Below are 72,089 nucleotides of genomic sequence, written 5' to 3' on the forward strand. Positions count from 1 at the left end.
CTCAGGGCCTTATATGTTTGAATAAGATCACCTATCAATCTTCTCAGTACTGTACGCAGTATTCCAGGTGAGGCCTCACCAACATCCTGTACAATTGAAACAAAACCTCCCTATTTTTAAACTCTAATCCTTTTGCAATAAAGCCCAAAATGCTGTTTGCCTTCTTAACTACCTATTGGACCTGCTTACTAGCTTTTTGTGATTCATACACTAAAACACCTAAATCCCTCTGTACATCACTCACCTGTAGTCTCTCTCCATTTAAATAATAATCTGCCGTTTGATTCCTCCTACTAAAGTGCATGACTTCACACTTCTGGCCTCTAGATCACTCATCTATATATACGGTTATTGGTTATGACCACTGCACCAACAAACTTCCTAGTTTGATACCAGGATGTCAACAAATATGTTCATGTTCTGGATATCATAATGGTTGCCCCAGAAAAACCCAGTGTAGGGAGAAGGGTTTATGTTAAACCGTTACCTGGAAACAGTTTTTCTACCGAAGGGCTGGTGCCTGTACAGTTGGATGCACTTACACGAGTTAGAAGTATCAGAATCAGCAAACTGGACACTGGAATTTCCAGGCTCAATTAATGCCAAGATTATTTTCTTTAAGTGGAGAAATCATGATGATGTGCCAATGCCCATTGTGAAAGTAGTAAGGATGATAAAAAAAAGATAATGTTCCTGAGGAAGTAGTGATTAAGCCAGGCCAACTTTGGGTTTGAAATGTCTGAAGACTTTTAGGACTAACATCAAACAGCACATAAAGGGGTAAGGACAGACACTGAGTTAATGCCTTAATGTTAATTATAAAATACTCTGTTATGATCAAGGAATGGGAAAGAAAGGGCAGGCTATGACATGTGTACTTACCAGTCGTAATACTACTTAGCAAAATATTCCAACATCTGTCCACCTTGCCCTGTTTGACTGAAACTTCATGTTACAGTATTTGAATCATCGAATGATAGGATTGTGTCGCTCTGGCTCACAAGGAGCCTCCACCTGAATCCCATTTTCCAGCTCTTGGTCCATAGCTTTGTAGATTGTGGCACTTCAAGAGCATGTCCAAGTGTTATGAGGGTTTCTGTCTCTACCATCCTTTCAGGCAGAGTTCCAGATCTCTACCATCTTCCGGTTGAAAATATTTCCCCTCAGATCCCTAAAAAGCTCCTACTTCTTACCCTAAATCTATGTTCCTTGGCTATAGACCCTCAATCAAAAAGAAATGGGGTCTCCCTATCCACCTTATCTAGACTTCTCATAACTGTAGGCACCAGTTAGGTCGCCCCTCAGCCTCTTGTGTTCGAAAGAAAACAACCGCTAGCCCTTCCAATCTTCCCTCATAACCAAGAATCTCCAATCCAGGTAACATCCTTGTAAATAGGGTTGGATTCTTCGGCCATTCACACAGATGAGGTTCTCTGGCCACACTGGGACACTTGCCAGCGAGTTTCCCAGTGGCATGGGAAATCCCAATGACAACCGTCTCCCGCTGCCGAGAAACATACAGCTGAGAGGCTGGAGCATCTCATCTCACATCTTTCTATAGTGGAGTGACTACTCCAGCCAGTCTCTAACTATTATTTTATACACTTCCAGCACAACCTCACAGGCTGGAATCTTACCATCACTTACACTGTCAGGATTTTCCCATCCTGCTGCAGTGAACGGATGATTTGGCTGGCTGCCAAATTCTTCAACCTCACTGTAGCGGGAGCGTGATGTGAACAGCAGGTAAGATCGCACCCACAGTCTTATGTTCCATGCCTTGGCTAATAAAAGCAGGTATCCTGTATGCCTTCTTGGTCACCTTACCTAACTATCCAGCTGCCTTCAGAGATCCGTGGACATGCACTCCAAGGTCCCTCTGTTCCTCTACACATCTCTGTATTTGACCATTCATCGGTAGAGACTCAAGAGCTGTAAGCGGAGCTCACCAACTCCGACTCTGTAAGTGGGCTGTTTGGATTGGCTGTGCCATCTTTGTTCTACATTTGAGGCATGCGTTCATGTCACTTCTGCACAAAATAAGATATCATGCAATGATTTTTCTGGGGAATACAGTGGGGAAATCAGGGATCAGGTTAAATCAATTATATACTAGACAGATGTAAACAGTAGCGCCAAATGCACATGCAGTCTATTTCTCTCAATGCTTCTTCTCTACATGCTCTGCAACACTGAGGACCAGTTAACAAGCTTTGCAGCCTTAATTCCTAATTACCCCCATATATAGTCCATTATATACATTCCCCTGTCTACACACTTCACCAATGACCTTCAATGACCAGATATAGGCAGTGAGATCACAGAAAAGTTACAGCATAGGAATAGTCCAGTTTTCCCATCATGTCCATATTGATATTTTGCCCCACATGAACCATCTTCCCTAATTCCACTGTCCTGCTTTCTCTCCATACTCTTCAGTATTAATATTTTTTGAGCAGCTATTAAAATTTCATTTCAAAGAATTTATGAACGATGCTTTCACAATAGTTTGTGGTAAGAATTCCACGTGGAATAAAACTCTACAATGCTCGGCATATATAATTTTCTTCGGACCCCTTCTTTCGATGTAAAATCCTGCATCCATTGTGCCCGTGCTGCCCTTTTGAAAGAGATATTCAATTCGTGTCACTCTTTTGTTTCTTTCTCCATAGCCCTGCAATTTTCTCCTTTTCGAGTATTTATCCAAGTCCTTTTTGGAAGTTACTATTGAATCTACTTCCATCTTTTCAGGCAGCACATTTCAGATCACAGCAAGAACATAAAGGATGTCTCTTCATCTTATGAAAATTAAGTTGTAATTCCAGCTATGGCCAAATATTTAATTCACTTTGTTCTGCAAGATTAAAGATGCTCACTTCAAATAAAACACCATGGAGTTGCTGGTACTTGTGAAACTATAGTTAAAAGCAGTTAAAAACTGCAGATGCTGGTGGGGAAAAATTAAGTTACAACAATTGTGGAAATTAAGTCATGACAAACAACTCTGTCAAGCAATGGAAAATGTTTATTAGCAAACAAGGCCTTCAGTGAGGCTAGCGCTTGAGGATAAGAGACTAATCTAACCTTGCATCAGTTTCATAAACACTGCATTCCAGAGCTAGGACACAGGATGTAAAAAAAAGGTAAGCTACCATGACAAATGCCAAAAAGCAAGATATATATTGACTTATTACGCGAATGAAGGAGACGGTTTTCTATTGGATACGAAAGGCCAAAAAGCTTCGCTATGATTGGTGGACTATGGAAAGGATGAAGGGTTAGAAAGTTGCTTGTTTCTCATTTGCTGTAATTAACTATATAACTGCTCAGTAAAAGCAAATTACTGCCGGTGCTGGAATCTGAAACCAAAACAGAGAATGCTGGAAAATCTCAGCAGGTCTGGCAACATCTGTAAGGAGAGAAAAGAGCTGACGTTTCGAGTCCAGATGACCCTTTGTCAAAGCTAAAAGGCATAGACGGTGGGAGATATTTATACTGCAGGGTGAAGGAATGAAAAATGAGTCATAGCCACAGAAACCAGGGGAAAAGGCTGCTAATGGCAGTCCATGATGTGGAGATGCCGACGTTGGACTGGGGTGGGCACGGTAAGAAGTCTCACAACACCAGGTTAAAGTCCAACAGGTTTATTTGGTAGCACAAGCTTTCGGAGTGTCGCTCCTTCTTCAGGTGAGTGGAGAGTTGGGTTCACAAACCGGGCATATATTGACACAGACTCAATTGCAAAATAATGGTTGGAATGCGAGTCTTGGCAGGTAATCAAGTCTTTACAGGTACAGGCAATGCGAGCGGAGAGAGGGTTAAGCGCAGGTTAAAGAGGTGTGAATTGTGTCAAACCAGGACAGTTAGTAAGATTTTGCAAGCCTAGGCAAGTCGTGGGGGTTACAGATAGTGTGACATGAACCCAAGATCCCGGATGAGACCATCCTCATGTGTGCGGAACTTGGCTATCAGTTTCTGCTCGGCGATTCTGCGATGTCGTGTGTCTTGAAAGCCACCTTGGAAAACGCTTACCCGAAGATTGGAGGCTGAATGTCCTTGACTGCTGAAGTGTTCCCCGACAGGAAGGGAACATTCCTGCCTGGTGATTGTCGAGCGGTATCCATCCATCCATTGTCGTAGCGTCTGCATGGTCTCACCGATGTACCATGTCTCAGGACATTCTTTCCTGCAGCGTATCAGGTAGACAACGTAGGCCGAGTCGCAAGAGTAGGTACCGTATACCTGGTGGATGGTGTTCTCATGTGAGATGATGGCATCCATGTCGATGATCCGGCACGTCTTGCAGAGGTTGCTGTGGCAGGGTTGTGTGGTGTCATGGTCACTGTTCTCCTGAAGGCTGGGTAGTTTGCTGCGGACAATGGTCTGTTTGAGGTTGTGCGGTTGTTTGAAGGCAAGTAGTGGGGGGTGTGGGGATGGCCTTGGCGAGATGTTCGTCTTCATTAATGACACATTGAAGGCTCCGGAGAAGATGTCGTAGCTTCTCCGCTCCGGGGAAGTACTGGACAACGAAGAGCACTCTGTTGGCCATGTCCTGTGTTTGTCTTCTGAGGAGGTTGGTATGGTTTTACGCTGTGGTGCGTCGGAACTGTCGATCGATGAGTCAAACGCCATATCCTGTTCTTACGAGGGCGTCTTTCAACGTCTGTAGGTGTCTGATGCGATCGTCCTCATCTGAGCAGATCCTGTGTATACGGAGGGCTTGTCCGTAGGGGATGGCTTCTTTAACGTGTTTAGGGTGGAAGCTGGAGAAGTGGAGCATTGTGAGGTTATCCGTGGGCTTGCGGTACAGTGAAGTGCTGAGGTGGCCGTCCTTGATGGAGATGCATGTGTCCAAGAATGCAACCGACTCTGGAGAGTAGTCCATTGTGAGTCTGATGGTGGGATGGAACTTGTTGATGTCATCATGTAGTTGTTTCAGTGATCCTTCGCCGTGAGTCCAAAGGAAGAAAATGTCATCGATGTATCTAGTGTATAGTGTCGGTTGAAGGTCCTATGCAGTGAAGAAGTCTTGTTCGAACCTGTGCATAAAGATGTTGGCATATTGAGGTGCGAAGTTGGTCCCCATGGCTGTTCCATGTGTCTGGATGAAGAACTGCTTGTTGAAAGTGAAGGTGTTGTGGTCCAGGATGAAGCGGATGAGTTATAGAATTGCATCTGGAAACTGGCAGTTGTCGGCATTGAGTACTGAGGCAGTTGCAGCAATGCTGTCATCGTGGGGGATGTTGGTGTAGAGTGCCGAGACGTCCATTGTGACGAGGAGTGTTCCTGGTTTAACTGCTCCATGGGTGCTGAGTTTCTGTAAGAAGTCTGTAGTGTCGCGACAGAAGCTGGGGGTTCCTTGCACGATGGGTTTCAGGATGCCCTCGACGTAACCAGAGAGCTTCTCACACAGGGTTCCATTGCCTGATACGATGGGATGGCCAGGTGTGTTGGCCTTGTGTATCTTTGGCAGGCAGTAGAGATCTCCAAAGCGGGGAGTAAGTGGGATGAGAGCACGGAGGGTACTCTGAAGGTCCGGATCAAAGGTCTTAATCAGTCTGTTGAGTTGGTGGGTGTGTTCTTTGGTCGGATCTGCGGGTAACTGTCTGTAGTGTTCCTCATTGTTCAGTTGTCGGTACACTTCTTTGCAGTAATCCGTTCTGTTCAGTATGACGATGGCCCCTCCTTTGTCTGCTGGTTTGATGACAATGTTGTGGTTGGTCTTGAGACCGCGGATGGCGTTGCGTTGTGCTTGAGTGACGTTCGGGGCTGTCTTGTGAGTGCGGCTGATGAATCTGGCATTGACGCATCTCCTGACGGCTTGGGCATGCATGTTGAGTCGAGGGCAACAGCCTTCCGGAGTGGTCCAATTTGACTCTTTCCTCTTTGGTTGCTGTACCGCGGATCTCTCTGTCGGCTGTTCCGATTCATTTGCTGACTCATTGGTTCCGCTGTTGGCTTCTTGGGGTTTGTGGAAGAACTCCCGGAGCCTCATTCGCCTGATGAATTCATCTGTGTCTGCCACGAGACTGATGGGGTCCATTTTGGTGGCGGGGCAGAAATTGAGCCCTTGACTGAGAACTTCGATTTCGTCTTGTTGAAGGGTGTAGTCCAACAAGTTGACAATGGACTTCCCTGCAGTGGTACTGTTTTCTATTGTGGTACCGGGTACTGTCTTCCATGCAAACTGGAGGAACAGCATCTCATCTTCCGCTAGGCACATTACAACCTTCTGGTCTCAACATCGAATTCAACAACTTCAGATGATTTCTCTACCCCACCTCGACCACTTTTGTTTTCATTTTATTTAATTTTTTACTGTTCTCTACCTTTTATTTCTTTTTTGTCTTTCTTCATTTTTCTTCCCCTCCACTCTTTCCCCCTATTTTATCCCCCCTTTCCTTACCTTTTCCTCCCCCTTTGCTTCCCCTTTCCCCCTTTTTCTCCATTTTATCTCTCTCCCACCCATTTCCCCCCCCTCCCCCCACATCTTCATCTGTCACAGTTTACCCTATGATTTCAGTGTCTCTGCCATTTGGCCATTCACACCTTTTATTCTCTCTATGGGCTGCCATTAGCAGCCTTTTCCCCTTGTTTCTGTGGCTACGACTCATCTTTCATTCCCTCACCCTGCAGTATAAATATCTCCCACTTTCTATGCCTTTTAGCTTTGGCAAAGGGTCATCTGGACTCGAAACATCAGCTCTTTTCTCTCCTGACAGATGCTGCCAGACCTGCTGAGATTTTCCAGTATTTTCTCTTATAACTGCTAAGTATCTGTATGAATTGACAGAACACCATAGTGAAATTCACTGTTTACTGTGTCTGTTCTCCTTGCAAGAAGGTAATAAAAAAAACTTAAAAGATTTGAGTATTCAGCATGCATTGTCTGTTTAATCCTCGACAATCTCTCCCTCTGACTGTTTTGCCAATTATCTTCACTCAGTGGTAATTGAGCCTTCTCCCACCCCACTCCTACCATCACCAGGTATAATGTCTTGCTATTTATTATATCCCCACACAATTTTGAACCCAACCATTATATTCGCACTTAGTCTTCCCTGCTCCAAGAATCCCAGCTTTTCTCCTCTCCCCACACAACTGAAATCCCTCATTCCTAACGCCATTCTTGTAAATCTTCTCTGCACCCTTTCCAAGACCTCGACACAGAAGACCACCAAGTCTTGCAAGGTCGTCTTTTACAGACTCCAAAACTAGATGAGGTTAGGATATTCCTCTGGGGCTGTGAACAGTGCAAATTGGGTGCATAATTGAAGATTTGTGCCTACATGACGGAGGTCACAGGAAATCAAGGGCATTAACTTTAGGCGAAGTATCTTAAGCTGATGATGAGAGACACACTAAGGCATTACATAAGCTTTGCATTCTTTCCCATGTTCTAATGTTGCATTTAATTCACATTTTCTTCACCCAAAGTAGTTGTGAGTCCACACAGGAAATGGAAAAACCGAAATAGCTCCTAAGTTTGAAATGGTTAAATACCTCACAAGGGCGAGGGGATTGGCAACCGGTTTGCCCAGACGAATGGGCGTAGTCATTTCGTTTTTACATCAGATGGTTCAACATTTGCATGAAATGGCTGAAGGTATGTCATTTGGATATATATATTATATATATATATATATATATATATATTTGTCTTTGCTGTGGTCTGTCTCACTCATGTAACTTTTGAATATTCCTGTGTCTGGGTCTCATGGCCTTGCAGTCTTTCGATTAAGACTTGACTGAGTAAAACAAGAGCAGATTTTCAGCACACAGGAATTCAGTACAGCTGGTTACTTGTCAGAATCACATTTGACAAAGCATGTATCAGGCTCCCTGTTTAACAAGTTCCACTCTGTGTACAGCAGAACAAGGTGGCTAAAAGCAACACCAAATATATTTCATGCACAGTGTTTGCAGGTGAATTAACTCGCGCCTGAGTTTGGCTTAGGAAAGAGAGAGAGTGAGAGTGTGTTGGGGGGCATGTGCAGAGAGAGGAGTGAAAATAAGTGAGGTGCTGCGTACATTTTATTCCCACCTCAAGATATGCTGCAGACTGTCAATTCAGATCTTTCAGCCTGAGGGAAATTTGCTGTCATTAGCTCAACATAAAGTGGAAAATGTCAAAAGCATGTGATTTACCCAAATGTACCTGGGAACGAGGGAAGGCCACAACCCCAAATCCTTGTGGCGCTCCCAAACTCCAGATTCATCCTATTCGATACAATATGCACAAGAAATTAAATAGGAAGGCAAGGTTTGATATATTTTAAAAAACACAAGATTGTTCAAATTGAGAGTGACATTAGCGGGCCTGTGCGGACATATCTCAACTTTTTATTCTTATGCAGTCCATTTCTCTTTTTCTTTCTACCTTTCAACCTAAATCTGTTTTTCTCTTGTGCTAACTCCAAGTCCATCTCCAGTGTGTCACATCAGATCCCCTCAAAGTGTGATATCAGTATTCTGACAGCCAATGATAAGATCCAACAATACAAGCAATTCTAATCTGGCAAGTGTCAGATAATGCCACAGACATAGGACCCCCCCCCCCCCCCCCCCACCCCCGCCACATTTAATCTCCCAATGGAGGCCCCCACTTGGAGTGCCTGGGCGCTGCTAAGGGAAATCCAAGGAGAAGTCCCGGGGGCAGTGCCAAGGCATGACCTTCTCCAGCTTGGAGGCAGTTCTTACCTGGATGCCCCCAACAGGTTCTCTTCACCAGATTCCTGCTTGTCCAGACCTGCTGCAAAACTTGTCGATGTGACTTCCTTACGTGGGGGTTGATACAGCGAGAAGGCCTGCTAATGACATTTAGATGCATGGTAATGGCTTCCTGACCTCTCATGGCGAGAACTCCATTGGTGGCGGCAGGGACTATTTCAACAGGAAATTCCACCGACATTTAGTGCCATTTTTGGACTCCTGTTGGTTTCTCCGTGACATATTTTCCAGTGCCAGATGTGGCCTGCCATTAGCTGCCGGCAGGATCTTCTGGTCCTGCTACTAGGGAATCCGCTGTGGAAGGTCGGCTTCAGTGGGACTGGAAAATCCCACTGGCGAGCAAGGGCCGGAAAATCTGGCTCTGCAGCTTGAGGGGTTCCACTCCACATCATGCATGGCTAACCAGGAGACTGGCATTATGAAAAGAAAAGCAGTGGCTCGCATTTATATAGCGCCTTTAACAACCTCAGGGGGCATCCTGAAGGGTTTTACATCCAGTGCAATACTTTTGAAGTGTAGTCACTGTTGTAATGTAGGAAACACAACAGCCAACCTACACACAACAACATGGGGCGGGATTTTCCAGCCGCGCTCGCCCCAATGCTGGAGGTCAACGGGCCTTTGTATGGTCCATGTCCTGCCAGCTACAATCCCTGTGGCAGGCGGGACGGGAAAATTCTGCTCATGATCACGACTGGATAATCTGTTTTAGTAATGTTGTTTCAAGGATAAATATTGCCCAGGACACCAGGGAGAACTCACCAGCTTTTTTTCAAATAGTGCCATGGCATTGTTTACAACAACCCAAGAGGATTAATATCCCAGGTGAAGAGATACATAGAATACATAGAATCCTACACTGCAGAAGGAGGTCATTTGGCCCATCGAGTCTGCACTGACCACAATCCCACCTGGGCCCTATCCCCATAGCCCCATGCACTTACCCTAACTAGTCCCCCTGACACTAAGGGGTAATTTAGCATGGCCAATCCACCAAAACATCTTTGGACTGTGGGAGGAAACCGGAACACCCGGAGGAAACCTGCGCGGACACGGGGAGAACATGCAAACTCCACGCAGACAACGACCCAAGCTGGGAATCGAACCCGGGTCCCTAGTACTGTGAGGCAGCAGTGCTTAACCACTGTGCCATCGTGCTGTCCCAAATGCTCCAAATACCTTTGCCACCTTTGACAATTTCTTTCTTACAGAGGTTTGAATTTCGCAATCTGACCTTTCTGACAGACTTTCAGTCAACAGAAGTCTTGGTATTCTTCCTGTTAATCCTGTTCCTCCCTCTGTAGATCTTATCAGGATGCATTTACATTGCAGCACCAATTTGGATTTGCCTGTGATTTGGTCACTGAGACCTCTGCAACCTGTCCCAGATTCAATGTCAGAGGCAATGGGGAAACTGTTGCAAACTTTTAACCCTCGACTTACGCAGTTGTTAAAAACTTGCAGTTGGAGCTTTCGTTTTCTGGGCACAGGTTTCTCATAAATAAGAGCTAGAAGAGCATATGTGACACAGTTGCCCTGTATCAATAGGTTTCCCATTCCTATTTGCCATCTGTGGTCCTGCTCTTCCAGGTGTGCAAGGACAGGTCACATCTGCATATCACCAAAGGCATGGCACTACTCGATTCCTTGTGAGTCCCCTGAGATAGGGGTGCCTCTGCTGACAGAACTCTAATGAGAACAAGATTTTACTGTCATACTGAACGCTGGCCACATTCCAGCACTAACACCGGAGTCCATATCCCCAAGGTCAAATGAACTCAGCCTTATTCTCTCTACAATGACATCCTCCCTCATATTGACAGGCATCCAATACTGTGAGCTGACTTGTTGCTGTAAAGTCTCTCTCGTTCCTGACAGAGCATGACACACAAAATGTTATTGAGAAGAGATTGAAGTGAATGTGACCCTTGCAATGCCTCACTATTTAAGAAATCAATCACTGACGTGATCTTAGAAAGGACACTCAGCAAATTCAAATGATCTGGAATCATAGAATCCCTACAGTGCAGAAGGAGGCCATTTGGCTCATCAAGTCTGCACCGACCACAATCCCACCCAGGCCCTATCCCCATAACCCCATGCATTTACCCTAGCTAGTCCCCCTGACACTAAGGGGCAATTTAGCATGGCCAATCCACCTAACCCGCACATCTTTAGACTGTGGGAGGAAGCCGGAGCACCCGGAGGAAACCCAAGCAGACATGGGGAGAACGTGCAAACTCCACACAGACAGTGACCCAAGCTGGGAATTGAACCCAGGTCCCTGCTGCTATGAGGCAGCAGTGCTGACCATTGTGCCACCGTGCTGTCCCAGAAAGGACACGCAGCAAGTTAAAATGATCTATGCACACTGTTAGCACTTTTGTTGAATTTTAGCCCCAATAGTTCTTGTTGAAGAATGGGGTTGAATTATTTTATTGAGGTAACCAAAGGAAAGCATAAACATTTCTAATTAAACCAGAAACAATTTTAATTGAATTCCCGGTCTGAATTGAATCAGGATATGTAGGATTAATCCTCAGCACATTTGAATTTGATTAACTTACTTCAGCTGAAACAGTGCATGCCTGAGGCTGTTTTTCATATCCTGTTGCCACGCCTGCTAGTTATTGTGCTGCATATGGGGCAGTGGGGAGGGGGAAGGGGTGGTGGAGATGGAGGGGGTGTCAAATTCTATCCAATCCCCAGTAAACTGTGACAGAGGAGAGCTGTGACCTTATGGTGGGATGTGGCTCATTCAGTTACCATAGAATCATAGAATCCCTACAAAGCGGAAAGAGGCCATTTGGCCCATCAAGGCTGTACGGACTCTCTGAAAGATCATCGGATCCAGGCCCCCCCCCCTTCCACCAGCCCCCTCCAACCCCATCCCCATAATCTCGTGCAATTATTATGGCTAATACACCTAACCTACACATCCTGGGACACTAAGTGCCAATTTACCATGGCCAATCCATCTAACCTGCACATCTTTGGAGTGTGGGAGGAAACTGGAGCACCCGGAGGAAACCCACACAGACATGGGGAGAATGTGCAAACTCCACACAGTGACCCAAGGCCGGAATTGAACCTGGTTCCCTGGCGCTGTGAGGCAGCAGTGCTAACCACTGTGCCACCGTGCAGCTCAGAGGAAATGGTGGAGAACAATAATCATTTTAACTCAAGTTATTAAACTTTGTCCTCTGATTTGAAGGGCTTGACTGAGTTAAATAATAACCTTAATAAATTATTTGATAGCTGATTTAATGTTAGGATAATAAACAAAGTTATTTATTTATTTCTAAACCCCCTGGGCTGTTGAGCAGAATTCTTCCTTTTCCACTGTGGGCGAGGTTGCTTACCTCACAGGTATTCATTTCATTTGTCTCCCTATTGGTTGGCAAACAAAAGACCCAAAGATAAGGCAGCAAATAGTTATTTAACTCCCTTGCTTCCACACCCTGCTTAACAGCTAAGCTTCCAAACAGCAAGAGCTGTGCAGTTTAGACAAGTCAGCGTCATGAATGGCATGAAGACTTTTCCTGACAGCAGACATTTTAAATTAAGCCAATAACCAGGTGTTATTGGATGAAGTGATTGGTTGAATTCGGGTGCCAGTTGTCCCTGTATTGAGTGTGTAAGACAATCAGCCCCAGCAGGAGACAAGAGGGTGTTTAAAAAGTACCCAGTGACGCTGAGGACATTTGCTGTAATCAGTATTCAATTAAATCTTCTGACTTTTTCCTACTATTTGTTTAGTTTCTGTACAGATCCTGGAGTCTGACAGGAAGATAGGAGGTTCTTAGAGTGGCAACATTCCAAGAATCCTGTCAAACTCGTTGGTGTTGGTTTAAGTGACTTTTCATCTCTCTGATATAAAGAAAGAAGCTACTTCAGCAGTGATGGCTCACAAACTACAGTCCGGGCACCGTGGCTCTAACCTGCAGCGCTGAGATTAGGATTTGACCTTAAATGCTCATGTGTACGGGTAAGTCTCAGTTGTTCAGAGGCAGCAGGGTATAATGCAAATATTCAACTTCCTGCTTAATATTTATTTATCTTTTCAGTTAAAAGGGATTTATAGCAAATGAAGGTTGTATTCTACCACAGATTTGCAAGCAAGCTAACATCAATTTGATATTTGTAACAGCCGGGTAGGGCTGAATTCTCTGGCCTTCCAGCCGCGTGTTTCCGGCTGGCAGGAGGTGGCGCGTTGTTTGTTAGCAGCGGGGTTCTCTGGTCCCACCGGAGTCAATGGGAATTCCCATTGACATCATCCCACGCCATCGGGAAACCCGTGGACTAGGGTGCACGGGGAATCCTGCCGACGCAAACGGCAGGAGAATTCTGGTCATAGTGTGTGATGTATTGCACTTGTCAGTGATTGGAGGATCCTGTTTCTTCTTCTTGTCAATGGGCTATTGTGGTGATTGTCACTTTAAGACCAATGCAGACCATGTGACCCTTACTCTGCTGTGTTGCCCTCAAAGAGACAATCACCACAACTATGCTAATACCATTTCTATGTACCAGATGTATTTCCGATTAGCATTCCCCATTCAATTCCAGATAACAGGAGGCCAGTGTTCAGGATTCTGGCTACTAATGACATATTATCCTATCAAGTTTCGGATGAAGATTCTGTTCCATCCCTCTCTTCTTCAGGATTTCTTCCTCATTAAATTTAAGATCAAAGTGGACTAATGATGGGGGCAGGGAGGAAAAGCTAATGAGCAAGTCAAAGTCTACAGTATCCTGCATTCTCCTGTGCACTCTGCAATAGTATAAATACAAGGGCTAAGGCATGAAGGGGTAAATGGTTTGCCCACCCATTTTCTGCTCCGTATGGTGGTGAGCTTGGAGGTGGGAAGAGCATTTAATTTGGTGGGGTGAATACCTACCAGGGTAGGTATTCCTGCCATCCTCCCATCTCTGCCAGAATTAAGTTCTGGGCAGGAAGGTCCAGGATCTATCTTCCCACACCCACTGCCAATTGAGGTTCTTGGCTGGCCAATTAAGGAGCATTCAAGGGCCTCATTCTGCCTCATTGGTATTAACCCAGCTGCACAACAGCGATAACTGTGCAGCCAACTGCTCAGCCCCTGGGGTATCATAGAATCCCTAGAATGCTGAAGAAGGCCATTCAGCCCATCGAGTCCCACCCAGGCCCTATCCCCATAACCCCATAAATTTACCCTTGCTAGTCCACCTGACACTAAGTGGATTTAGCACGGCCAATCCACCGAACCTGCACATCTTTGGACTGTGGGAGGAAACCGGAGCACCCGGAGGAAACCCATGCAGATACAGGGAGAATGTGCAAACTCCACCAGGAACCCGGGTCCCTGGCACTGTGAGGCAGCAGTGCTAACCACTTGCCACCCTTGATAAAGACCTCACTGCCCGATTGGCTTGATCCTCCCAAAAATAAGTAACGTGGGTCTCTTGCTGTCTCTCCAGCCAGCAGACAAGACCCCCAACACTTCAACAAGATTCCACCCATCCTGTCAGCAGGGCAGGATGATGCTGCCAGAGTAATGTATCTTCCCCACACCAAATGCTAATTGAGTACTTGATCTATCTGCACCTGACACTCAGGCAGTTGTAGTAAATGATTTAGACTTTTAACTATAATTCATCACTTTGTTATGAGAAATGACACAGCTCCCCTGAGGCTACTTTATTACCATAGTGACAGCTACATTGGTAGTCTTTAATTCAATTTATCATCAGGTTCAAGGAGGCAGAAAGATTAGGTCAATTCCTTAAAGATGTTGGGGGGAGAGGCAATGTTACATCAATAGACAATACCAAAGACAAATTGTATTAGTGCAATCTCTTTCCCCCTGCCTCTTGCAACTATTCATTGGGTCAGTCTTAGGGTCAAATTTTACATGAGTAATGTTAGCCTCACTTAGCAAATACAGCCAAAATAGCAGAAGCCTACCTATCATTAAAACAGCATCCAATGGTAACAGTTCCACTCATGGGGAGGCAATGGCCTAGTGGCATTATCATTAGACTATTAAACCAGAACCTCAGGTAATGTTCTGGGGACCTGGGTTCAAATCCTGCCATGGCAGGTGGTGGAATTTGAATTCAATAGAAAAAAAATCTGGAATTAAGAATTTACTGATTACTATAAAACCATTGTCAATTGTTGGAAAAACCGATTGGTTCAATAATGTCCTTTAGGGAAGGAAATCTGTTGTCCTTGTCTGGTCTACATGTGACTCCAGAGTCACAGCAATGTGCTTGATTCTCAAATGCCCTCAGGAAACCAAGGATGGGCAATAAATGCTGGCCAGCCAGTGACACCCATGTCCCATGAGTGAATAAAAAAAATGTATGAACCATGTCGATAATTAATTTTATGATTATAAATTCTTGTTGGTGAGTACTCTCTGTTCTTTTTCAGGTACTCCAGGAGCCAGCAGTCATGGGGTCTTGGACCAGGCCTACGTGTAAATGTTGTATTTTCAGTGCAGTTCAGCCTCTGGTCGCTTTGGAGCTGACTGAGAACATCAACATGGAAACCAAACAATGGCTAATGGACCGAATCCAGACAGAGAAGATAATGGGTGGTATGTCGATTAATTGACCATGCGCAGATTTAGAGAAACACTAATCCTAAAATTAAACTGGGGATTGGGCCCATTTATTCCCTCCAGCACTGAGCCCCATCTGAATTTGCTGGACCAATAGAAGGGAATCTGCATGGGTCTCCGTGGTTGGCAGTCCCCTTCTCCATGGACCCTGATATTGCCCTAATTGGCCTGATCCAGGATCAACCTTTGAATTATCCCTCACCAACAGTCCAGGCAGAGGTTTTGAGACTGGTCTTCACTGGTAGGCCTAACTCTGTCCTTGTGGATTTTGGTGCACCTCATCTCACTTAGCACACTGGTCATCACTGCTACACTGGGTTCCCTACCATAATCAGGCACGGAATTTGAGAAGTGGTCACCTGCCATTCACTTTGTAAGGAGACATTCTGTCCCTTGCAAAGACTCGTTGGTAAATCCTAGGAACAGCGGAAACCCAATATAAATGGAGCTCCCCCTACATGTGATGCATTTTGGTAGAACTAACGTAGGGGGGAGCTATACAATAAATGGCAGAACCATAAAGGGTGTAGATACGCAGAGGGACCTGGGTGTGCAAGTCCACAGATCCTTGAAGGTGACGTCTCAGGTGGAGAAGGTAGTGAAGAAGGCATATGGTATGCTTGCCTTTATAGGACGGGGCATAGAGTATAAAAGTTGGGGTCTGATGTTGCAGTTGTATAGAACGTTGGTTCGGCCGCATTTGGAATACTGCGCCCAGTTCTGGTCGCCACACTACCAGAAGGACGTGGAGGCTTTAGAGAGAGTGCAGAGGAGGTTTACCAGGATGTTGCCTGGTATGGAAGGGCTTAGTTATGAGGAGAGATTGGGTAAACTGGGATTGTTCTCACTGGAAAGACGGAGGATGAGGGGTGACCTAATAGAGGTGTATGAAATTATGAAAGGCATTGATAGGGTGAACGGTGGGAAGCTTTTTCCCAGGTCGGTGGTGACGTTCACGAGGGGTCATAGGTTCAAGGTGAGGTGGGGGGAGGTTTAACACAGATATCAGGGGGACATATTTTACACAGAGGATGGTGAGGGCCTGGAATGCGCTGCCGGGCAAGGTGGTGGAGGCGGACACACTGGGAACGTTTAAGACTTATCTAGATAGCCACATGAATGGAGTGGGAATGAAGGGATACAAAAGAATGGTCTAGTTTGGACCAGGGAGCGGCGCGGGCTTAGAGGGCCGAAGGGCCTGTTCCTGTGCTGTACTGTTCTTTGTTCTTTGTTCTTTTGTCCAGTACAAGAGGCCCCTCGGCCCATTGAGTCTGCACCGACACGCAAGAAACACCTGAACTCCCACCTAGTCCCATTTACCACCACTTTGCCCATAGCCTTGAATGTTATGATGTGCCAAGTGCTTATCCAGATACTTATTAAAGGACGTGAGACAACTTGCCTCTATCACCGTCCCAGGCAGCGCATTCCAGACTGTCATCACCCTCTGGGTAAAAAGGCTTTTCCTCACATCCCCAAACCTCGTGCCCCTCACCTTGGACCTGTGTCCCCTTCAGCCAAGGGGAATAGCTGCTCCCTATCCACTCTGACCATGTCTCTCATAATCTTGTACATCTCAATCAAAAGGGGCTTAGGAGAGCTAGGAGGGGACACGAGAAGTCCTTGGCGGGTCGGATCAAGGAAAACCCCAACGCTTTTTACTCTTTTGTGAGGAATAAAAGAATGACCAGGGTGAGGTTAGGGCCGGTCAAGGACAGTAGTGGGAACTTGTGTATGGAGTCAGTAGAGATAGGCGAGGTGATGAATGAATACTTTTCTTCAGTGTTCACCAAGGAGAGGGGCCATGTTTTTGAGGAAGAGAAGGTGTTACAGGCTAATAGGTTGGAGGAAATAGATGTTCGGAGGGAGGATGTCCTGGCAGTTTTGAATAAACTGAAGGTCGATAAGTCCCCTGGGCCTGATGAAATGTATCCTAGGATTCTTTGGGAGGCAAGGGATGAGATTGCAGAGCCTTTGGCTTTGATCTTTGGGTCCTCGCTGTCCACAGGGATGGTGCCAGAGGACTGGAGAATGGCGAATGTTGTTCCTCTGTTTAAGAAAGGGAATAGAAATGACCCTGGTAATTATAGACCGGTTAGTCTTACTTCGGTGGTTGGTAAATTGATGGAAAAGGTCCTTAGAGATGGGATTTACGACCATTTAGAAAGATGCGGATTAATCCGGGATAGTCAGCACGGATTCGTGAAGGGCAAGTCGTGCCTCACAAATTTGATAGAATTTTTTGAGGAGGTAACTAAGTGTGTTGATGAAGGTAGGGCAGTTGATGTCATATACATGGATTTTAGTAAGGCGTTTGATAAGATCCCCCATGGTCGGCTTATGATGAAAGTGAGGAGGTGTGGGATAGAGGGAAAGTTGGCCGATTGGATAGGTAACTGGCTGTCTGATCGAAGACAGAGGGTGGTGGTGGATGGAAAATTTTCGGATTGGAGGCAGGTTGCTAGCGGAGTGCCGCAGGGATCAGTGCTTGGTCCTCTGCTCTTTGTGATTTTTATTAATGACTTAGAGGAGGGGGCAGAAGGGTGGATCAGTAAATTTGCTGATGACACCAAGATTGGTGGAATAGTAGATGAGGTGGAAGGCTGTTGTAGGCTGCAAAGAGACATAGATAGGATGCAAAGCTGGGCTGAAAAATGGCAAATGGAGTTTAACCCGGATAAATGTGAGGTGATTCATTTTGGTAGGACTAATTTAAATGTGGATTACAGGGTCAAAGGTAGGGTTCTGAAGACTGTGGAGGAACAGAGAGATCTTGGGATCCATATCCACAGATCTCTAAAGGTTGCCACTCAAGTGGATAGAGCTGTGAAGAAGGCCAATAGTGTGTTAGGTTTTATTAACAGGGGGTAGGAGTTTAAGAGCCGTGGGGTTATGCTGCAACTGTACAGGACCTTGGTGAGACCACATTTGGAATATTGTGTGCAGTTCTGGTCACCTCACTATAAGAAGGATGTGGAAGCACTGGAAAGAGTGCAGAGGAGATTTACCAGGATGCTGCCTGGTTTGGAGGGTAGTTCTTATGAGGAAAGGTTGAGGGAGCTAGGGCTGTTCTCTCTGGAGCGGAGGAGGCTGAGGGGAGACTTAATAGAGGTTTATAAAATGATGAAGGGGATAGATAGAGTGACCGTTCAAAGACTATTTCCTCGGGTGGATGGAGCTATTACGAGGGGGCATAACTATAGGGTTCGTGGTGGGAGATACAGGAAGGATATCAGAGGTAGGTTCTTTGCACAGAGAGTGGTTGGGGTGTGGAATGGACTGCCTGCAGTGATAGTGGAGTCAGACACTTTAGGAACATTTAAGCGGTTATTGGATAGGCACATGGAGCACACCAGGATGATAGGGAGTGGGATAGCTTGATCTTGGTTTCAGATAAAGCTTGGCACAACATTGTGGGCCGAAGGGCCTGTTCTGTGCTGTACTGTTCTATGTTCAATCAGGTCACCTGGATTTTCCCTTTTACCAGCCAGGGCTTTCTTGTATCCCCTCTTTGCTTTACTAATTGTTTTCTTGAGCTCCACCCGGCATACTTCACTAATGCCTCTGCTGATTCTTTTCCCCTAGTACTTGTGGAATGTGAGGAAAATGCTTAGGAAATCAGAAACACAAAGGGACTTGGGAATCATTGTTCAAGATTCTCTTAAGGTTAACATACAGGTTCAGTCAGCAGTTAGGAAGGCAAATGCAATGTTAGCATTCATGTCGAGAGGGCTAGAATACAAGAGCGGGGATGCACTTCTGAGGTTGTATAGACTCTGCTCAGACTCCATTTGGAGTATTGTGAGCAGTTTTGGGCTCCATATCTAAGGAAGGATGTGCTGGCCTTGGAAAGGGTCCAGAGGAGGTTCACAAGAATGATTCCTGGAATGAAGAGCTTGTCATATGAGGAACGGTTGAGGACTCTGGGTCTGTACTCGTTGGAGTTTAGAAGGATGAGGGGGGATCTTATTGAAACTTAAAGGATACTGCAAGGCCTGGATAGAGTGGATGCAGAGAGGATGTTTCCACTAGTAGGAAAAACTAGAACCAGAGGGCACAACCTCAGGCTAAAGGGACGATCCTTTAAAATGGAGATGAGGAAGAATTTCTTCAGACAGAGAGTGGTGAATCTGTGGAACTCTTTGCTGCAGAAGGCTGTGGAGACCAGGTTATTGAGAGTCTTTAAGACAGATAGATAGGTTCTTGATTGATGAGGGGATCAGAGGTTATGGGGAAAAGGCTGGAGAATGGGGATGAGAAAAAAAAATCAGCTATGATTAAATGGCGGAGCAGACTCGATGGGCCGAGTGGCCTAATTCTGCTCCTATGTCTTATTAAAAGCCTTTCTTTTCCATCTCATCGTATCCTGAATATCTCTGGTCATCCCTGGTTCTCTTGGCTTGTGTCTCCTTCCTTTCACCACAGAGGGAACATGCTGGGCTTGTACCCTCCCCATTTCCTTTTCGAATGTCCCCACTGCTCTTCTGTACATTTTCCCATTAGTAGCTGTTCCTTGGCCAGATCCTGTCTTATTTTACTAAATTCCACTCTCCCCCAATCCAAAACTTTGTTTTTGCAACTTGTCTATTTCCTTGTCCATCACAAGTACAGTGAGAGACTATGGCCCCCCAGTGCCTTGGTAATTTTGAATTATGCATTTTCTTCATTTCATTTCCATGTCAAATTTTCTCTTTGTCCTCTTCCTCAACCTTCTCTTGTGGTCTTTTACTTTGTGCTTGTGGTTACTCTGCTTTTCATCTTTATCTAAAGGTTCCACTCTGATCGTTTACACATTGTACCTTTTGCTTCATCACATTCAACTGTGCCTCTGGGGCTCTCTGAATTTTCCTTTCCTTTGTAAATCTTTATTTTCCTCTTCTAGATACCTTCTTTATTTTGTTCTCTCTTTTATTTCTGTATTTTGTTCTCTAACGCACCTCTCTTTCAAACATTTCTCACAGGATCTGTTCAGTCACCTTGCACTTTTTAAATTATCGCACTTTTTATTTGTTTTTCAGTTGTTACCCTTCTCTTTCCTCTCTTTTTCCAGCTATATCTTTCTTTCATTCTTTAGTTCTCAATCTCTGTTAACTCCGTTCCTTTCTCACTCTGTTTTCCCCGTCAGTACCTCAATCGTTAATTTTTTTCTTCTTTTATCAAACACTTTATGGAGACATGTGTATCATATATATTGGTCTCCTTGTGTCACTCTACTTTGCCTCTCTAATTCCCTTCATTTCTCACTGTCAATTTGCTATCTGCTTGCCCAGATGCTACATGGGTAACTTATAGGCTTAGTATTCCAGAGGAATGAGATCAACTGGACCAAGGCTGGTAACACGGTGGTTAGCACTGCTGCTTCACAGCTCCAGGGTCCTGGGTTCGATTCCCGGCTTGGGTCACTGTCTGTGTGGAGTTTGCACATTCTCCTCGTGTCTGCGTGGGTTTCCTCCGGGTGCTCCGGTTTCCTCCCACAGTCCAAAGATGTGCAGGTTAGGTTGATTGGCCAGGTTAAAAAAATTGCCCCTTAGAGTCCTGGGATGCGTAGGTTAGAGGGATTAGCAGGTAAAATATGTGGGGGTAGGGCCTGGGTGGGATTGTGGTCGGTGCAGACTCGATGGGCCGAATGGCCTCCTTCTGCACTGTAGGGTTTCTATGATTCTATGATTCATTTGACCCAATCTGTGATTTTTAAAAGCCAATTCCTTCCTCTTCGTGCAGGTGCTGAACTCATGGTCCATCCCGGTGAAGATGATGAAGGCAACATGCTTCTTGTTTCTGCATCTCGACATGTTCTCCTCAGGGCAGCTGAGCTTCTGGGATTTTATAAGCTGTACAAAGACGGGTCCATGATCTCATTTTCCTACAGGGATAGGAAAAATTTTCAAAACTCAGGTGTGGAATGCAATCAAAGAAAAATCACCTCAAATTTCCTTGTTTTGCGAACATGTATAACTAGTCCAATCCTTGTGTTTTCTTTCTAGATAACATAAATGAATTCTTGACACTCGCTGAGCGGCAGTTCATCATTCTGCGCATGCTGGAGAATATAAAGGTGGTAGATGAGAAATATATTCCAGGATATCCCACTCAAACCCTCTATCCAGGAGAAGCAGTTTGTAAGTTCCTGTCAGTAGATTGTGAAAGAGTGGCAAACCAACACTAGTCCTTTTACACCTTAAAATATGAGAAATATCAAGATTATTTCCTTTTTATGCAAGTTAGACAGGCAAGACAAGTATTGGAAACATAACAGTGATCCATGCAATGCAATTTTCATTTGCACAGTGGTGTAATCACACAATGTAACCCACCAGTGAAATGACCAGCAGGGCAGTGCCCATACAACAAAGTAACATGTGTTTTGTGTCACTCTCAATTCGAGACAAGGCAGCTAAAGTATTCCCTACTGCCTGTGAGACAAGAAACCAGGAGGCTGACTGGAAAATCCTGACAATTGGCCTTAAGTAGCTATAAGCTTTGTTAATTTTTTTTACTAGTTTGTACCTGAGATTCCTCGATCAATTGTGATTTAATTCAGATATATGTTCAGTGAAATGACCAGCACGGTGGCACAGTGGTTAGCACCGTTGCCTCACAGCGCCAGGGACCCAGGTTCAGTTCCAGCCCCTTGTCTGTGTGGGTTTTCTCCGGGTGCTCCAGCTTCCTCCCGTAATCCAAAGATGTGTGGGTTAGGCCGATTGGCCATGCTAAATTGACCCTAGTGTCAGGGGGATTAGCAGGGGAAATGAGGATTATGGGAATAAGGCCTGGGTTGGATTGTGGTTGGTACTGACTCGATGGGCTGAATGGCCTCCTTCTGTACTGTAGGGATTCTATGATTCTATGAATTGGTTGCACCACCCTCTCCACTTGTGAGCAGGTAGTGCTGCTGACCACCCCTCACACCTGCCCCAGGGAACATGACCCAGTGCTGGGATGGAGACAGGAAAACACCAGGCAGGCCATCGGTGTGCAACCTGATACCTACCCATCTGTCCGTCTCCATTCCTGTCCTTGACGGGGCTAAAACCTAGCCCCTAGAGGTCTTAGAGTACCACAGAAATACTGGAGCACCTTGAGCTTTCCAGCCTCACTTTTCAGCCTCTCCAGGAGACATGTGAAAGACAATCCTATTGTGGTTGTAAATGGTATGGAAAACATATATCTGAATTAAATCCCAACTGATCGAGGAATCTCAGGCACAAACTAGTAAAAAGAAACTTTAATATTGAGAGCAGGAAGTTTTTCTTTACAGGAAGAATGATCTGCAGTGGAATGCACATCTATAATAACGCTGGCTACTGTTAGGGACCAGAGCAGAAACTCCAAGGGTATATTATGAAGTTGGCCTGGACTCCAACTGTTTTTGATTTTGTCATTAGTGTGAGCATAAGATGTTTCACCCCAGGTCTCCTGGGTCAATAAAATGACTTACTAACGGGTATGATTTCCCACCTAAGAAACTCTGTGTTATTGGTCATGGGTTCTGTGGGTCATTGCCTGGCTGATGAGTCTGATCCTTAAGTCGCATCTCTGACCGTACACTTGACAGGTGTTTCCAGGAGATGAGTTGAGTCCTTGGACTTGAGATTGTTGGTGTTCCTTTCTCAGGCTCCTTTTCTGGATCTCCTCTTGCCGTTGGGTGCCCTTGAAGAATTGTGTCCTTTAATCAAGAGGTTCCTTCAAGTAGGTCTCTTCTGAGCCAGGGTCTCCAGAGTTCGGTTGGTTTCAGAGTTCTGGTCCTGTTATGATACTGTGCCTTTAAGAAATGTATTTGTGCCATTTTGTTTGTAATTAAACCCTATTCTGACCCCCAGGAGACAAGCCAAAAAAAACTGCATTAACTCAGATTAAGAAAACACCCCAATAATTAGGAGCAATTGCTTTTCTGCATGCTGGTTGCAGATAAATCAGCACAGTTTAAACAGAGTTGAATCTTAAGATCTTCTTCACAAAAAAAATGGCCAAATACATGTCTTAAAGGCACAATATCATAACAGGACTAGAACCCTGGAACCAATGGAATGCTGGAGACCCTTGCTCAGAAGAGACCTACTTGAAGGAACCTCTTGATTAAAGGACACAATTCTTCGAGGCACCCGACGGCAAGAGGAGGTCCAGAAAAGGAGCTTGAGAAAGGAATACCAACAATCTCAAGTCCAAGGACTCAACTCATCTCCTGGAAACACCTGTCAAGGGTACGGTCAGAGATGCGACTTAAGGATCAGACTTACCAGCCAGGCAATGACCCACAGAACCCATGACCAATAACACAGAGTTTTTTAGGTGGGCAATCATACCCATTAGGAAGGTATTGCTGAAGGAGAAAAAGAATAAAAGGGGCAAGTGTAGGATCATTCTACATGGGTGAATTGAGATGCCCAGAAGAGTTACTACATCAGCAATTATCATGTGATCTTGCAAATGCTTCCACTTTCTGACTCCCAATGTTAAGAATGACACTCTTGGGTAGGAGTGCACAGGCATCCAAACACACAAGCCCAGTCCTCTTCTATCACTGGCCTTCATTTCAAACAGCAGTAAGGAGCACTGGTAGCATCACTTCAACCTATCTTAGCGAAAGTGCACTTTGCAGATGCCAGCCTGAGATCGTAAATGCATTATAACTATTGGTTGTAGGTCCGACTTGCTTGCCTTGGTTCTATTGCTTTTGGTAAAACATATATATGTATATTATTTACAATTCAGCTTTATAGTACAGGCAGTCAGTATGTCTGGTGGAAATACAACTCAGATTTTGGGAGAGCAGGATAATTATTCATTTCAACTTTACAAGCGATCATGTTAAATAGAGTTAATGGACTTTTGTTTATTTATGTTCCTCAGATTGGAGTGATTGACAAAGTCATGTGATGATATGGTTCATGTGCAGTCCTGAGTTGACAGCAGAACACAGTTTTTGCAGTTTGAGGCTGAAACCTACTTGAGGTTAGGAGTATTTTCCTTTATGAAAGCTCCAAGGCTGTCTACACTTATTATAGCAAGTATATTTGTGATTGCTAATTATGTTTAAAGAGGCCTTTAAATCTATAAGAGGACTGTTGCTTATTTGGAACTGAAAAAGTGATAAATTAGAAATTAACATTGTTTCTGGCACAGTGGCACAGTGTTTAGCACTGCTGCCTCACACTGCCAGGGACCCGGGTTTGATTCCCAGCTTGGGTCACTGTCTGTGTGGAGTTTGCACATTCTCCCCGTGTCTGCATGGATTTCCTCCGGGTGCTTCGGTTTCCTCTCACAGACCAAAGATGTGTGGGTTAAGTGGATTGGCCATGCTAAATTGCTCCTTAGTGTCAGGGGGAACTAGCTAGGGTATGTGCATGGGAATATGGGGATAGGGCCTGGGTGGGATTGTGGTTGGTGCAGACTCGATGGGCCGAATGACCTCCTTCAGCATTGTAGGAGTCTATAATTCTATAAATTCACTTTTAAATATTGTTCAACCGTTAACAGTTAAGTTGTTTCATTTGTTAGAGATAGATTTAAACTGTATTATTGAATAAAGTTTGTTTCACTAAAAAAGATCCCTAATTTGTCAATGGAAACATTCCTGGAAGGAAGTATCCTTGACTCACGTTTATGCCAAAGTGGAAAAGTTGTTGGGGTCTGGTCTGGCTTCACAATGTAACTTGGGCTTCTGGTCCAGGACCTAAACACAGTAGCAGCAGCAGTAGGATTGGTGGGAAGATAACGAGACAGTAAGTGTGATCACAGAGTCACCATTCTTTATAGAAAGAATCATAGATTAAAATAAATAGGAGTTGATGCAAATCAATTCCTTTTCCCCACCAACTTCGATCAAACTATTTGAGAAGAATAATGTCCTGCGAAGGACAATACTGAATAATCTCCTGGAAAGGAATAACAAAACTTGGACTGTTAGCCTTGAAAATGAAACTGGTCACGGTTGCAAGACTAAAGATTGTCTTAAAAGTTTAGAAATATCGGCTGATTCTCTGACCTCGTCCGCAGCTGGGATTCTCCGTTCCTGCAGCAGGAATGGAACACCCGGAGGAAACCCATGCAGACATGGGGAGAATGTGCAAACTCCATATAGACAGTGACCAAGCCAGGAATCGAACCCCGCTGAGCGCCAAATTCTCCATTCTTGCTGATAGTGGTGGGGGACCTGTGAGATCAGAGAATCCTGTCTATCCAATGCAACCAGGTGTTACAATTAAGAGTGTTGAACTTTCAGTACTCCAGAAATGGGTACGGTAACCTTGTTGATATTGTACTGGACTAGCAACCTGTTGTATTGTGAGTTCAAATCCCACTGTGACAAGATATGTCAGTAGACTTTATTTTCTAGTTCCACCCGCCATGGGAATCGTCATGGGTGGGATGGAAAATTTGACAGACCGTTAAAAGGTCCTTTGACGTCAGGTGGAAATTTTCAGTCTCTGGGTGGACGGCACTGGAAAATCCCACCCCGGATAATGATGATGGTTACTAAATTGTTGTAAAAAACCCCATCTGTTTTACTATGTTTCTCAGGGAAGAAACTATATCAGTCTGCTCGATGTGTATCTCATGTCCCACATAATACGGTCAATAAATGCTTAATTCCCCCTGGATGGGTAATAAATACAGCTTTATCCATTTCTTAGATCGATTTTAAATGTGGAGTCTGACAATTTATCCCATAGTAACTCCATTTTTAATGTTAAGTAACAGATAATCTGTCTCTTTGAGACAAATCCAATGCTTTTTAAAAAGGCCTTAAGAGGCTAAATCTGTAGTTTTGACAGAACGATGATAAGGCAGCTGTGTTTAGTGTCCTAAGCCTCAATTCTCATGTGTCTTGACTTCAGTTAACAGGCTACAGAAAAGCAAGATTCTACATACCTTCTACCCATTGCACGATGAGGAAATGCTGACAGAGTTGGGAAATCGCTGGCACGCTCACAGAAGCCTGAGCTTACAACCCATTGGTGAGCAAGTCAAACCTTAAGGGTCGCTTGTTGTCTGGTTTACATGTTGTCTGAACCATATTATCAGGGAGGGGATTTCCCAAGCATTGATCCCTATATCCATTCCTTTCCTGTGTGATGGTCACTTTTCAGTCCCAAATGATGGTTCCTTCCTTCAGAAATTGGCGAACCGTGTCTAGAACCTTTCAAAATACAAATTCTGTGACCTACTGTATTGGTCCCAACCATCTCTTATCAATGTCAAACCTGGAAGGTTTTTATGGTTGTGTTTGGCTTAGTATTGTAAGATCCTCCGTGGTAAGGGCCCTCCACATTAACACTGTAATGAAGTTACTGTGAAATTCCCCTAGTCGCCGCACTCCGGCGCCTGTTCCGGTCAATGCACCTAACCAGCACGTCTTTCAGACTGTGGGAGGAAACCGGAGCACCCGGAGGAAACCCCACGCAGACACAGGGAAGAACATGCAAACTCCACACAGATAGTGACCCAAGCCAGGAGTTGAACCCAGGTCCCCAGCGCTGTGAGGCAGCAGTGCTAACCGCTGTGCCACTGTGCCAGCCCTGAAACCCTACACATGGTAAAATGAGATATGATAGTGAGCATATACCCTAAATCATGGGATGAAACTGGACTCCTTCATGTTGCATCATATAGTGTATGGGAGAATGTCGACTCTTTATTACAATGGGAGTTTAATATATTAAATGGGGTTTGACACAATTAATAGACTCTCACCTCAGAGTCAAAACATTCTGGGTTTAAGTCCCACTCCAGTGTTTGAGCACAAGAACCAGGCTGATGCTCCAGTGCTGCACTGTTGGATATGCCGTTTTTTTGCATGAGTTGTTAGTCCTGCCCTTGCCTGCCCTCTCAGGCGAAAGATCCTGTGACACTATTTTGAAGAAGAGCAGGGGAGTTCTCCCCAGCGTCTTGGCCAATATTTATCCCAAAATTAACATTGCAAGTGCAGATTATCTGGCTATTATCACATTGCTGTTTGTGGGAGTTTGCTGTGCACAGATTAAGCTGTCTTTCCAACATTACAATAGTGAATATTTTTAGAAGTATTTCATTGGCTTGAAAGCACTTTGAGACATCAAACGAAAATTGTCATAGAAATGCAAGTCTTTCTTTTATCATGGAATACAAAGGCTAGTGTGGCATGCAGCATTACAAGATTTAAATTTGCCATGTTTTTCGACCATGCCTCCCCATTCACTAAGTCTGGTTCTTGATTTTCTCTGAGTAGGCCCCATGCTCAGTCGGGCCTGAGGAGGCCCCATACTCAGTAGGGCTTGAGTAGGCCCCATGCTCAGTAGGGCTTGAGTAGGCCCCATGCTCAGTAGGGCTTGAGTAGGCCCCATGCTCAGTAGGGCTTGAGTAGGCCCCAGGCCTACTCATAGGAAATCAGGGAGACTAAATGAAAAAATATATATAAGTAGAGGGGGGAAAGGACTGCCAAAAGATGGGTGAAGAAAATTGCCTCATTTTCCTAATGACGAGGCAGTTTCCCAGGATCTAAGCAGCTAGGTCAACAGTATTGTCTTCATACGGCACCCATGATGTGGAGATGTTGCCGTTGGACTGGGGTAGGCACAGTAAGAAGTCTCACAACACCAGGTTAAAGTCCAACAGGTTTATTGGAATCACAAGCTTTCGGAGCGCTGCTCCTTCATCAGGTGAGTGAAGGAGCAGCACTCCGAAAGCTTGTGATGCCAGTTAAACCTGTTGGACTTTAACCTAGTGTTGTGAGACTTCTTACTGTTCATACAGCACAGCAATGCAGCTTGATAATTTTATTTTCACGCTTTTGTTTTACAGATTCAATTTATAGGTATTTTGGTGGATCTGTTGCCATGTATTTCAGTTTTCTAGAATACTTCACCTGTTCTCTGATGCCAATGGCAGCCTTTGGTACCATAGTGGTCTCTCTATCAATGGACACGATAGACAAATGCATCCTCTTTTCCTTCCTGAATATGATCTGGTCGACTGTGATCATGGAGTTATGGAAGCGCCGCAGTTTTGTTCTGTCCTACACTTGGGGCACCATGCAGATGAATAGTCAATTTGAGGAGCCCCGTGTGGACTACAAAGGCCCAATGGGAACAAATCCTATCACCGGTCGCTACCAGCCTTATTATCCTGCATGGAAACGCAAGGTGAAGATCTGGCTCGTTTCTGTGCCAGTGCTGTGTTTGTTCCTGGGCTTTTCTCTCTCTGGGATGTTTGTTTTCTTCAGAGCAGAAGCATGGGTCAAGACCTACCACAGTGAAAACGATGGCTGCTGGGCCTGTGTATTATACTTACCAAGTGTTCTTCACACTCTCTGTGTTACCGGTATGAACGCTCTATACAAAGTGGTTGCTCAAGTTCTCACTGAATGGGGTAAGTATATGCTGTGGACAGTCAACAGCAAATAATTATCCAGATGTACACTGCCTGGCAGCAATATCGGCCAGCGTCCCCACATTTCCAGGGAACATTTGGTTACTGATGGTGACTTTATGGTTACATGTGTCCTATTAACACTGATTATGCTAACCTTTCAGAAGTGGGTTGGAATCTTGAGGAATTAAAGTTCACTCTCCTGGTCCCTGCTGAAAGAACAAAAATCATAGGGTCATTAAAGAAATTTGTGATCTATTATTGCATTGTCTATTAGCTATAACAATATTGAAGATGGAGAAAAATCGATGGGGCAACTCATGTCATACAATATGCAGAGTTTTATATGTCAAATCAGTCGCTAGGCAATGCACAGTCTGCTGGCCAGTTCTGTCTGCTTCAATCATAATGACTTCATGCATTTTCACTCCTATTCCAACTCTAATCTCTCCAGTTAGAGAGTAGCAGAATGGGGTGCTGTAATAGCTGTATTATGTATGTGTCAGCTCTGCAGTAGTGCTCTCTCTCTCTCTCTCTGTCTCTTCTGAGTTTGCAGTTTGTGGATTCAAGCATCACTTTGAGGTTTAAACTTCAGTGCAGCACTGAAGGAGAGCTGCATTATCTGAGGTGCCATCATAGAATAATAAAATCCCTATAGTGCAGAAGGAGGTCACTTGGCCCATCGAGTCTGCACCAACCACAATCCCACCCAGGCCCGATCCCCGTAACCCCACTTATTTACCCTACTAGTCCCCCTGACACTAAGGGGCAATTTACTATGGCAAATAACCCATACATCTCAAAGGTGACTCACATTCATCCCTGTGTTACTTGGTTAATCTAATTGGTGGAGATGTTTGTCTTTTCAAGGCTATTCTCTGCATATAGATGTAGGGAACATTAACTGGATCTGAAATATAGGCCCATCCTATATTTTATAAATATATACAATATCCCATCCTGTGACATTAAACCTTTGCCCTCTCAGGTGAAGATAAAAGATTCATGGCAGGGAGTTCTCCCTGGTATCCTGGTCGATATTAATCCTTCAACAAACATTAGTGGAACAGGTTATGTGCTACAGAGTGTGTTGTTGTGTGGATAATGGCTGCTGCGTTTTCTAAAGGAAAATAGTGGCTGCATTTTAAAATCTGCTTCATTGGCTATAAAATGCTTGAGGTCATGAAAGGCACAACGTAAATGCTAATCTGTCTTTCTCTTGTATTGGGGCAATGGTTAGGAGATTCCAATCTGAATTTGAGGTTTGACTACTTGGCACATTGTATTCTCCTGAGGAGAACTTAACAAACAGGCCTTTCTAGTTGGAGCAGTCATTGGCAGGAATTTTCCGACCATTCATGCCGGCGAGATTTTCCCACCCTGCTGCAGCCTGTCGCCAAATTCTGCGACTTTGCCGCACCGGGAGCGTGGCGTGAGCGGACAGTAAGATCGCACCCATTGCATTCAAATAACCTTCAGAATGTCAGCATTAACAATGTGACAAAGAAATTCACAGTCGCGGGAAAGGGTGAGTGTGAAACGCCTCAAGATATTTTTCTACATTAGAGGTGCGAGATAAATGAGAATGTTTAAGGTAATAACACTTGATTTGATTTATTACTGTCACATGTATTAGCATACAGTGAAACGTGTTCTTTCTTGCACGCTATACAGACAAAGCATACCTTTCATAGAGAAGGAAAGGAGAGAGTGCAGAATGTAGTGTTATAGTCTTGGCTAGGGTGTAGAGAAAGATCAACTTAGTGCAAGGTAGGTCCATTCAAAAGTCTGATGGCAGCAGGGAAGAAGCTGTTCTTGAGTCGGTTGATATGTGACCTCAGATTTTTGTATCTTTTTCCAGACGGAAGAAGGTGGAAGAGAGAATGTTCAGGGTGCATCGGGTCCTTAATTATGCTGGCTGCTTTGCCAAGGCAACAGGAAGTGTAGGCAGAGTCAATGGATGGGAGGCTGGTTTGCATGATGGACTGGGCTTCATTCACAACCTTTTGTAGTTTTTTGCGGTCTTGGGCAGAGCAGGAGCCATACCAAACTGTGATACAACCAGAAAGAATGCTTTTTTTGGTGCATCAGTAAAGTTGGTGAGAGTCATAGCAGACATGCCAAGTTTCCTTAGTCTTCTGAGAAAGTAGAGGAGTTGTTGGGCTTTCTTAACTTTAGTGTTGGCATGGGGGGGACCAGGACAGATTGTTGGTGATCTGGACACCTAAAAACTTGAAGCTCTCAATTATTTCTACTTCATCCCCATTGATGTAGACAGGGGAATGTTCTCCACTACGCTTCCTGAAGTCGATGACCATCTCCTTCATTTTGTTGACATTGAGGGAGAGATTACTATCATCGCACCAGTTCACTAGATTCTCTATCTCATTCCTGTACTCTGTCTCATCATTGTTTGAAATCCGACCCACTACAATGGTGTCATCAGCAAACTTGAAAATCGAGTTGGAGGGGAATTTGGCCACACAGTCATAGGTGTATAAGGAATATAGTAGGGGGCTGAGAACACAGCCTTGTGGGGCACCGATGTTGATGATGATTGTAAAGGAGGTGCTGTTGCCTATCCTTACTGATTGTGGTCTGTGGGTTAGGAAGTTCAGGATCCATTCGCAGAGGGATGAGCCGAGCTCCAGGCCACGGAGTTTGGCGATGAGCTTCATAGAAACTTTTATAGAATAGCTGTAGTACTGTTTCACCTCTTGGTATAGACTCAGGATAACAATGAAGATATAGATGAGGGCCCAGGAGGATGGGGATGGGGGACAACGAAAGAGAAAGTTGGAGAAATGATAATAAGGTAAAATAGGATGATAGATGCAGCTGCAAGAATTTCTAATTTTTTTGTATTGCAGAAAATCATCGATTAGAAACTTCTTTCCAAAACCATTTGACAATAAAAGTGTTGGTGGTAAGTACACACATGCTTGCTTCATTTTTAAATGATTACTCTCTCAGCTTTGAATGACCATGTAGCCTTCTGACAAAGGAGGCAGGGAAGTTGATTCCCCGCCATTCTGCACTAGGAGAGGCACTAAAGTTTTGTGAGGCAGAAGAATGTCTTCTTCAACTTGCACGCCAAAGTAAATTCCTGCCCTTAGACCACTTTGGCCGATTCCTGTCAGGGAATCATGTTAGTGCCCCAATGTAATGTGCCTGAATGAACGCAGTGAATGCTATGGCTTAGAATTTGATTGTGTCACACCCATTTTCAATCTTTACAATGGGCCACTCAGTATCCAATATGGTTGGTGGGTGCGTGTGATTACTCCACTCTGGAAGCATCCAACTTGATATCATTTAGGGAGTCCTGTAGTTGTCCAGGGTATCTGCCTGAAACTGGACTTTGGACCACAGCATGTGTCATTCAGTGCCCCTGTTCATGCCCCTTTGTAAAATAGGGTTGCGGCTTAAGGAGGCATATGGTACACTTGCCTTAATTAGCTGAGGTATAGAGTTTAAGAGCAGGGAGATTATGCTGGAACTATATAAAATGTTGGTTAGGCCACAGCTAGAGTAGTATGCAATTCTGCAGTACACATTATAGGAGGGATGTAATCACACTGTAAAGGGTACAGAGGGGATTTAACAGGATGTTGCCTGGACTGAGAGTTTTAGTTGGAGAGATTGGATAGACTGGGCTTGTTTTCCTTGGAACAGAGGAGACTGGGTGGGGGAATGGGGGGGTGGCTTTATTGAGATGTTTTAAGATTTGAGGAGCATGGATTGAGTAGACAAGAAAAACCATTCCCCCTTGGTGGAGGGATCAATGACCAGGGGCATAGATTTACAGTGAGGGGCAGGAGGTTTAGTGGGAACGTGAGGAAGTTTTTTTCAGCCAGAGGGCAGTGGGAGGCTGGAACTCACTGCTTGAAAGGGTGGTGGAGGCAGAGACCCTCATGACATTAAAGAAGTATTTAGATGTGTACTTGCAATGCCAAGGCTTAAAAGGCTATGAGCCATGTGCTGGAAGATGGGATTAGAATAGTCTTTGAATGGCTCAGACACGATGGGCCGAGGGGCCTTTTTTATGCTGTAGATTACTATGACTCTATGAATCACCAAAGCATGTACACCTTCATTAACACTTTGGGGTAATTTCTCTCTCTGACACTTTGGGATAGTTTCACCTTCTCATTGACACTGCAGGTATTTCATCCACCATGGACTGCCTGATAAAAGAATCAGATCGCATTATCTTTGCAGTATAATTCTAAATGGCAATTTTTAAAAGGTTTCACATGATGATATTTCCTTACTAATTATGCAGTCGCAAAACAATATTTTAAATGTAAGGACAATTGTTAATTTTGCCTTTCATTTTCAGTTTCGCTTTGTCAATTGTTTTGCTGCCCTGTTTTATATTTCATTCTACCTCCAGGATCTCGAGCTTCTCAGAAAGGTAGGCATTTTTAAACCTGTGTTCAGGTACAAAGCACCTTTGCATTTAATTTTAATAAATACAGCAAGCTCGCTGGCTTGTAGTGACGGTCAGTTGTGATCTACTGGGATCACCTCAATGCTGCCATCAATATATACTTGAGAGAATTGATATTTTTATTCCAGTTGATGCAGTCTTTGATGTAAAAATTCATGTAAACTGAAGTCCAGTCACATATTGAGACTAACAATAAACAGGAGTAAGTTTATTTAGGGCAGCAGATAATGGCGATGATCTTTCTCTGCCACCATTTAATCACTGGAATCCGTTTTGAATGTCAAGTAGAAATTGATGATCAAATTACAATCAGTATTTCTTGTAACTCATGTCTTTGAGTTGATGTGGCCTGTGAAGACACCCGCCGTGAAAATAAAATAAATCTAATTTAAGAAAGGAAGGTGATGGAGAATGAGAACATTGAAAAGACATCTGTTGCCATATGTACCAGATGACATAATTCCGCAGAGGCCGATGACCCTTCAGCAGCTTCACTTCATTTACAAACTTATTTCCATTCCTAAGAGTGCTTCAGTAGACCCGACGCTCCTCGTTATATACACAGGTGAGACTTCCTGATTGGGTAGGCAATCATTACCTCAATCAGGGAGCTCATACTCCAAGAGGCCAACCTCATGGGCCTTGTTGAGGTCATTACACCAGGCACACTTTCAACAGACCTGTGTACTTCACCATGGAGGAGATGTGTTCTGCTTGCAAACACTGTACAACTCTAAATTCTGGATTCCCTGAGGCCTGGTGAGGCCATATAGGTAATGAGGCTGTTTCCTATTTAAAGAGCCCCTACACTCCCCCACCACTGCCACCTAGTGTTAATTATAGAAAATGATGCTCAAATGGCTTCTGTGATTTTCTAACTATCCACGGGCTTAACGCCATTCATTGAAACAAGCTATTGCCTTCATTAAAAGAATGGATCACAGAATATCTTACAAATGTTTATTGGCTACGATTGCTGATCTTTAGTAACCTTCAGATTTCTAAATTTTAAGAGAGAGCTTTCGATTTTTCGGCCTCACCCTTGTTCCTTGCGCCCTAGAATCTTGCATCACTGCTCGTTCTTACTCAGATCATCAATCAGCTCATAGAGTCCCTAGTGCCGTATCTCCACAAGACATTTATTGGAAAAGGGGCAGCTCTGAAGAAAACCACCATGGAAAATGCACCAGAAATCGACAAAATAAAATCACAGGAACAGATGTTGCCATTTCCTGTAAGTAGTGTCAGAATCATTATTGTCCAACAACAGTAGCCTGCTTCTCTTCCAATATCCAGACCGGTCTCCTCTCAGGATGAATACTTCTTGAAGAATATCTGTGATATGTTTACATTTTGAGCTGCTACTGAATTCAGTCTCCCCCATGACTGGGATTCTGTTGTGGTATATAAAGCATTGGGAGACGATTTTTCAAAATATTTTTTAATTGAGTGTCCTCGGCAACTAGCTGGTAAGCAATTTGTGAATGAAACATACTCATGATGCTTCATTGTGTATTCTGTTGTGTTATATTTAGTAAATATTTTAAAGTTGTATAATTAAAGAAAGATCTTCACCTTCTATTCAAACTATGTTACTTGGTGGATTGGTAACATTGGGACATCACTGGCTCTCGCTCTGTGTGGTCCTTATTTCAATGACAATCAAGCCAAAATCATTGAATCGTTGGCCCAGGATTAACTGCTCTCGATTGCATTGGCAGGTTTAGCGATGGGAGCAGAAAATCTCGCGAGAACAGCCAAATCACGTTTCACGTCGACATGAACTCATGACGCGATTGTCCCCCCCACTGTCAGTGATGGGGTCTGTTTCCCGGTATTCAATATCGGGAATATAATTTGAATTAATTAGCATATCATTATCAGGTCTCTCCACCTGAATCATCACCCCACCCATCCCTCTAGAAAATCCATCCACATCGGCGTCAGAACAATGTAAAACCCGACCGGTCTCTCAAGACATACAACTGATGAGCAGACCTCCCATGGGAGCTCAGGTGTGTGCACATTGCTCAGGGGGGTAGAGTGTCATGCCCGGGTACGGCTCCCGGGCACTTTTCCCTGAGGGGGCAGTGCAGTGGGATGCAGGGAGAATGGTTCCATGGTGAACTCCTTAGTGTTGGAGTGGCCTTTAAAAATGGCGCATTGACCCTGGAAGAACCAAGTTGCTGTCACCCCCTTGTTTCTTTTTCTAAGTGTGAGACTATACGGCGGAGAAAGCTGCCTTCGCCTTCGAGGTTTCAACACCACTTTTTCCGCCCACTATCCACCGATTTCCGGGAAAATTCAGCCCCAAGATATCATTATTGTAATCTAGTGCAATTCAATGTATGCTCCCGTCTGTTCACACATTCATTTTCCTTAGAGTAGTTTTTGGTTCTTTCCGGATGTAACTTTACTTTAGCTGATAATTTTCTCCACAGGGGGGCAATATTGCTTCATGGCAGCACTGGGCCCTGTCATTCTCTAGAACCTGTATTTGATTTTCACTTTTATTTCTGTCCTCATTGTAATAAGTCTTCAGAGGCAGAAGTCCCTTCACCAAAATCCCTTTATTTACAGTTCCAACAGCAGTACACAGAGTGCTCTCAGTCAGCAGTCTATCTTCAGGAGTCCCAGAGGAACTGACACTGGAACAATGAGTAAATTTAAGGTGGAGTTAGACAGAGTTTTAATTGGTAATGGGTTGAACGGTTATAGGGAGAAGGTAGGAAAATGGGGATGAGGAGCATATCAGCCATGATCGAATGGCGGAGCAGACTCGATGGGCTGAATGGCCTAATTCTGCTCCTATATCTTATGAAATTATGAACTTATGACACTCCCGGTTAAATACAAGGAAAAGACTTCCTGATTGGCCCATCAGTTGACTCCTTAATCAGGGAGTTCATATTCCAATAGACCAACCTCAATGGCCTGCTCGAAATCATTACACTCATTTTCCTCCATATATTTCAAATGAGGTACTAGCATGGCATTTCTGATAGTGAATTGGAGGTTTTGTAAGAAGTTGTATGTGATATTAGCAGAAATATTGGTGGCCACATTGGAATGTGGGAGCACTAGAAAGGAGGCCTTCCCATCTGGCATCTTGGGAAAGGTGGGGTGGTTGGATACGTGGGTTTGGGGGCTCCCGGGGTTTCAGGAACATTAAATGGGGGTGTTTTAGGAATGCTGGAGCAGGCGCTTGGATCAGGGATCACTAGTAGAGGGAGGCATTGGTGTGAGAGGTCCCAGGGTTTAGCAGCAAAGGGTAGTTCTGGACTCAGAGGGAATACGGTCCCAGGTTCTGTAAAACACTGAGAGAACTTCCTGGGACCTGGAAGTGTGATTGGTGCTCTGAAAGGAAGGGGAAGGCCATAGCCCTGGGATTCAGCTAAGATGGTGCCCTGAGGAAAGGGCAGAATATGGCAGTATTGGATTTGCTGGGATATGGCATGTTTGAGGAAGCAAGAACCAGCATCCTGGTTTTATATTGTCGCACAAGGTGACGATATCCCCATTAATTGTAAAAACTCAAAAAAATGAGTACTGATGAGTTGTAATTTTATTCGCTGCTAGGGCAGTTCAAAGTAACATTTTCCCAATCTTTCTTCTCAAATACTGAAATTGAAATGAAGTCAGTTAGTATTATTGGGTATTTTAAGAAACACATGGGGAGGGATTTTCCAGCTGCGCTGGTCCCAAGACCGGAAATTCCCACCCAAATTCAACGGAACTTTAAATGGTCCACCTAATTTTCCGTCTCACCCACTATGATTCCCAAGGCGGGCAGGACAGGGAATTTCCAGCCAGGATCTATGGGTCCCTAATCTTCCTTTTACAAGAAGGGCTTCAAAATCATTGGGATTGATAGAAGTTTCAAAAATAACTGAATTTCTCATTTTTGAGAGTTCAGAGCTGGCATGAGATGGTTCAAGTCGCAGAGTTACCTGCCAGTCAAACTCAGTCAGATCTACACTGAGTTTTAGCAGCTCTCAGTCAGGCTGGGGAAGGGAAGTACCTTGTGGACAGGAGCCACTTCATCTCAGAGGGACCTCTCCGACTGTTCACGCCACAATGCTGCTGCGCTCAGCCAAATCTCTGTTCGCTGCAGCGGGACTGGAGAATCCCTCCCGCATGAACGGCCGAGAATTTTGGCCCTGGAACGCAATGCTTTTTTTAACATGCTGCGTATCTCATTTATGTTTGAAATGGTTCCCTGTTGGTGATTCCTGTTTTCTCTGATTGACCCCTTGATTTGACAGGCACTGTCCTTAGTGTCTTTCACCCAAACATCAAAGGGGAGATGTTGGTGTAGTGGTAATGTCACAGGGCTAGTAATCTAGAGGCTCAGGCTAATACTCTGGGGACACGTGTTCAAATGCCACCATGGCAGCTGGTAGAATGTAAATTCAATGAATAAATTTGGAATTAGTACATAGAACAGTACAGCACAGAACAGGCCCTTCGGCCCACGATGTTGTGCCGAGCTTTATCTGAAACAAAGATCAAGCTATCCCACTCCCTATCATCCTGGTGCGCTCCATGTGCCTAGTCAATAATCGCTTAAATGTTCCTAAAGTGTCTGACTCCACTATCACTGCAGGTAGTCCATTCCACACCCCAACCACTCTCTGAGTAAAGAACCTACCTCGGGCATCCTTCCTATATCTCCCGCCATGAACCCTATAGTTATGCCCCCTTGTAATAGCTCCATCCACCCGAGGAAGTAGTCTTTGAAAGCTTATCTCAGTAATGGTGAACATGAAACTATCGTTAATTGCCATAAAAACTCATCTGGTTCACTGATGCCCTTTAGGGAAGGAAATCTGCCATCTTGCCTGGTCTGGCTTGCATGTAACTCCAGACCCACAGCAATGCGGTTGACTCTTAACTGTTCTCTGAAATGGCCCAGTAAACCACACAGTTCAAGGGTACAGAGATTAACACTGCTACCTCACAGTGTCAGGGACCCGGGTTCTATTCCTGTCTTGGGTCACTGTCTGTGTGGAGTCTGCATGTTCTCCCCGTGTCTGCGTGGGTTTCCTCCGGGTTCTCTGATTTCCTCCCATAGTCCAAAAGACATCTGGTTACGTGCATTGGCCATGCTAAATTCTCCCTCAGTGTACCAGACCAGGTGCCGGAGTGTGGCGACTAGGGGATTTTCACAGTAAATTCATTGCAGTGTTAATGTAAGCCTACTTGTTACACTAATAAATAAATAAAAATTAGGGATGGGCAACAAATGCTGACCTTGCTATGATGCCCACATCCCATGAATGAATAAATTAAAAATTGATAATATATTCTGGAAGCCTGTGGCTGGGAAACAACTTAGTGAAAGCATACAAAAATAGAAAATGTTGGAAAATCTCAGCAGGTCTGACAGCATCTGTGGGGAGAGAATAGAGCCAATGTTTCGAGTCTAGGTGACCCTTCATCAGAGCTAAGAGCAAAGAGAATCAGCAGAGATTTATTGGACAAAGGGAATGTAAAGGGAATTTGCCCAATAAATCTCAACTGATTCTCTTTGCTCTTAGCTTTAATGAAGGGTCATCTAGACTCAATATTGGCTCTATTCTCTCCGCACAGATGCTGTCCGACCTGCTGAGATTTTCCAGCAGTTTCTGTTTTTGTTTCAGATTCCAGCATCCACAATATTTTGCTTTTATCTCAGTGAAAGCACGTTCTTTAGTAGAATGATTCCAACAACCTTTAAAGGAATAACTGGGGTAGGCTGGATTCTACCGTTTGTATCACTGTGCTAATGATATGACTGATATAACTCCACATCAACAAAGGAGTCCCTTTAATTGACTCGACAGCGTTGTAGAAAATCATTTGAGAGGAGAGTTCCTTCTTCAAAGTGGCCAGAATTCTCTGAAATTGCCCTTAATTGTTGAGTGAGTGACAAGCAGAGAACTCTAAATCCAATGGGTGGTGGCTGCATTTTCTTCCCCTTTCTTGAGGCAGCCCAATGTCTACCTCACAGCCCAACAAGGTTTGATACTGTCCACCACACCTGTGTGGAGTGGGTGTCTTGTCATTGAATGCCTCAGTCAGCAAACTAATACCATAATAATTATTCATAAGATAGGAGCAGAATTAGGCCATTCGGCCCATCGAGTTCGCTCCGCCATTCGATCACTGCTGATTTGCTCCTCACCTCCATTTTCCTGCCTTCTCCCCATAACCCTTCAACCCATTACCAATTAAAACTCTGTCTAACTCCTCCTTAAATTTACTCACTGTCCCAGCATCCACCGCACTTTGGGGTAGTGAATTCCACAAATTCACAACCCTTTGGGAGAAGTAGTTTCTTCTCAACTCTGTTTTAATTTGGTACCCCTTATCCTAAGACTATGACCTCTCATCCTGGAATGCCACATAAGAGGAAGCATCCGCTCCACGTCTACTTTATCCATACCTTTCATCATCTTATATACCTCAATTTGATCCCCCTTCATTCTTCTAAATTTCAGAGAGTATAGGCCAAAACTGTTAAATCTCTCTTCAATTGTACTAGATATTTGCTGACAAATTCTCCTGCAATTACTGTGATTTTTGTTTGTCTGTCTAGGGAATGTTCGATGAGTACATGGAGCTGTTTGTTCAGTTTGGTTACGTCAGCCTTTTCTCTTGCATTTACCCTCTGACGGCGATCCTGGTCATCGTGAACAACATTGCAGAAATACGAATGGATGCTCTGAAGTTCTGTCATCTCTTTAGAAAACCTTTCATCTCTCCAGCAGCAAATATCGGAGTGTGGCAGGTGAGAAAGGGCATTGCTCAGACTACACCTATACAAATAATGGGTATAGTTTTAACTGAACAGCTATTTCTTTCCTTATAGAAGCTATCATCATTAGATGAGTTAAAAAAACATTGCTATTTTGTGCAAAAAACCATGAAGAAGAACCTACATATAGCAGTGAGATAACGATCAGATAATCTATATTTTAGAGAGGCTCGCTCAAGGATAAATATTGACCTAAGACACCAAGAAGGACAGCCTGCTTTTTATTGAGTAGAGCCTTGAGATCTTTTCTGTTCACCTGAGAGGGCAGATGGTTTCATGTCTCATGTGAAATACAGTGGCTGGAATTCTCCAACCTTGCCCGTGGCTGGGATTCTCCAGTCCCGCTGCAGTGAATGTAGTTTTTGCTGAACGCCAGATTCTCCATTCTCGCTGGCAGCGGTGGTGGGGTGAACAAAATCGGAGTGGTTCACTCTCGAATGGTAGCTCAGTGCTTATGTATCAGCCTGGGGAAAACTGCAGTCGTAGCAAAGCTGAATATTCCTGCTTGTCTCTGCAGTTACAACCATGAGACGAGGGGTAGGAAAATGCCTCCAGGCCTGACAGAGTTTTTTTGTGAATTTAGTCCTGTTGAAGCTATTTACTCGATGTCAGTGCTTAACTATTTCCAAGTGGGTTGCAAAGTTACAAGTCTAGCATACTTTCTTGAGTGTAAAACAAAAGGGATCAATTTTTATTGACTTAAAAACCACCCAGATAAAGATTTAAAAATGTAAATTCAACTTGGACCTTTGACACACAGACGCAGAATTAAATGCGCACACATAGGCACAAACAAACACACATGCACAGACACATGTGCACATGCACACACACACATGCACACATGCACACACGCACACAGATGCCCACACACGTGCATGCACACACACACACACATACACACACACGTGGGCAGAATTACAAGATATACAGTAGGAAATTGCTTTCTTTGTCAAATTAATGCTAACAGGTAAAAAAGGGCTCTCCGTTTATAATACTTTTACTGTTATCTATGGTTACAGCAGAATTTTCTCACAGTAATCTTGAAATTCCAGATTCTAAGTACATTTCAAACTGCAATTGCAGCAGGCAAATTCTTTTTAAAAATGTACTCTATCTTTACCAGAAGTTGATGATTTTAGCACCTGAGGTTCCTTTCGATGGAAATTCTCATTGCTCTATGTTTAAACTGTAACAAAAATAGGGTCTTAACAAGGGAGAGAAGGGGAGAGGGAGAGTATTACTGTCTCATTGTTTGGTTCTTACAGCCTGCATGTTGTATTAAAAGAGATTTCAAAAATGGTTACTCCAGTCACGTGACTCTCTCCCCATAACGATTTCAGAAGATATTTGCTTAGCTGATAAATGAACCAATGGTGGCTAATGCCCCGTGGCCTATAATTTCTCAACCATTAGCTTCTGAATGATTTACTATCTATCTTGATGAGATAGAAAACACATTTTGATGGGGCTATTGCCCCGGTAGATGTTCTGTCTCTGCTTGAGAGACAGGCTTATAGAATTGCAAATGTGAGGTCAGTACAGTTTTAATAAATCTTTTTGAAATAGTTCTTGATATCAGGTGACTGGTGGAAGCCATTTTAAGAAGGTGTTATGGCTTACTTTTAAAACAATATGTTTGATTAGTCAATGAAATTAAAGATAAATATCATTCATACACAAGTCACATCATCATGATACTGGCAAGAGATTGAAATCTATTTGTCCTCATTGAATAGAGAGCCTCGGTGACCTCCCTCTCAAAACAATGGATGTCAATTGTCAGATGATAGAAATAGCAAGAAACATCAAATTTGATGACTATGGTCATTCTCACAGCCAATGGCTGGCATTGCCCAAGGGCGCTGTGCCCCCCCCCATCCCTGACCACCTGGGGTACCTCAATGGCCTCTGGTCCCACCAGCGAGGCCATCATGTCTGATTCCCGTTGCTGGGGACCATACATGATCCTCGCCGGTGAAGACCTCCACCAGCAAGGCTGTTAAGGCAAGTGATAGTTAAATCTCAATTTAAGTATTATTAGTGAGCCTGGGTGATTCCATCCTGGGCTCACTAATAATATTTAAATTGAGATTTAAATATTATAATCAGTTTTGTGACCTTCCCGGGCGTGGGGCTGACCATGCTGGCTTCACAGGGCTGGTAGTATCACGAGAGGTGAGAAACCGGGCACAAAGTGGTTCTTTGCCTCTATCACGACCTTACTGGCTTGCCTCGCCGGTCGACCGTGGGACGAGACCTGTTTGCTTTTGCGTCTAAAGACCAGTGAGCAGGGACCTGCTGCTTAATTCATGGCTGGCACATCAAAGGTTTGTGACAAAGTTCTTTTAACAAATGCATGTATCTCTCATTATATGTTCTTCCTCCACAGACGGCGTTTGAGATGATAGGATTCTTGTCAGTTATCACCAACTGTTTTCTAATTAGTATTTCCCCTCAAGTAGAAGAATATTGGGCAGAAAATAACATAAGCTCGAAGAATGTGTTGATCTGGACTGTTGGAGTGGAAGTAAGTTAATGTTCAATCTATCTCGCAAGGCCCAATGACAAATCTCAGCAGATAGATGCTCAGCACAACTTCAGCTATGGCAGGGAGAGGAATACAAAGATTCTGCATGTAATAGTGCTACATATTGGAATGTATCTTTCAAAATTTCATTCTGCTTTGCTCGTTAGTTCTACAATTGACATTCAAAGGGCACAAACAGTCCCTATTGCTCATGGTGAGTTTGTTGGTGCCAATGTGATTTTCCCATTAACCAAGTGGTTGATGTAACCAAAACCTTAAAAAAATTTTGCAGATGTGAGGCAAAAAATATAAACAAAAATACCAACTCTTTAATCATAGAATTGTACAGTACAGAAGGAGGCCATTTGGCCCATCGAGTCTGCACTGACCACAATCCCACCCAGGCCCTATTCCCGTAACCCCATGCATTTATCCTAGTTAGTCCCCCTGACACTAATAGGAAATTTACCATGGCCAATCCACCTAATCCGCACATCTTTGGACTGTGGGAGGAAACTGGAGCACCTGGAGGAAACCCACGGGTTGTGAAGGACCGTCCTCCAAATTGTAATGAAAAATGACCTTTCCCTCCATCTTTGGGTACCTCAACGCTGAAATTCTGAAGCTGGTAAGCAACGTGAAACGTGAAGCAGGGAGAAAGAGAAGTCACATAGCTTACCATTAACGCCTTCAATCCTCTAGGCCCCAAGCCTGCAAGTGGCAATGGCACAAGATGTGGAGGGAAGCGGGTGACTAAAGGTAGCAGGTAGACTGCCTAAGGGTGCGATGAGCTGCTTGAACGGCCTGAAATATTCAGTTCACTTAATGCATTATAAAGAGTGCCTCATTAATTCATAGCAATGGGAATGATAAATAGTCAGCACAATTTTCCCAATCTAGGAAGCTGTCCAGGATAAGTGCAGCTCGCGTAAGAGATGGGAACTATATTCATCTATTCTTTATCTATTTCTTTCACTTTGCATATGTCTGTCACAGTCCAGAGAACACTAGATGTCACAATACAGACAACACTTGGGGAGATTTTGTCTTCACCAGAGTTCAGAGCAGATCACCAGCCCTTTTCCAGAATCCACCTGATTCATCTTTCATTGCAATAGACAGAATGAAAAGCAAACCGCTTCTATAGCGGGCGGCTGCTTGATTTGATCTGATTACCCTCCAGATGATGAACTCAAAAGTTTCAGCCCCAACTTTGCCACACGTGCGATAGAATGCAGGCCAGATTTTTAAATTCCTCAAAGAGCCCTTACCATTAATAAATGTGAATAGAGCACAATCTCACACACCTCTCGGAGATTTTATTGGGGCATTGAATGATACGCATCCAATGATATTGGCAAAGTTGAAGCTAAGGATCCAATCTTCCTCTGATTCTGCAAGTTAAGTATGAGCTTGCGAAGAGTATGTTCCTCTCCTCAGTGTGCTGGCAGGTAATGGGGGTGTACCCTTCAATCTATATCAGCCGTGAGATCAAGTGATACCAAACACTAGACCTGGCTAAGGAACATAATATAGTCTTCACCTTGTCTTCCATTCTGACTGATCAGACTGCCAACACTGTCAGAAACAGGCTGAATCGAACGACCAACAAACATGGAGTTAACATGAGGGGTTGTGAGGATGGCTTTTCCTCACTGTACAATTGGGTCTAAGATTGAGTGCAGTGTTTGGGAGTGTTTGTCTGTCACCATGTTAAGAAACTTGTTACAATGCCGATCCCCCACATCTGTTCCTACCCTGCTAATCTGTATGCTTTTACCATTGTCCTCTCCACCCCTTCTTTTCCTTTTGTTTACATCAATGTGAGAGACCAGTGCTGGCAAATGGAATGTATTTCTATGTTGGACACTCATTGCTGAGATCAGGCATGCTCCATGCGATCATAGTGCAACAAGGCACCAAGTGAAACTTCCCCTACACTGTCCCCAACAAGGTGCCTTATGGCAGCCTCTATTTGTCATGTCACATGCACCTAAAATCACTCAGAGTTGGGCTGCTAACTAACTCTCAGCACATTTTTTAAAAAGTAAAATCCACAGAATGTGGGCATTGCTGGCTAAGCCAGCATTTATTGCCCATCCCTAAATGCCCTGAGAAGGTGGTGGTGAGCTGCCATCTTGAACTGTTGCAACTCATGGGGTGTAGGTACACAGTAAGAGTTTTAACAACACCAGGTTAAAGACCAACAGGTTTATCTGGTAGCAAATACCATTAGCTTTCGGAGCGCTGCTCCTTTGTCAGATAGAGTGGAAATGTGCTCTCAAACAGGGGAGATTGAGTAGACTGGGCCTGTACTCATTGGAGTTTAGAAGGTTGAGGGGAGATCTCAAAAAGAGATGTGTATTGTCCCATCTCTTTAACCTGTGCTTAATGCTCCCTCCACCCACATTGTCTGTATCTTTAAGATCTGATTGGTTGTAGGGATTCGCATTCTAATCAGTATTCTGTAACTTGATTTTGTGTCTCTGTGCCCTGTTTGAGAGCACATTTCCACTCCATCTGATGAAGGAGCAGCGCTCCGAAAGCTAATGGTATTTGCTACCAAATAAACCTGTTGGACTTTAACCTGGTGTTGTTAAAACTCTTACTGTGTTCACCCCAGTCCAACGCCGGCATCTCCACATCATGTAGGTACACCAACAGTGGTGTTAGGGAGGGAGTTCTAGAATTTTGACCCAGTGACAGTGAAGGAATAACATGTCAGTATGGTGTGTGACCATGTATCTGCTGCCCTCAGCCTTCTAGTGGTAGAGGTAGCAGGACTGAAAGGTGCATTCAAAGGAGCCTTGGTGAGTTCCTGCAGTGCATCTTGTAGATGGCTGCCACTGTTGGTCGATGGTGGAAGAAGTGAATGCTTCTCGGCCTTTTGGCTAAGATCGGGTGTGGCGTGGTCGGCGGCCCATGGTCGGCTGCACTTGGTTGAGGTCATTGGGTTGCACTGGGGCTTCGTGTGTTTCATGTGAGGCAATTTTTGGGGCGGCATCTCGGCCTTTTGGCTGGGATGCGGGTGGGCTCGGGTCTTGGAGGGGGGGCCTCCTCCTCCTCCAATCAGCTTGGCTCATGTAGATCGGGCCCAGGACAGGGTGGTTTGGTCGCTCGCCCTGTCTTGTCAGCCTGGATCGGAAATGTCTCAACTTGTTGAGACTCTGAATTGGATTTGATTTGATTGAATTGGAAAAGCATTAAAAAAAAGAATGTTTAAGGTGGTGGATGGGGTGCCAGTCAAGCGGGCTGCTTTGACCTGGTTGGTGTTGAGCTTTCTGAGTGCTGTTGGATCTGCACTCATCCATGCCAGTGGAAAGTATTCCATCAACTCCTGACTTATGTCTTGTTGATGGTAGACAGGTATTGGGGAGTCAGGAGGTGAGTTCCTCTCTGCAAAATTCCTAGCCTCTGACCTGTTCCTGTGGCCACAGGATGTGATCTTACCTGTCTTTCATCCATGATCCTGTTGCAGCAAAGTCGGAGAATTTGGCGGCTAGCCAAATCTCCATTCACTGCGGTGGGATTGGAAAGCCCGCTGGTGTGAACAGTGGTAAGATTCCAGCCGGAGTATTTATATAAGAACATAAGAAATAGGAGCAGGAGTAGGCCATCTGGCCCCTCAAGCCTGCTCCGCCATTCAATAAGATCATGGCTGATCTGATAGTGGGTTCAGTTCCATTTACCCGCTCCCCATAACCCTTAATTCCCTTAATGGTTAAAAATCTATCTGTGACTTAAACACATTTAACGAGGTTGCCTCTACTGCTTCATTGGGCAGAGAATTCCAAAGCTTCACTACCCTCTGGGAGAAGAAGTTCCTCCTCAACTCTGTTCTAAATTGACTCCCCCGTATTTTGAGGCTATGCCCCCTAGTTCTTGTTTCCATTGTAAGTGGAAATAATCTCGCTGCTTCTACCCTGTCTAGCCCCTTCATTATCTTATATGTCTCTATAAGATCTCCCCTCAACCTTCTAAACTCCAATGAGTACAGGCCCAGTCTACTCAATCTCTCCTCATAAGCTAACCCCCCCCCGCACCCCCCCCCCCCCCCCCCCCCCATCTCCGGAATCAACCTGGGGAACCTTCTCTGTACTCCCTCCAAAGCTAATATATCCTTTCTTAAATATGGGGATCAAAATTGTACACAGTACTCTAGGTGCAGCCTCACCAGTACCCTGTACAGTTGCAGCATGACCTCCCTGCTTTTATACTCCATCCCCTTCGTGATAAAGGCCAACATTCCATTTGCCTTCTTGATTACCTGCTGCACCTGCAAATTGAGTTTTTGTGATTCATGCACAAGGACCCCCAGGTCCCTCTGCACAGTAGCATGTTGTAATTTTTCACCGTTTAAATAATAGTCCATTTTACTATTATTCCTTCCAAAGTGGATAACCTCACACTTACCAACGCTATACTCCATCTGCCAGATCCTTGCCCACTCACTTAGCCTATCCAGATCTCTCTGCAGACTCTCTGTGTCCTCCACGCAATTTGCTTTCCCACTCATCTTTGTGTCATCCGCAAACTTTGTTACCCTACACTGGGTCCCCTCCTCCAGGTCGTCTATGTATATGGTAAATAGTTGAGGCCCCAGCACCGATCCCTGCGGCACGCCACTAGTCACTGATTGCCAACCGGAAAAGCACCCATTTATTCCGACTCTCTGCTTTCTGTTAGATAGCCAATCCTCAATCCACGCTAACACTTTACCCCCAACTCCGTGTATCTTTATCTTATGTAGCAACCTTTTGTGAGGCACCTTATCGAATGCCTTCTGGAAATCTAAATACACCACATCCACCGGTTCCCCTCTGTCAACTGCACTCGTTATATCCTCAAAAAATTCCAGTAAATTAGTCAACCATGACTTACCCTTCATGAATCCATGCTGCGTCTGCTTGATTGAACCATTCTTTTCCAGGTGTCCTGCTATTTCTTCCTTAATGATAGATTCCAGCATTTTCCCAACTATGGATTATATGATTAGTCCAGTTCAGTTTCTCATCAGTGGTAACCCCCAGGATGTTGATAGTAATTCTAAATGATTCTAAATGCCGAATCATAGAATCCCTACAGTACAGAAGGAGGCCATTTGGCCCATCGGGTCTGCACTGACCACAATCTCACCCAGGCCCTATTCCCATAACCCCACGCATTTACCCTGCTAATCCCCGACGCTAGGGTCAATTTAGCATGGCCAATCAACCTAACCGGTGCATCTTTAGGCATTTGTGGGAGGATTCGGGGCGGCACGGTAGCACAGTGGTTAGCCCTGCTGCTTCACAGCTCCAGGGTCCTGGGTTCGATTCCCGGCTCGGGTCACTGCCTGTGTGGAGTTTGCACATTCTCCTCGTGTCTGCATGGGTTTCCTCTGGGTGCTCCGGTTTCCTCCCACAGTCCAAAGATGTGTGGGTTAGGTTGATTGGCCAGGTTAAAAATTGCCCCTGAGATGCGTAGGTTAGTGCGATTAGCGGGTAAATATGTGGGGGTAGGGCCTGGGTGGGATTGTGGTCGGTGCAGACTCGATGGGCCGAATGGCCTCCTTCTGCACTGTAGGGTTTCTATGGGTTTCTATGAAACTGGAGCACCCGGAGGAAACCTATGCAGACACGGGGAGAAAGTGCAAACTCCACCCAGACAGTGATCCGAGGCTGGAATTGAACCAGGTCCCTGGCGTTGTGAGGCAGCAGTGCTAACCACTGTGCCGCCTAGGAATCTAGGAAGCTGTCCAGGGTAAGCGCAGCTCACGTAAGAGATGTTAGCAATTCTGGGCTATGTGTTGTTCTTATAATGAGCAGGGTGGAAACTGCTCAGGCTTTTTCCACAAAGGACCCCTACATCTGGACAAAGAGGAAACTTATTCCCCATCATTTGGGATGCATTGAAACTTGGATCCTTGAAGAGAAATGACAATATTCCCATTGCTTTTCTCTATTATCCACTCCACAGCATCCGTGGTTATCCTATTTTCTCCATGGACTTTCCTGCCATCTCCAAGAACACATAGCGCTGAAAGAAAACTGCTGTACCTATAATTATACAAAGCCTGGATCCTGATTCTGAAACTGTCATTATGTAAAAGATAAAAATCAATATAATTGAGAAGATGACTCAATAAACTCTTTCATTAACGGAGAAGTGAAAACAGAAATAGTTTGAAATACACAGCAGGACCATTGGTGTCCAAAACGAGAGCAGCCAGGTTGGGGGTGGCATGGTGGCACAGTGGTTAACACTGCTGCCTCACAGCGCCAGGTACCCGGGTTCAATTCCCAGCTTGGGTCACTGTCTGTGCGGAGGCTGTACTTTCTCCCCATGTCTGTGTGGGTTTCCTCCGAGTGCTCTGGTTTCCTCCCACAGTCCAAAAGCTGTGCTGTTTAGATGCATTGGCCATGCTAAATTCTCCTTCAGTGTACCCAAACAGGCACCAGAGTGTGGCGACTGGAGGATTTTCACAGTAACTTCATTGCAGTGTTAATGTAAGACTACTTGTGACACAAATAAATAAACTTAAAACTTTGATGTTTCTGATAAGAGGCACTCCTCCTTTCAGATGCCAACTGATCTGCTCATGTACATAGCTTCCATTCTGGAATTCAGACCATTTGAACTATTTATTGTTCTTGCCCCACTCAACCTGACTGTTGTAATATGTCTTTAGGGGATGTCGATATAACATCACTCAATGGGAAATGTGTCACCTGATCCAGTTTCACTTGTGCTTTGAGCGGAGCACACACACACAGCTCTGATGTTTAATAGTTTCAGGGAGTGGGTGGTCGATGGTGTCATCTGTTCTGACTCTTCTGCAGCTACGTTCACTGCTGGGTGTCACTGGAAAAGGAACACGCTGTGGCCATCGGCACAATCGAGGCCTTCTGTGCCCAGTGGGCACCTCAGGGACTGTGGTGTTTCATCGACCCTTTTAATCACATTTTGTTTTGACGTTTTAAGTTTCCTTTGAGATTCTGTTTACTTTGATGCAGTGTCCTTTTAAGGGGCTGCCTTTTAATTTCTCCCTCAATTTGTTGATTTACTTTATTTGGTTGCCCAGAAGAAACACTTAGCTCTGATGTCTTCAAACTTTATACCGATGTAAAACAGTTCTCATGTTCCTGGTCTTAATAAATGAACACACAACACGATTTCCCAACCCTTTATGAGCGATTGGTGCCTTGTGTCTTGCATAGTAATTATAGCACTATAATAACACAACATTGACCAGAGTTCTTCAGTTGATAGGCTTACTCTGTTCCATTGTTTCTATGTTTCAGCATGCCTTGCTGGCTATAAAGGTCCTTTTAGCGTTCGGTATTCCTGACATTCCACAGTGGGTGCAGCTGAGGATTGACAGAGTGGAATATCAGTCCCTTCAAGCCCTCAAGCACAAGGTAAAGCATTAATTAACTTTGAAGCAGAAAAGAACCAAAGCATTCCTTTCAACAATTTGCAGCGATAGAGGAACACAGTGGGGTGACACGGTGGTACAGTGGTTAGCACTGCTGGCTCACAGCGCCAGGGACCCAGGTTCAATTCCCAGCTTGGGTCACTGTCTGTGCGGAGTCTGCACGTTCTCCCCATGTCTACGTGGGTTTCCTCCGGGTGCTCTGGTTTCCTCCCACAGTCCGAAAGACATGCTGGTTAGAGGCATTGGCCATGCTAAATTCTCCCTCAGTGTACCCGAACAGGCACCGAAGTGTGGCGACTAGGGGATTTTCACAGTAACTTCATTGCAGTGTTAATGTAAGCCTACTTGTGACACTAATAAATAAACTTAAAACCAGTGGCGAAGAATGCCCTAAGATGCTCGAAAGGCTTGGGGGTGGAATGGGGGATCTTGGGCCTAAAGTTAGTAGCATATGTTGATAAGGTTCAATGAAATAAGGTGGGAAGATGCTCATGTGGAGCATAAAGACTGGCCTGGTTCAATGTGTTGAGTGATCTGTGCCTGTGTTGTACAGGCTGTATGATTCTAAGGAAACATCTGAATCATGAAAAATCCAGGAGCAAATCAGAAGCACAGTAGTCAGCAGCTCTGCAAGTATTAGAGATTCAGGTGGTCCTGCTACAGGGTTCCTAGAGTCTGATCATTGATGTTTCAGACCGGGTAATACTCTATACTCAGCGGGTAGATATACATGTCTCCCCAGGACAATTGCAACTCCTATTTGCCAAACAGTTTTCTCATAATACAAAACAACAACTTGCATTTATGTGAGAGCGTAAGAAATAGAACCTGAACTCCACAATTTGGTCCTTCCAGCCTGTTCTGCCATTCACTATGGTCATGTCTGATCCTCTGCCTCAACCTCCTGCACTATCCCCATAATCCCTTAATTCCCTTAGTGACCCAAAGATCGCTCAACCCATTTTAAATGCATAATGCTCCCTTTTCAAAAAAAAGATCAGCCATAACTTTATTGAATGACGGAACAGGCTTGATGGGCTGAATGGCCTACTTTTCCTGTGCCTGGTGATCTTCTGAATATGCTCAAGAATCGAGCATCCACTGCTCCCCCCACCCCCCGCCCCCTCCACCACGGTAACGAAATTCAAAGAATCAGAACCTTTTAGTGAAGAAATTTCTCCTCATTTCATCTCTGTCTTAAATAGCTGACCCCTTATTCCTGTTTAACGATTTTAACATGGTAAAACTCCCCAGACTGCTTCACAGCAGTGTAGTCAGGCAAAGAATGACACCAAGCCTAAAAATGGGGAATAAGGACGGGTTTGGTTAAAGAGGTAGTAGCTTCTGAGGCACATCTTAAAGGAGGAGAGAGAATTGGAGGCAGAGAGGTTTAGGAAGGGAATTCCAGAGCTTGGGGTCTGAACGACTGAAGGCACGACCGCCAATGCTGGAAGAAAGACTGGACAAAAGAGGCTCATTTCTAAATGACCATCCAAATTTAAACGGCTCCTTATTTTCTTCCTGTTTTAGTTGGCCGAGGTGGATAAAGGACAGAGCAGAGTAACCAAGGAAAAAGAAATACGGTCTGATGGAATCGCAATGTCTGATTCAACTGAGAGCTCACTGCACACCAGCAACAGGCAGCTGAATTTATTATAACTACCCTGTTACTGTGCAAATACACAGCGAGAGAAACAATCACTTCTATCAACATACAATATTTTCGCCTCAGAATCTATCTCTGCCCCTGCACCATTTATTATCACGGAGCTGATGTTGCTTTGCTATAATACGATAACCCCTTTGTTATCGTACAGTTTCTGACGATATGCACAAATATATATCTAAACCAGCCACTGATAAACTACATTCCCCGCAGCAAGAACTCTGGATTCGACTTTTATTTCTTGCTTTGTATTTTGAATGAAGCAATAACTTTTCACAACTGTAAATCATCACAGCCGGGGGCAACACACAGCAAGAGCCTCGATAGAGGAAGGGTGGCAGCGTAATCAGTTTCTCTAAATCTGTTGATTGAAAGGGTCAGTCTGAAATCCTCTTTATTTCTGAATATCTACCAAAAATGCCATCCCATTCAACAAAATCCTTTTTCCAGCTGCCTTTCTAATATCGAGTGTTTCTCTGCGTCAGCTATAAGATGAAACACCAAAAACAGTACGTTTTCAAAGAAAAATATCCTCGGACGTATTTCTTATGTAAATACAGTATTCCATATATTGAATGGTTTGATCAATGGTAGTTTAGCTTATTGTCTGGTCCTCTCAGGGCAGTATGGTGGCACAGTGGTTAGCACTGCTGCCTCACAGCGCCAGGGCCACAGGTTCAATTATGACCTCGGGACACTGTCTGTGTGAAGTTTGCATGTTCTCCCCGTGTCTGTGTGGGTTTCCTCCGGGTGCTCCGGTTTTCTCCCACAGTCCAAAGATGTGAGGGTTATGTTGATTGGCCATGCTAAATTGACCCCAGTGTCAGGGGATTAGCAGGGTAAATATGTGGAATTACGGGAATAGGGCCTGGGTGGGATTGTGGTCAGTGCAGACTCGATGGGCCGAATGGCCTCCTTCTGCACTGTAGGAATTCTATGATTCTCTCATCTGCAGTTGGTGACAGTTCTTACCCTGTGGCCCTGACTGATGGTTATGTCCTTACTCAGTGACCCTCTGATTGATGCTTCCGTTGTTTACCCTGTGGGACTAACAGTCCTTACAGTTTGACATTCTTTACCTTGTGGCAATCTGACTAGGGACTTCAGTTCCTTATCCTTTGGTCCTCTGAACAATGGTAATGTTTATTATGCAGTGGTAAATTAGCGTTGCTTCAATGGTAACACTGATAAACATCCCGTCCGTAATGATAAAAGCAAAATCACTGCAACATCTTTGTCATTTCATCCCTCCTGAGCCCACCCTATCCTTGCTCCATCCCCCTCCCCCTTTACAACAGTATAAAATTCATCACCGCTCTGAACTCGAAACATTAACTCTGTTTCTTTCTCCCCAAATTCTACCAGACCTGCTGAGCTTTTCCAGCATTTTCTTTTAATTTCTTCAGAATAGAATAGAATCCCTACAGCGCAGAAGAGGCCATTTTGTCCATCAAGTCTGACAGAATATCTTATCTAGGCCCTCTGCCCCACTCTATCCCTGTTATCCCACACAGTTACCATGTATAACCTATTTAACCTACACATCTTTGGACACTAAGAGGCAATTGAGCATGCTTCTGTCAGCAATGATTGTTGCCATTGGCCACAAAGCTTTTTGGCTTTAAAACCTTTACAAACACCCACCATGTGTGACTTTGAGAAAATGTAAAATATTCCCATTCAGTGCTTTGTGACTCATTATGGCTCCGTTGTAACACCTCCTCTGTGTACCATTGGAAGTGTGTCGGAACTTTACGAAATTGCTTACATCCGAGAGGAAATGATATTCCAAGGGATTCTGTGTTGAAAGACTGGAAGAAATAAAAAGGTTGATGCCCCTTCTATAATTTTGAGTGCAGTATAAATGTAGTCCATGTAATGCATTAGTTGTTTATTTATTATTTTTCCAATACTACTATAGTGTATATTGGGAGTGGTGCTGGATTTTCTCATGTCCTGTATATCATGACAAATAAAGCACAAAGTAATGAAATCCCTTGTTATCTCAGTGGATTTCAAGTGAATCCAAGATTGGATGTTGGCTCTTCGACTGTTGTTACCTCCTCAGAAGACAAACACGGGACACGGTGGATAGAGTACCCTTCGTTGTCCAGTACTTCCCCGGAGCAGAGAAGCTACGGCATCTCCTCCGGAGCCTTCAACATGTCATTGATGAAGACGAACATCTCGCCAAGGCCATCCCCACACCCCCACTTCTTGCCTTCAAACAACCACGCAACCTCAAACAGACCATTGTCCGCAGCAAACTACCCAGCCTTCAGGAGAACAGTGACCATGACACCACACAACCCTGCCACAGCAACCTCTGCAAGACGTGCCGGATCATCGACACGGATGCCATCATCTCACGTGAGAACACCATCTACCAGGTACACGGTTCATACTCTTGCAACTCGGCCAACATTGTCTACCTGATACGCTGCAGGAAAGGCTGTCCCGAGGCATGGTACATTGGGGAAACCATGCAGACGCTACGACAACGGATGAATGAACACCGCTCGACAATCACCAGGCAAGACTGTTCTCTTCCTGTGGGGGAGCACTTCAGCAGTCACGGGCATTCAGCCTTGGATCTTCAGGTAAGCGTTCTCCAAGGCGGCCTTCATGACACACGACAGCGCAGAGTCGCTGAGCAGCAACTGATAGCCAAGTTCCGCACACATGAGGACGGCCTAAACCGGGATGTTGGATTTATGTCACATTATCAGTAACCCCCACAGCTTGCCTCCTGATCTTGCAGAATCTTACTAGCTGTTCTGTCTGGAGACAATACACATCTCTTTAACCTGTGTTTAATGTTCCCTCCACCCACATTATCTGTACCTTTAAGACCTGGCTGGCTGTAGAGATTTGCATTCTAATTAGTATTCTGTAACTTGATGTTGTGTCTCTGTGCACTGTTGGAGAACAGATTTTCACTCCATCTGACGAAGGAGCAGCGCTCCGAAAGCTTATGGTATTTGCTACCAAATAAACCTGTTGGACTTTAACCTGGTGTTGTGAGACTTCTTACTGTGCCTACCTCAGTCCAACGTCGGCATCTCCACATCATGGTTATCTTACACTTACAGCTCTTTGATCAGCTCACGAGGAGAGTGTATGTTTAATTTTATTGGTCAGGGCGCAATCCGCAGAATATGTCCAAGTTTCCCACGCTTTCCACTGGGAAAACCTTCTGCCAGGAGGCACGGGCTTGTTAAGTGAACTCCATGGAATATAATGTGCCACCAAGGCGGCCTGAGTTATACTGCGAGTTGTTTTTTTCCAAACTCTTCCCCGGGAACACTCTGGATCCAGTATGTAAACAAGGAGGTGTGCTCCCTTAGTGGGGTCCATCTCAGGAAATGGAAGACGAGCGAATAGCAATCTGTTAACATTGTAAATGTTGATATTCAGACATTATAAGATCCAATCACCTGTGCAGTTATGAGCTGGATCGACCATTTTAGCGCCAATTACTGGGAAATGACTGAGAAAAAAAGATGTAAAACATGAACTCTTACATTGTTCCTGAGGTAATTTTCCTGAGAAAAAGCAACTTAAATATTATTTCAATACTCAAAAGCAACCCTATAAACAGCTTAATAGCAAGGACTGATTTCCCTATAGTGCATACAGTGCATCAAGAAAGCATTTATTATTTATTTTCTATGACCCAATCACAAAATACTTGCTTCACCTTTAAGCAAGTTTATTTTACACAGAGGGTGGTAAGTGTCTGATGTGGAGATGCCGGCGTTGGACTGGGATGGGCACAGTAAGAAGTCTCACAATGCCAGGTTAAAGTCCAACAGGTTTATTTGGTAGTGCAAGCTTTCAGAGTCTCGCTCCTTCTTCAGGTGAATGAGGAGTTCTGTTCACAAACAGGGCATATACAGACACAAACTCAATTTACAAGATAATGGTTGGAATACGAGTCTTTACAGGTAATCAAGTCACAATGTGAGTGGAGAGAGGGTTAAGCACAGGTTAAAGAGATGTGTATTGTCTCCAGCCAGGACAGCTAGTGAGATTTTGCAAGCCCAGGCAAGTCGTGAGGGTTACAGATAGTGTGACATGAACCCAAGATTCCGGTTTAGGCCGTCCTCATGTGTGCGGAACTTGGCTAATCAGTTTCTGCTCAGCGACTCTGCGTTGTCGTGTGTCGTGAAGGCCGCCTTGGAGAACGCTTACCTGAAGATCAGAGGCCGAATGCCTGTGATTGCTGAAATGTTCCCCGACAGGAAGAGAACACTCCTGCCTGGTGATTGTCGAGCAGTGTGCATTCATCCGTTGTCGTAGCGTCTGCATGGTCTCCCCAATGTACCATGCCTCGGGACATCCTTTCCTGCAGCGTATCAGGTAGACAATGTTGGCCGAGTTGCAAGAGTATGTACCGTGTACCTGGTGGATGGTGTTCTCACGTTGGATGATGGCATCTGTGTCGATGATCCAGCATGTCTTGCAGAGGTTGGTGTGGCAGGGTTGTGTGGTGTCGTGGTCACTGTTCTCCTGAAGGCTGGGTATTTTGCTGCGGACAATGGTCTTTGTGATTGTGTGGTTGTTTAAAGGTAAGAAGTGGAAGTGTGGGGATGGCCTTGGCGAGATGTTCGTCTTCATCGATGACATGTTGAAAGCTCTGGAGAAGATGTCGTAGCTTCTCCACTACGGGGAAGTACTGGACGACGAAGGGTACTCTGTCCGCCATGTCCCGTGTTTGTCTTCTGAGGAGGTCGGTGCGGTTTTTCGCTGTGGCGCATCGGAACTGTTGATCGATGAGTCGAGTGCCATACCCTGTTCTTATGAGGGCGTCTTTCAGCGTCTGTAGGTGTCTGTTGCGATCCTCCTCATCCGAGCAGATCCGGTGTATGCGGAATGCGCTGCCAGAGGAGGTGGTAGAAACAGATACAATAGCAACGTTTGAGAGGCACCTTGACAGATACCTGAATAGGTAGGGAATCGAGCAATACGGACCTCTCCATGGCAGACATTAACCAATCCATGAAGGAAGCCATTCACTTACATGCTAGAACCACAACTGAACTCATGGCTTGTGTTATGGACATGGGAGGAGAGATAAACTGAACCCTTCAATTCCCTTCTCTTATTATTTATAAACAGTGCGGGTCTTTTTTTGGAATTGTGTGTTTAGCCCCATTTTAGTTTGATGTCAATTTAAGAACCCAGCACCAGACTATCGTGGGTTTAAAAATAAAGAGAATTAATTATTCGCACTCACCCCCAGCCTAAATGCTCCGTCATTCACTCAGCACTCATATACTCAGCACAACACATACACACCCTTGAGAAAAAATACAGTTAACTTAAGACTTATCTAGATAGCCACATGAATGGAGTGGGAATGGAGGGATACAAAAGAATGGTCTAGTTTGGACCAGGGAGCGGCGCGGGCTTGGAGGGCCGAAGGGCCTGTTCCTGTGCTGTATTGTTCTTTGTTCTTGTTCTTTTGTTCTTTAACGAGAGTGGAGAACTTTTACAAACTGCAAACAAAAGAATAGTTTTAGTTTACATGTCTCGCTCATTGTAAGAAAACTATCTTTGCTGTTCCAGTGAAGAAATAAGTCTTTTCCACTCCTTGTAGTTTAGATGAGTTCAAGATAGCTGGAGTCAGATATTGGGATCATTGTAGAATCTCCTCTGAGAGATGAATGTTCAGCAGGTTAAGATGTTAGGCCCTTGTAGCTTTTGTTACTGGAGGTCCAATCTGTTTGCAGCTGGCATCATTTGTGGCCAGTTTTGTAATCAGACCAGGAGGTTGATCCAAGTTCTTAAAAGACAAAGATGGCACACGCTTTTACTGGAGCTGCTGTCATTTTTGGTGTCTTTGGCAGGCTTTCCAGGTCTTTTCCCAGGTCCTGTGACATTAAACATTTCAGTATCAGAGGACAGTTTTAATCACACGATCAACGGCTACTGTCCATACAGAATGGCTTAAAGCTAAAAGGCCATTATATCCAATAATACTAGATAAATGGTAATCTTTCACACTTACTCTTCAGCTCTCTTTTGTAAAGCATTGATCCTAGAGATGAAAAATCTAGACGTTGATTGACTTTAAGTTTTGGGTAATCACAGCCAACTGCACTCTCCTGCAACTCTGTACAACTTTCACAGTAGAAAGTAGCTCCACACATAGTGTGGCATGGTGGCACAGTGGTTAGTACTGCTGCCTGAAAGCTCCAGAGACCTGGGTTCGATTCCCAGCTTGGGTCATTGTCTGTGGAGAGTTTGCATGTTCTCCCCATGTCTGTGTGGGTTTCCTCCGGATGCTCCAACTTCTCCCACAGTCTAAAGATGTGCGAGTTAGGTGCATTGGCCATGCTAAATTGCCCCTTAGTATCCTGGGATGCATAGGTTAGAGGGATTAGTGGGGTAAATATGGGGGGTTATGGAGAAAGGGCCGAGATGGGATTATTGTCAATGCAGACTTGATGGGCCAAATGGCCTCCTTCTGCACTGCAGAGTTTCTATGTTTATTCAGACCACATATTCTACCTGGTGCTGAGGCCTGGAACCTTGAACATTTACATTGCTTGATGCCATCATGACTGCCCCTTTGCAGTAACTAGACTGTGCCACTTAACCTTACGGAGAACAGAAGGTCTTTGTCCATTTTGTGGCATTGGACCCAATTTCACTTGTGGACCCCACAACTGCTCACCTCCATTTCAATCTCCATCCATGCTGCCTCAGTCAGTTGGGAGGGCCTCCTCCTGCCATCGCTGGGAAACAGAATATCCTACCATTCCCACACAGTCAGAGAAGAATCTGCAGGAAGCATTGAACAACCCCGGGGCCACTCAGCCTCTCATGCTGAGATATCAGGCAGAAGTAGCAGATGGCTACAGCAGTGGTTGCAACTTTCTGGGGTGGAGGGTGTTCAGATCAGCAGTTTGCAGCAACAGTTGGACTTTCAAAAGATCCACTTATATCCAGACTGCTGCTGCCAGGTTGCAGGGAGTGTATGCCTGATGCCTTTGAAATATGGTGCCTGGACCTCTGACATCACAATCTAATGGTGGAGTAGTTGCCCTCCTGCCATGGCCACTCTTCCTGCTTCTGAGGTCACTTCCAGTTCAGCCATCAGCACACTTGACGTGACTATTTGATTCCGCCCAGTATTAGCAACATTAAGTCTTCCAACATTAACAACTACATAAAAAAACACAGCAAAATAATTAGACTGATTTGACATTTGAAATTCCTCTGACAATCTCTCTTTGAAGTCTGCTCCTCTTTCAGGCACCTGAATCTTCAGCTGTAGCTTCTCAAAGCTGAATGAAGGGGACTATAAATAAGCTGGGCTGGGTCTTGCCAAACAAGGCATGGGATTATTGATGTGCAATTTGATCAGCAAATTGTGGCATGGAAGAGATACCATGTGAATGGCAAAGTGAACACCAGTCGTTTGCCTTATCCCGTTGTTAGCTTCGTCAAAACAAACATCTCACCTTCAGCATTCCAGTGAGCTTGAAGAAGCCTTTCCCCAGGTTAATTTCCCATTAAAGTTGGCACGAAAGGTTAAGCTGCATAATTAATAGCATAAAATTTCTTTTCACGATATGATAATTGTTAATGATTGCCAATTAACTGCAACATTCCATTCACAGCATTTCATTCCCTCAGGTAGCAGATTGTTGTTGAAGATTTTAAAGGTCAGATGTAATTTTTTTCTTAATCTTTCTCTCTGGATCTCTCTCTGAATTCACAGATTTTTCTATTTTCTTCCTCTTTCCGATTTCACCCACTCCAATTCATCTTTCTCCCAATTCCTTACTCTGTAATTTCTCAATTCTTAAATGTCTTTCCTTAAGTTCCCCTTGTTAACCAAGGTCCTAGATGCTTAATTCAACCCTGTTATCAACTCACAATTCCAAGAAGCAATGGAGCACAAAATTTGGGGCTGAAGGTTGCTGGAAAAAATATTAGATGTCACTACTCCAGGCAACCTATTGCAGCAATGGTATTTATTACAGAGAGAGGACACAGCTGCTCACACTGGGTCAAGTTCCAGATTTAACACCAAGAGCTATTATGTCAGCCCCATGGACATCTGCATTCACTATCTCAGAATCAGGAGCATCTGCACTCACTGTCACAGACCCAGGAATATCTCCACTCACTGTCACAGACTCAGGAACATCTGCACTCACTGTCACAGCCCCATGAACATCTGCACTCACTGTCACAGCCCCATGAACATATGCACTCACTGTCTCAGACCCAGGAACATCTGCACTCACTGTCTCAGACCCAGGAACATCTGCACCCACTGTCTCAGACCTAGGAACATCTGCAGTCACTGTCACAGCCCCATGAACATCTGCACTCACTGTCTCAGACCCAGGAACATCTGCACTCACTGTCACAGCCCCATGAACATCTGCACTCACTGTCTCAGACCCAGGAATATCTACACTCACTGTCACAGCCCCATGAACATCTGCATTCACTATCTCAAAATCAGGAGCATCTACACTCACTGTCACAGCCCCATGAACATCTGCCCTCACTGTCTCAGACCCAGGAACATCTACATTCACTATCACAGCCCCACGAACATCTGCACTCACTGTCACAGCCCCACGAACATCTGCACTCACTGTCACAGCCCCATGAACATCTGCACTCACTGTCTTAGACCTGGGAACATCTGCACTCACTGTCTCAGACTTAGGAACATCTGCACTCACTGTCTCAGATTCAGGAACATCTGCATTCACTGTCACAGACTCAGGAACATCTGTACTCACTGTCCAGACCCAGGAACTCCTGCACTCCAGTAGGCTGTTATTTCTACAGAATGAAAACCACTTTCTCAGGCAAGTGCAGTGGGCAGAAATTGCAGAATTGCCCACTCCTCGATAGCAAATTTTGTTTGAAAAAGAGAGCGAGGAAAATGCAAGTAACAGGCAACAAAATGCTCAACTTCCAGCTACTTATAGGTCAGAGAGATGTATTGTCTCAGATCCTAACACAAAGGCCAATTCATTTCTTTCGGAATGCTTCTAACGCAGTTTCATTTAAAATTCACTATCTAATAGCCTATATGAAGCTTCATTAGATGAGATATAATTGAGGGATTTATTTAATCTGACCATTTTCTTATAAAATCAGTGATGTCATGGCTCTTTCTGAGTTGTGAAGCAGATGTGGCTGTGATGCTAATTTATCATTGTCCGTTGATGAGCACATTCTGTAATTGCTTTGTCCCGATTTGCAGTTAATATTTTGTACTGTTGGCAGAAAGTGGCTGACTGACTGAGTTTGTGTGACCAGATGTTAACATTTCATTCCGACAGCCTGTGGAATGTAATCCTTTCCCAGTTCCATGCTAATTTCTTTTAGCTTCACGCCGGCTGAATAACTGCAGCCTTTGCTTGCTATCCAAAAAGTCAAAGTAGCTTCACAGTGACTGTTCCCTTTTCATTCAACAATTCTCAGGAAATAGCTGAATGAGAATGCTGTTGCCACCTTTTTGGAATTTGCCATTCAGGAAGTTCTCCAACTTGGAACGGTCCCAGATAAGCTGAATTGTCAAATCTGGTCGGAAACTGTGAAACGCTCAGGTGTTGAGCCATATGTCAGCATTACTATCAACGGAAATGCAGTGATCAAAGCAACATTACAACTAGACAATCGTCCCCAACAATAACACAGCAAGTGAAAAGATTATAATGGAGAGCATGAGAATAGCACGGTGGCACAGTGGTTAGCACTGGTGCCTCACAGCTCCAGGGAACCGGGTTTAATTCTGGCCTCGGGTGACTGTGCGGAGTTTGCACGTTCTCCCCGTGTCTGCGTGGGTTTCCTCCAGGTGCTCCGGTTTCCTCCCACAGTCCAAAGATATTCAGGTTAGGTGAATTGGCCATGCTAAATTGCCCGTTGGTGTCCAAAGATGTGTAGGTTAGGGGGATTAGTGGGCTAAATGCGTGGGGTTGCAGGGATAGGGCAAGGGGTGAGCCTGGGTAAGATGCTCTATTGGAGAGCCGGTGCAGACTCAATGGGCTGAATGGCCTCTTCTGCATTGTAGGGATTCTATGATTCTATGAAATGAAACACTGCTTTCTTTCAGGGAAAGGGTGCAGACCTCAATCTGGGAGCTGTACATGCTAAGGACAATTCAATACCTTCAACTGCATTTGTCAATCAGTAGATTAACAGACAGATCCCAAGCATACAGTTACACTGGATAAAGTTAATTTTCATTGGACTGGTTTTAAGATTCATAACAGCTAATGGAAGACCATTATTGTGTCCCAAACCACTCAATAATTGCACTCATCAAAGAAACAAACAGAACTATGGCATCTGTTAAATTCCAGTTTGCTCCAGCAGTTCTTATCTGAAGTCATCCAGATAATCATAAGGCATGGGAGATGGGAACTTGTTGAGTGTTCAACTGGCACTAACTGGTTATAGCTGGGGATTGAAGTGCAAGACCTAGGTTTCAAGTTTCAGCTTTTTTTATTCTTTCATGGGATGTGGGTGTCACTGGCTGGGCCAGCATTTATTGCCCATCCCTAATTTCCCTTGGACTGAGTGGCTTGCTAGGCCAGGTCAGAGGGCAGTTAGGAGTCAACCACATTGCTGTGGGTCTGGAGTTACATGTAGGCCAGACCAGGTAAGGACGACAGATTTCCTTCTCTAAAGGATATTAGTGAACCAGGTAGGTTGTTACAGTAATCGATGGTTCCATGGTCACCATTACTGAGACTAGCTTTATATTCCAGATTTATTAACTGAATTCAAACTCCACCAATTACTGGGGTGGGATTTGAACCCATGTCCCCAGAGCACTAGCCTTGGTCTCTGGATCACTAATCCACCAACATTACCACAATGCCACTACTCCTCACTATCATTGAAAATTAATGGCACAGGGCATCTAATGGCATCTGCCATGGTTAGACTTGTCCTTGTCCAGTTAGCTTTTCAAATTTTTTGGTGATAGGTTTCTGTAAGTGCGCGGAAGATAACATTGCAGTGAGGGAAGTCAAACATGAATGGGACGAGCAACTGTGTGTCTCTGTAACCAATCAGATTTAAGGATTGTGAAATTAACAGTGCATGGACTGAGGAGATACGTGAATTAAAGTGGATGAATTCAACACCATTGAGATAGAGAAAGAAATAAAGGGCAAGATTCCAACTCACTCAGAACACAGTCACTTACATGGAGTTAAAATTGAACCCAAAGAGAGGGAAAAAGGATTGGATTATGAGAAAGAGTAAAGAAGAAAGGAAGTTAAAAAGTAAATATTTTCTATTTTAAAATCACCAGCAATTAAACCTTAGGAATGAGATTCCACACTTTAGATAATTTTCCGTGCCAGAGAGGTTGACTGGCAGTAATTAATACCTATCACATCATCATACGGATACTTAGAATTAACATGATTTGACTTAACTTTCTGCAATGTGCTTAGTTCACATCTACTGGGCAAACATAGCAACTTTATGCCAATCGATGCATTTTGATGGTAAGGCAGATAGCAAGACAATGGACAGGGTTTTCCAGCTGTACTTGCTCCGAAGACGGAAAATCCCACCCGAGGTCAACAGACCTTCGCATGGTCCTGTCCTGCCTGCTATGACACCCCTGGCAGGTGGGACAAGAAAATTTCACCCATTGTGTTTATGACGCCAATATCAGAGCAGCTCATCACAGTTAAACTGTGCAACTTCTACTCGACATAATTCATTGCACTTTTCGCACATCAACAGTGCCAAACTCCATTAGCCTCACTGTGATTTTGACTGGAAAATCTGGACCAGTCTCAGTAGTGAAGCTTCACTGGCATTTAACATATGGAGAATTCATCAGCTGATGACTGTTTCATCCCATTTAGAGGAGTGGCAGAGAGAGGGAGAAGAACCATAGAATAGAATCATAGAATCCCTATAGTGCAGGAGGCTATTTGGCCCATCGAGTCTTCATCGACAACAATCCAACCCAAGGCCTATCCCCGTAACCCCACATATTTACCCTGCTAATCCCCATGACACTAAGGGGCAATTTAGCATGGCCAATCAGTCTAACCAGCATATCTTTGGACTGTGGGAGGAAACCGCAGCACCCGGAGGAAACCCACACAGACACGGGGAGAACGTGCAGACTCCACACAGACAGTGACCCAAGCTGGGAATCAAACCTGAAAGATTCTGGAAAATTCTCAATTTGTTAAATCATATCGGGAAGGACAGCATGGAAAAAGGATGGCAGCAATCTTAAAATTGAATAGCATAAGAGGGATAAGTTTATCAGGATTAATTTTTCTAAAAGAGAAGCCTTGTCTATAAACATATAGTAATAGCTCTGTTTTGTTAAGTCAGCGATTAGGCAAAGATCATAGTCCTTATACTGAGGATGTGGTGTGGCTAATGGGCATTGCTTAATTACAACTGTCTCAGTGACATTTATTCAATTAATGCACTGCAAGCCACTTCCAAACGAGACACTATTAATTATTTAAACTCTGAAATGATTAATGTGTTGGAAATAAATCATTTTTATGAAGCTATCACAAGGAAGCTGTTATACTTTTTATCTATGCTTGAAAGGAATTGGTAAAGTATTAACACCCATGGTCAGAGCCAGTAAGGACTCTCCCCACATTCCTGCAGAGTTTTATAAATGGAACTTGGCTGGAGGATTTATTTTGTCAGAGTTTTCAGTTGTAGCCTTACCTGTGCCCATTCTACCCCATGGAATCTGTGATACAAGACAATACCCTTCACTTACCACACTGAGGTGTGGATTTTCCCAGAGTCGTGGAGAATTGGCAGGCGGACCCAGCCTCCATTTCCGACAAATCCTACTTTTGTCCAAGGGGTTGGTGGGGGAACAGAGGCAGGACGTAACTCACACATGAGGGAAACCTGAACTCAGCGTGGCCATTTGAACTAAGCGCTGAGTTCAAATAGACCCCATTTTCACAGGAACAATGGCTTCTCCAGTAGTCTGCGAGTGACATTTGTTTTAAATGTTGACATAAATGCTCATGAATGGTGGTTAAGATATACAGAACCATCAAGCTGTGAATTTTCTCAAATAGCCTCACCTTAAAAATTGAAAAAGGACTGCCTGCCTGCATCTGTGAGTCGAAAGAAACTGTGTTTGGAGTTTCAATAGCTTATTGCTAACATAGCCCTGAGTGCTATTATTGTACTATTATTACTGCTTAACTTTACCATAGCCTATCATTCTCACTGTGGAGTGTGGAAGTTCATTATTTGAATGGCAGCTCAAAGAGATTATTAAAGGATTAGCTGTATTTGATGTGGGGTTATGAATACAAATGTTTATTTTTATAATAGATTAAGTACTTGTGGGTGTTCCAATGCAGTGAATGGGCTTTTGGGAATAATGTTGCGAAGCCTGTAACAGATATTTAGAACTTTATTTTATTTCATCTCAGCATGGCTCCTGGGATCGGCCTCTGATGGATACTGGTGGCATGGAGGGTGGAAGGGCAAAAGATGGAAGGTGCGGGTCATGAGTTGGCACTAAGTTGGCATAGCAGCTAGGAAGGGCTGCTTGGGTGAGTGGGAGGCATAGGCTGGCATGATTTGGCATCAAGCTAATGGGCTATAAGGAGTCATAATGGGCCATGGAAATGAGTGGAATCTCCTGAGTTGGCACTAGGTGGCATTAAGTTGGCATAGTGGCTATAAGGGAATATGAGGGTGGATGGGGGTCATGGGTTGACATGAGTTAGCCTGCATGGGCATTGGGTATGGGTGGTGGGGGGGGTGAGGGGATGGGTGATGGGTGAGAACTAGAGGAGCTAATGTTTAAGAAAACAACTGTGATGGAGCACCCGAGAACCAAGGCGGACTTTGTAACCAGCCCACCTTGACACTCGGCAGCCTCTGTGGTGGCCTCTGCTTTGTAATTGTGGGGGCAGGGCTGCAGAACAAAGATCCTGTCGCTCGGGGCACTTTTTTCCAAGGCGTATGTAGCAAGCCAGGCGATTTCTCAACTCTGCCTACCTGCTTCAGGAGTGAAAAATTGGGCCTCAGTGAGTTCCTGGATTCAATCACATCCCTGTGGGAAGCTGCTAAGCAAAGCAAGGCACTCTGCACAATGAGAGAAAGAAATAAAGTACAGTCACCCAACGCAAACCAATGTCTGTACTTTCTGCAGGCCTATTGTAGAGAGCTGTAGCTACAGACATACAAGTCCACACAGGTTAACTCTTCAGCCTGAAGCCCTTGTGAGGCAAAGCAGGTTGAAAAACAAATGAGCAGGAAAAGGAACCTGTTTCTATCTGTGTGCTTCTTATTATTGCCAGCCTGTTGTTCCATTCTCTCTTGGTGATTTTCTCCTCTCTCTCTGTCTCTGTCCATTTGAGCTGCTGCATATCATCACAGGCTGAGTTCAGGGACTGCATTGCTTAGATCCCCTGAGAGTTACACAAATGCTATCAGGAGACAGATCTCTACCAGAATCAATAGCCTAAGGGAAGGGAATATTTTTAGGCCATAGCACACAGATATTTGAGGTTAGTTCCCGCAAAGATCTCCGAGCAAGTGAGCAAGTTTAATATTGTTCGAAAAGAGCAAAACAAGGTAAGAATGTTACTGCCTTATTGAGGGCCATGCTAAATTCTCTCTCAGTGTACCTGAACAGGCGCTGGAGCGTGGTGACTAGGGGATTTTCACAATGACTTCATTGCAGTGTTAATATAAGCCAACTTGTGACACCAGAAAATAAACTTTGGATGAAGGAGAAATATGGGATTTCTTTTAGCTGTGACATTTTTAAGATATGAATGGAAATACTGACCTGTCTAATTAACCTAAACCATAAAGAACATTTACGTGCTTGGTCTTTGTGTAGTCCAGGTTGCTGTGTGGTACATACATTGCTGGCATTCCAAAGTCCAACTCCTCATCCTTGCTGAAGAACCTGGGCAATGAATAAGAAAAGGATGATCAAACAAGATGAAGTATGGTGGGACTCCATCGCCGGAATTCTACTGCCCGCAACAACGGAATGGGAGCGTGCGAAGGGTGGGCAATGGAAATGTCCATTCACCTTGGGCGGGATTTTCCGGTCTCACTCCAGCGAGGCCGTAAACTCCCGCCCCTTATGTTTTGGGCAGTTTTTATTTCCAGTGGAAGCCTGTTAGGAACCCTGGAAATACCCAGCAGATGAGGTTCTGGCAAACAAGTCCTTAGCATCACAACAGGAGGAGAAAGATATGCCATCTGGAATATCTCAAAGGCTGTTCTGGCAGTTGAAAGAAATGCCCCAATCTTCTTGGTTTCCTTGCCATTGGATCAAGGTTTTGTTCAAGCCACATAAGGAATCTGATGGGCAACGTACAGGTTTCTTTCTTTCTGAGCACGTCTCCCAGTGACTGGCGAAGGGCGATGGGGGCAGGATTGTATTATCTGGGAGCTTCCAGTCATGATCTGACACAGAAGTGTCAGTTACAAGACGGATGTCGAGCCCTCGGAGCTGTATCAGTGACTGAGCCGCCTTTAGGATCCACTTGGAGATGGGAGGGGGGTGGGAAATTGTGCCCTAAACATAGTCTGCTTCACTTCTCCCCACTGGATAACCGCATCCAAAGGGATTACCTTCTGTGCTAGAAACACAGAGGGAGTACAGTGAGTACAGGGAAGGTTTACCAGGTTGATTCCTGGGATAGCAGGTCTGTCATATGAGGAGTGACTAAGTTGGTGAGGATTATATTCACTGGAGTTTAGAAGAGTGAGAGGGCATCTCATAGAAACTTATAAAATTCTAACAGGGTTAGACAGGGTAGATTCAGAAAGAATGCTCCCAGTGGTGGGGAAGTCCAGAACTAGGGGTCATAGTTTGAGGATAAGAGGTAAAACTTTTAGGACTGAGGTGAGGAGAAATTTCTTCACCCAGAGGGTGGTGAATGTGTGGAATTCACTACCACAGAATGTAGTTGAGACCAAAATGTTGTCTGATTTCAAAAAGAAATGAGATATAGCTGTTGGGGCTAAAGGGATCAAGGGATTTGGGGGGAAGGGGGAATCAGGATATTGAATTGGATGATCAGCCATGATAAAAATGAATGGCGGAGCAGGCTTGAAGGGCCCAACGGCCTACTCCTGCTTCTAGTTTCTATGGAACACACAAAAGACACAAATAGGAAAGTTTGGGATGTGGAACATCAGGACTCTCCTGACACACCTGCGAGTGTCTCACTGTGTTTGTTAACAAGAACTCAGCTGTGATGTCATTGACATCACCACTCTGAGTGACGCCCACTGGGCTGGAGAGAGGTAGCTCAAGAAACTCCAAGACAGCGATACTTTCCCTGGAAAGGGAAATCAGAGGAAACGCAGAGATCATGGAGTTGGATTTACCGTCATGGACTAACTTGTGAACCAGCTTCATGAGTTCCCTCTTGGAAGAAATGAGCCCTTCATGACTCTTATTTCAAACTGACAAGGATTCAATTTGTCACCATGCTCAGTACATATGCTCCAATTCCATATGCTGACAACGAAACAGAGGAAGATCTCTGTGCCAAACTTGGTTAAGTTCACTCTGGGGTTCCTAAGGAGGATTGGCTTATCCTTCTCCAACTTATCAACGGCAGAGTTGAAAGAGATTCCAGTCTCTGAAATGGAATAACTGACAGGGAAGGAGTTGGAAATGTAAACTCCAACATGCATTCTTCTCCATATGAAATGTACAAAACGTGGGCTTACCATCACCAATGTCCTGCTCTGCCAGGAGAACAAGTACAAAATGTCATGGCAACGCCAACAGCACAAGCACTGGCAGCTGATTGATTATATCATTGCCTGTACCCGGAATCGCAAAGGTGTTTGCACCACCAGAGCAATGACAGGGACTGATTGCTGCTGGACTGGTTATTGACTTACTGGTTCGGTTATGTTCATCAAACCGGCTCCCAAACAATGGATGCAACAGAAGAGCTATCCATGAAAGATCAACATCAAAGCTCTGGAGGATCCAATTGAAGCGGACCAATTACAACAGTGTCTTAGGAAAAGCTTTCAAACTTCAATCAAGAACAGAGTGCTGGGGATGTCCCTAAGGCCTGCAAAGAGACACTTGGATTTTCTGACAGGAAATGGAATTGTTTTGATGAAATGGTCAGGAAATTAATGAACTGATTGCAAGCACAAGACCTTCTGCACCTGGCAGAATGAACCACACTCAAAGCAAAAGAAACTGGCCTATCAACAAGTGCCCACATTCTCCACTTTGATTTTTGGGGTGGCATGGTGACACAGTGCTTAGCACTGCAACCTCACAGAGTCAGGGACCCAGGTTCAATTCTTGGCTTGGGTCACTTTGTGTGGAGTTTGCACATTCTCCCCGTGCCTGTGTGGGTTTCCTCCGGGTGCTGCAGTTTCTTCGCACATTCTGAAAGACGTGCTGGTTAGGTGCATTGACTCGAACAGGCACCGGAATGTGGCGACTAGAGGAATTTCACAGTAACTTCATTGCAGTGTTAATGTAAGCCTTACCTGTGACTAGTAAGTAAAGGCTGAGGTACAAAGGTGCATACGAAAAGCATGTGATGGGCAAACAAGACAAAGGGAATTCATCTTGCTGATATGAATGAAATGTATGTCTTCTTCTCTGCCACAAATACCATTAATGGTTGAAATACTCAAGGACCAGCACCTCTGAGGCCTAAGGACAAGGAAATCTGATCAAGGAAAGGAAAGCTGTCAATGCCCATTGCAGGGAGAATTTTGAAGGCCCTTACAATCAAGAATCAATTGTTGATGAGAAGATCTTCAACTCCATTCCACAACACCCATTTAGAGATGAGCTCAGAACTCCGCCAACGCCGATGAAGGTGATGAAAGTCAGCATCCAAATGAAGAATAACATAGCAGCAGGAAGTGATGGAATCCCCACTGAAATCTTTACAGCTCCATGCTCTGGTCCATCAGATCTGGAATGAAGAGTAAGTCCTGAATGATCTCAAGCTCACCATGATTGTGGCAATCTTCAAGAAAATGGACAAATCCAACTGTGGAAATTACAGAGACATCTCCCTACTTTCCATTACTGGATAGGTCATTACAAGAACCTTTCTGAATTATTACACTTGCTGAAGAGCTACTGCCAGAATCTTAATGTGGGTTTAGGCCCCCAAGGGGCACAGCCGACACCTTTCCAACTACAAGAAAACTGTCACGAACAACATCACCCCCTCTACATAGCCGTTATAAACTGGAGACTGCAATATCTTAAGCTACCTCAGATTGTTTCTTTTCAAGTCCACCAGTACAGAAAACTGACCTCCTGGCAAGAAGTCTTCAAGTAACTAACTTGGTGACCTGCTGAAGATCCATCTCTTTGAGGGAATCTGCAACAGTTCTGATGTACAACTCTGGCTGCTGAATCCACATGGACCACCCTTCAGGAGTGAAACACCTTCTTCAGTGGGCCTACACAACATGCTTTTCCAAGCACAAACCAAATGCATAAATTATGAACTATGCTTTTGTTTACGCCTTGTAAAAATGCACTGCTCTCTTTAACTGCGTTTTTTTCTTGAGTGTGTGCGTGTGCCAAGTAAGTGACGTAGTGTTGGACTATTGGGATGAATGTGTGAATAAGTGATCCTGTTTACTTAAATCCACGAAAGCTTTCTGTTATTTGTTCAAATTGACTACACACACAGGAGCTCAGAAACACACAGCTCCCTTTTTCAAAAAGCGCATTGACTACAGACAGTAAGGGAAGGGAAGGGAAGGGGGGTGTCCATTCTCTCTTATCACCATCTGTAGCAAATAATGTAATAAAAAAGTAACAGTACCTTTTAATTAATGCAAGCACAGGAGATTATTTGATTATTTAGAGTGTGATCAAAGAATAATGAACTAATTGCAAGTACAAGATGAAACATTTATATCACCATGAATGATGAAGCTGTTAAAAGAAGCATATGGGTAATTAACTTTATAAATAGAGGCAGGGAATATAAACACCCCTGGGATTAAAGGCAGCATGGGTACAAAATTGATTAAAGGAGACAGTAGTGGTGGACAGCTGTATTTCAGTCCAGAGGGAAGTGTACACATTCGGGTCCCCCCGGATGCAGTATTAGGACAACTGTTCCTTTTGATAAGTATTAATGACATGGACTGGATGGGTGGTGGGTGGGGGGTGGGGTGGGGGTGGGGGGGTTGGTGGGGGGGGGGGATGTGTGGGTGGATATAATGTCAAAGTTTGCAAATGATACAAAACTCAGAAATGTACCAGAATTCAGGAATACATAGACTGGTGGGACAAGCAGACCCCGAGCAATGTGAAGTGATACACTGTGGTAGGAAGAATGAGGAGAAGTCCAAAGATGTGCAGGTTAAGTGGATTGGCCATGCTAAATCGCCCCTTCGTTTCCCCAGAGGTGTATGTTAGGGGAATTAGTGGAGTAAATACATGCGGTGACAGGGTGAGGGCCTTTGTAACAAGCTCTGTTGGAGTCAGTGCAGATTCAATGGACCGAATGGCCTCCTTCTGTACTGTGGGGATTCTATGATTCTAAGACACAAGTGGTTGAAGAAGGCGGTTCACCGCCACCTTCTCAAAGGCAGGTAGAGAGGGGCAGCAAATGTTGGCCTTGTCAGTGGCACCCACATCCCATGAAAGCATTAAAAAAAAGGATAATTTACAAAAAAACAGGGGAGAAATGAGGATAAGTGTGTTTACGTTGAGAGGTGTTATCATCTGGAAAGATGCTGGAAATAGATTCAAGATTAACTTTCAAAAGACATTTGGATCTCTACTTAAAAGGAGAGGATTGCAGAGGTATGGGGAAAGATCAGAATGAAACATAGAAAACACAGAAACATAGAAACTGGGAGAAGAAGTAGACCATTCTGCCCTTTGAGCCTGCTCCACCATTCAATATGAGAATGGCCGATCCTCTATCTCAAACCATATTCCCGCTTTCTCACTTTCTCCCCATACCCCTTGATGTCATTAAAATCTAAAAATTATGTAGCTCTTTCTTGAAGACATTCAGTGACTTGGCCTCCACAGCCTTTTGTGGTAGAAAATTCAATGGGCTCACTACCCTTTGAGTGAAGAAATCTTTCCTCATCTCAGTCCTAAATTGTCTAACCCGTGTCCTGAGACTGTGAACCCTCGTTTCCCAATCAAGGAAAACATCATTGGATACCTCTTTCAAAGAGCGAGCACAGACAGGATGGGCCAAATGGCCTGCAATTGCACTGCATGATTCTGTGAAATAATTCTCAACAGTTCTGGGCCAGTGTGATCACCTGGACTCGTTTCGATCGCCTCAGGGGGTCGGAGAGGAATTTCCCAGAATTTTTTTTCCCCATATTGGCCCTGGGGTTTTCACTCTGGGTTTTCGCCTCTCCCTGGAGATCACATGGTCTGGAATGGGGGGGTGGGGGTGAGTTAATAGGTTGTGATGAACAAAGCATCGTAGCTGTGAGGGACAGCTCGGTGGATAGGATATGAGGATGTAGATAGGCTGGAAAATTGGGCGGGGATCCTGGATTCAGGATT

General features: G+C 44.5%; 1 protein-coding gene across 1 annotated transcript; it reads left to right on the plus strand.

The window, feature by feature from the left end:
• The first annotated feature begins 12,517 nt into the window (after window positions 1-12,517).
• Window positions 12,518-53,536, plus strand: ano10b (anoctamin 10b). The gene is made up of 13 exons (XM_078211038.1): window positions 12,518-12,718; window positions 15,149-15,314; window positions 21,060-21,233; window positions 21,323-21,457; window positions 26,177-26,296; window positions 28,119-28,685; window positions 31,556-31,611; window positions 33,028-33,102; window positions 34,199-34,372; window positions 39,719-39,910; window positions 42,330-42,467; window positions 49,751-49,867; window positions 51,415-53,536. Exons 2-13 carry the CDS (start codon window positions 15,170-15,172, stop codon window positions 51,541-51,543), a joined length of 2,022 nt encoding a protein of 673 aa, XP_078067164.1. The 5' UTR covers window positions 12,518-12,718; window positions 15,149-15,169; the 3' UTR covers window positions 51,544-53,536.
• Window positions 53,537-72,089: the final 18,553 nt, after the last annotated feature.

Source organism: Mustelus asterias, chromosome 4 (genome assembly GCF_964213995.1).
Source record: "Mustelus asterias chromosome 4, sMusAst1.hap1.1, whole genome shotgun sequence".
Lineage (NCBI taxonomy): Eukaryota > Metazoa > Chordata > Chondrichthyes > Carcharhiniformes > Triakidae > Mustelus > Mustelus asterias.

What these genes read in the sequence shown, in the direction of transcription:
- ano10b (XM_078211038.1), top strand. Translation starts at nt 15,170, where the DNA reads ATGGGGTCTTGGACCAGGCCTACGTGTAAATGTTGTATTTTCAGTGCA. An exon ending in GACAGAGAAGATAATGGGTG is followed by an intron (nt 15,315 to 21,059) that starts GTATGTCGATTA and finishes CTCTTCGTGCAG; the next exon opens with GTGCTGAACTCATGGTCCAT. An exon ending in AACAGATGTTGCCATTTCCT is followed by an intron (nt 34,373 to 39,718) that starts GTAAGTAGTGTC and finishes TTGTCTGTCTAG; the next exon opens with GGAATGTTCGATGAGTACAT.